At 40.1% G+C, this 71,647-nt stretch overlaps 3 protein-coding genes across 4 annotated transcripts; 1 reads left to right on the plus strand and 2 right to left on the minus strand.

Annotated features, from left to right (window-relative positions):
- Positions 1–1,555: 1,555 nt before the first annotated feature.
- On the plus strand, positions 1,556–23,221 carry CHRNA5 (cholinergic receptor nicotinic alpha 5 subunit; the record flags this gene model as incomplete). 2 transcript variants are annotated; one of them, XM_083871120.1, is made up of 6 exons in its annotated part: positions 1,556–1,661; positions 16,896–17,047; positions 17,336–17,380; positions 18,660–18,769; positions 19,743–20,574; positions 22,567–23,221. In XM_083871120.1, 6 exons carry the CDS (start codon positions 1,556–1,558, stop codon positions 22,726–22,728), a joined length of 1,407 nt encoding a protein of 468 aa, XP_083727246.1. In that variant the 3' UTR covers positions 22,729–23,221. The 2 variants fall into 2 exon arrangements, with proteins under 2 accessions (XP_083727246.1, XP_083727247.1); XM_083871121.1 differs by lacking the exon at positions 1,556–1,661 and adding an exon at positions 1,727–1,752.
- A 2,469-nt stretch (positions 23,222–25,690) lies between these two features.
- CHRNA3 (cholinergic receptor nicotinic alpha 3 subunit) lies at positions 25,691–34,343 on the minus strand. The gene is made up of 6 exons (XM_083871118.1): positions 33,937–34,343; positions 31,694–31,833; positions 31,580–31,624; positions 30,348–30,457; positions 28,233–29,244; positions 25,691–26,785 (listed from the first exon to the last, which is right to left on the minus strand). Exons 1-6 carry the CDS (start codon positions 33,989–33,991, stop codon positions 26,657–26,659), a joined length of 1,491 nt encoding a protein of 496 aa, XP_083727244.1. The 5' UTR covers positions 33,992–34,343; the 3' UTR covers positions 25,691–26,656.
- A 5,134-nt stretch (positions 34,344–39,477) lies between these two features.
- CHRNB4 (cholinergic receptor nicotinic beta 4 subunit) lies at positions 39,478–53,051 on the minus strand. Its single transcript, XM_083871119.1, has 7 exons — positions 53,009–53,051; positions 52,818–52,927; positions 47,973–48,118; positions 46,144–46,188; positions 45,908–46,017; positions 42,250–43,222; positions 39,478–40,192 (listed from the first exon to the last, which is right to left on the minus strand). The coding sequence occupies exons 2-7, from the start codon at positions 52,870–52,872 to the stop codon at positions 40,052–40,054; spliced, it is 1,470 nt and encodes a 489-aa protein (XP_083727245.1). The 5' UTR covers positions 52,873–52,927; positions 53,009–53,051; the 3' UTR covers positions 39,478–40,051.
- Between the last annotated feature and the right edge of the window lie 18,596 nt (positions 53,052–71,647).

Here is a 71,647-nt window from a genome sequence, read left to right on the forward strand (position 1 = left end):
AAAAAGAAGAAAAGTGGGGGTTTATGTCTTGTTTTGGGCTAAAATATATTTTTCATTTACTACAAAATCTTGAGTTGTCCATTGCATATACACTGAGCATTTCAAAATAAGAGCTATGCTGCATCCTTTGCACAAATATTTTGATTGTGGAAGATATGCCATATACAAATGGATTCTCAATACATAAAATAACCATATTTACTGCAGAGTATTCAAATCAATACAGCCTTGTCACTAGAAGTGTGCTGGAAGAAACTCCTGTGTAAGCAGCCTTTTTTATGTGCTTGTACAGACGGCATTATGTCTCACACAGACACACATAATCCAAATATAACTGCAGGAAAAGATAATACAGAAAAACACAAGTTTAAAAATTAGGAAATGGATTGAAATGCTCCAGTGTTCTGTTTTGGTCATTAAAAAGATTCGCCGTTTACACAGAGACATGCGGTTTTTCTGTAAAATAAACAATTGGTATAAAAGAATTTTGACAATTGACAACATGCTTAATGAAATTGCTGTTTGGGTAGTGCTCATTTTAGAAAGGTAAAAAGTTGCTAAAAGTATTTGAGTTGAATAAGGATCATTTTCCTGAGGAATCCGGTATCTAGCACTTTTCATGTAGAAGCTGATTAATGCTGTAAAGTCATTTAACTCTTCCAAGAGTTTTTTCCTCTATAAAATAGTAAACACTCCCTTAGATGTAAAAATGCATTAATGCCAGCTGCTTCTATTTTTTGTGGCAATGTGTACACTATACATTTCCATTAGGATGGTTTAGGAAAAAATCACTGATTAAATTTCACAGTTTGTGTATTGAAAGTTGTCTTTTGTAACAGATTTTATCTATCTGATACAGAAAAAAGTGGTGTTTTGTACAGAGTATTTATTATATATATGGTATATTTATAATATACCTAAAGATGTGGAAATATCCTGTCTTTTTACCTTGAATCAGTTTATCTATTTTAGATTAAAAGTTCAAAAATATTCTGAATTAGAAACTTTTAAAAATCGATTTAGAAACGTTAAATAAACCAATAAACTCTACTGAGCGTTTCAAACGCAATGGAATTAAAAGGGTTTTTTTTCGCCAGAATTCACTTACACTTGCACCCTCCCAAAAGCACGGTGCAGAAGCGGTAGGCGTTGCCCGGGTGGATGTGCCGGAGTTACTGAGCGCTGGCGCTGCAGCGGCCGCCGCGCGGGACAGCGGCCCCGGCCCCGCTTGGCGCGCACCTGCTCGGCCCCGGCAGGAGCCGCTCCCGGGCTGCGGGACGGGCACGGGGGACCGAGGCTCCAGGTGCAGCTGCCGCCTCCTCTCTGCGGTACCTGCCGGGAGCTCCTTCGGCGGCGCCAGCTCCCGCACCGCGCCGGGATCGGCCCCTGACACCAGCCCGCGGTGGGCGCCGGGCCCGGGCTGCCCGAGGTTCCCGCCCCGCTAGGCCCCCGCTGGGCGGGGCCAGCTCCGCCCGGCCCCGGCGGCTCCCGGCTCCCGCCGCCGCGCCCCGTTCGCGCCGCGGGGCTTGGAGGCAGCGGGGGCCGTGCCCCAGCCATGGCCGGGCGCGGAGCGCGGCTGCGCTGCGGCCGCCCTCCGTCCCTGCTCCTCCTCACCTGGCTCTGCGCGCCCCTGCTCGGCCAGCCCGGAGCCTCGCACGCGGGTAAGGCGGTTCGAGGCGGCTCGGGGCGGCCCCAAGGGGTGAGGGTCGGCAGGGCCACTGGGAGGAAGTGTGAAGGATGAAAGGCGCTCCGGTGAGCAGCCGGGAGGGTGTCGGAGGGGAGGGCTCGGCCGGTCTGGGGTTCCGAACCCACCTGGTGCTGTGCGGGGCCGCCGGGGATGGAGCGGTACCGCGGCCCGCGGGTCTGCGCTGTCCTCCCCGGCCGTGCCCGGCCCCGAGCGCGGGCAGCGGGAGCGGTTCGTGAGGGAAAATGAGGCGGGAATTGGCGTGAGGGGGGAACGCTGCCGGCGATGGCGTCTCTGAGCACCAGCTTCGTTTTCCGCGCTATCAACTTTTTCCCGGATGAGGTTAAGGTAAGGCTGGTGCCGGGTGCGGTAGTGGCTGCAGAGGGAAGATCGCAGGGCTGCGCTGGCTTTAAGACAACGAGCGGGACCTCCGGAGACCGATGTCAGACGGGCTCCCCAGGGCTGCCCCCTCACAGAAGAGAGGGAAAATGTCTTTGCTAAACTACAGCTTTTAAGGTGCATTATCAGTCTTGACTGCCTCACATTTTATCACATTACACACACTTTCTAAATGTGTATATATATAACGCTTTAAAGATCGCCGCTTCCATAGCTTTCAGCTTTTGCTCTGCTCACTTTTTGAGAGGAGGTGCAGTTTTACGTTTGTGATTGTGCTCTGCATCTACATCTGGTGCAGAGGTGAACTTGCAGAATATATTTTAATAATTGTAATTTTGCATATGGATGTGACTGCACACGAAAACAACCCTCTTAAGAATTTATAACAGAACTCCATTTAGTTTGATGGTGCGTTATTTTGACTTCAAAAGAGGCAGTCTCATAATTAAATCAGGATTTAACTTTCCGAGTTGAAGGATGTAAAATAGCATGTGAAGCTGGAGTGTTTATAGAAATTACACAAAGATTAAAGGAGCAAAATCACTGCTCTTCCACAGATTTATTTAGAAACAGTTGTTTCAAAATGTTGCACTTACATAATTTGTAAAAACATTGCCAGGAGTTTTCCAGAATGTCTTGAAACCAAAACTGCAATAATTACAGGCAGAAAGAAAATTAATGAAAGATAAATTTGACTTCTTTTTTCTATTAACTGAAAATTGAAAAAAAGAGGTTGTAAATATGGTTTATGGGAAATTCATTGTCTCAATGTCTAGGTTTTAATTCAGCCTACAAATACTGTTGTTGCTGAATGTGATTTTAAAGATTATTCTTTGTCTCAGCATTTGGAAAAGTAGTGTTTTTCATGGTCTTCATGACAGAAGATGTAAAATCATTATGTTACATCATATGATTTATAATCATACTTTATATTTATATGACTGCATGGAATTAGCTGCAATCAGGGTAAGCCAAGATTTGCCTTTTGGCACAAGCCAGCAATTTTGACTTCACTGAGAACTGGTTGTATATAGTGAGGCTAAAGTTTTCTTTTCACAACTTGTTTTTTCTAAAATAAAATGAAATTTGGTGTAAGAGTACTTGCAAATTAATTTGGTGTTCCCTTCAGTTCATAGTGAACTAGTATTTTGTCTTGGATAACTCTAAATTGTCGGAGAAAATACTTGCTTGATTTAAAGTACAGTCAAAGAATAGGTTTTTTTCTTGGTCTGAATTTCAAACTAACAGGTGAGGCTCAGATGCCCAAATGGAGTTGAGGTTAACAACAACCTCTAGCCCTTCTGTGCTGTGCTGCAGACCTGTGATGGTGTTTCCTTGGCCGCTCGTGCACCCAAGCATTTTCCACTCAGTTTAACAGATCAAATCCTTCTCCCTACCCCACAGGAAGCTGCAAACCTTCCTGCTTGTATGGATTTCTTTTGATTCTTCTCTTAAAATATTTTGTTCTTTCTTTAGAGGTTCTTAGGGAGGTAAATGTGAGCATTGATTCGTGGAGAAATGTCTGTGTTGATTTGTAGAAGGAACTGTAGAAGGAAGTAACTTGCATGTTTCCCACTTTTTAGAATGGTAAAACCTGGGCTTTGTGTGATATTACATGTTTTGAAATCTACTATTTGTCTGGTTTTGAGCAATGTAGCTGATTTCTGAGCTGTAATTTTATGTAATTTTATTTTGCTACTGGTTGGCTGGAGGTTGATGTACTAGGTAAGAGAGAATGCACAAATCCTCCCAGTAATTTTAAAGACACCTTTTCCATGCTTGTAGGCATGGTGATGGGGTTTGCCTTTATTTTTTAAACAGGGAAGGAAAAGATAATTCTGGGAAGTTCAGAATATAATAGTTGGCTTTTCTGACTTCTCTTCAGTAAATGGAATAGTGTTGGTATTGCTGCTTTGACATACAGACATCCTAGTTAAGATTATTGTGATCTTTCTAAATGCTTGCTGTTAATTAAATGCTTGACTGTGATTGGATTCTGGGCAATTGCTAATGCATAGAAGGAAAAGTAGGCCAAAAAATTAAAGACCATGCAGGAAGTATTACTCATGATCCTTTTGAAAGGCTCAGAGGAATCAGTATAAAAATAAAACTTAGATTTAATACCTTACCTGTCTTTGCTACCTAATGAAAATAATGATAGGAGATCATCTTAATAAACATACTAGGTTACTAAAGGCAGATGTACTGTATATATTCATTCACCTTCCAGATTTCTAAGCAAATTATTAGTTGTAGTATGTAGCAGTTAGATTTGTGGATAGTAGTTTGTGTTATAATAGCCCAGAGTTAAAGAATATGATGTTAACTGCAGAGTATGGATATTTTGCAATGGTTATTGTCCTTAGTAGTATTTTTAATTTATTGTTTTAATGGTGTATGATTATAAACACGCATTAGTAATATATATTACTTCTGAATATACATCTTATCATTACATTTCTAAAATGTGACCCTTTCCCCATGGGCCTCCTTTGAAACTGCACCCAATAGTGAAGAAAACCTGAAATCATTAACTCTCAATTCTGTTAATTAGAAAATGCTATGAGTTACACTGTTTAAATTAGAAAATGCTTTTATCTGCACTCATTAATGTGTAAGGACCAGTGTTACACCTGCACTGCCAATCTGGCTCTTAGACTCTTTATCTAAGGAAGTGCAGAGGGGATACAAAGTTCAAAGAAAGCTTATTATTTAGAGAAACATGGATTGTGGTGTTCTCCTATTTAAAAACAAAGGTTAATGAAAATACTTCTGGGATCAAGCTTGTAATACTAAGTATTTCACTGGTAACTCTTATAAAAGGAATAATATTGTTAAATAATATTCAGATGCTAGGAAATTTAATTTCGATAATGGTACAGTAAATTACAAAAGTGTTATTCTTTTGTAAAACTCATCTTTTATTTCTTATTTACAACATTTAAAAAGTCAGCAGCCCATGAGAAATTTTGGCTTGAGACTGTTAACAGGATAAATAGATATGTACATGTTTCATCATGCTATTTCTGCATCTGAGGCCCTTGTAATGTTTCCTCCTATTTTCTAAATAGTTCTTCCAAAGTACTTTAATAAAAAAGTTTATTAAATACTTATAGAGGAAATGGTAGAACTGATTTTTTAAATACAATGTTTTCAAGGTCAAGTGTTTCATTAGGATTTTTACTTAGCCTTTTATTAAAAGTGTTCTTCAGTTACTTCAGAGCTAAAAAAAAAAAAAAAAAGAATCATAAGTCTGCCTTGTGCATAAACATTTGCTTCCTTTGTGCAGGATTAAAATTTAGGCCATCCAACATCATATGTGATTTAGGTGTGGGGATTTTTTTTTGGATGTTTGTTTGTTTGGGTTTTTTTGTTGTTGATTAATATGGACTAATACTGAGAGGCAGTGAGAAGAGTTTAAGGTGCAAATAATAAAGTAAATGTTGTCATTGGGAGTTACCACTGAACAGTGCAGAGAGCTACCTTTGATTTAAACTGCAGAGTTTACCTTGCCTCAATAAAAATGAAGACATGCAAATACAGGCAAGCTTAGAACTGCTCTTCAAAGGCTACAGACTTTTAAGTATTTTTTAGTATTCTGAGCTAGTGGCAGAGGTGAGTGTTGTCATAATCTCTTGCCATCTGATTTAGTATGAGATTGTACTCCCAGTTGTTTGCTAATCTTGCTAGTCATAGGTTTTAACCTCTTTCTGTTTTTCTCCAAACAACATAGCTACTCTGCTGCCTTAAGCCACTAAAACTGTTTTACCTGTTTTCTTCTCTTTACGTTTTTTCCACTTGTCACCTGTTGGGAAAGATGGAACAGGAAGGACTTATGAATATGATTGTATGGTAAGAAATACTGCAGATGTAAAACCTGTGAGTGAAATAGAAATGAAGGCCAGCTTTGAGATATAGGCATGGGAGGCAGGAAAAGGGTGATTAGATGGAGATGGGTTGAAGGACAAGAAAACAAAAGGACTCAGGAATGTAGCCCTTCCACCTGCCAAGGCATCAGGGAGAAAACAGATAAGAAAGTAGTCTTTAGAGTTTAGAATATAAAATGATATGGTAATATAGTAGTTCTCATAGGCTGCAGGCAAAAGTTTGTAGGTTTTGTATCTTGCACCGATTGGTCACTGTAAATTAGAATATTCAACACGAAATGAGATATAATGTATTGTAACAAGGTGCTCTCCCTCTTGCTCCTACTTTTCCCCCATGCTCTTTTGCCCTCTCTTGCTCTTGCTGATAACATAGGGTTAAATTGATTTCTAAAATAGCAAGGGCCCAAAAACAGGGATTGGCTCCACTTGTAACCAGGATGTTATTCCATGCTATTGTTTTAATTAAATGAAGTATAAAGCATAACTTTGCACAGGTGGTAGGGAGAGAGAAAGGGGGAACCTTGGTAGAACGCACAGGCCCTAAAAGAATAAAGTTAGGTCAGGAGGATCTGTACCGATATAATCATCAGCAAGACGCATGCCAGAATTGTCAATTGTAATGTCAGTTTGGTAATTAAATATGATTATTTTCTCTAACCAGAATCTTGAGCAAGAATCACACAGACTATTGTTCCTCAAGATGGAATCAATGGAACAATGGGGTTTAATGATTAACACGAATCCTTATGTAACAAGAAAGGTATAAAATTGTAACCATAAAGCATGTTAGACAAGCCGAGATCTGGGTCTGGACCCCCGGCTTCCAGAGCTCTGAAATAAAGCACCGCATACAATTTCGCGATTGTGTGTTCTTTCCTCGGCTAACATTTTGGCAACCCAGATGGGACCTTGTGAGCGCTGCTGAGGACCTCCCAACCCGATCACGCTCCAGCTGGCACCGAGGGATTCTCGGGAAGCCCATCGCGCCGGGACCCCCCGCCGCTCACAACGTCCCCTGGGAAAGAGGTAAGGTGCTTTATTATTTGGTTTGGTATGGGTGCCTGCCTGTTAGACGCGGCGAAAGCTGCGCGTGGTTGGGCTAAGGAATTCCTGGTATTGCCTAGGCAGCCGTCCGTCAGTCAATTGCAAAAGCATTGCAGGTTCAGTGGTGGTGGTTTTATGTAGTTATAATGGAGAAGCTAAGAGGTTAAAAGGGGTTTTGGGCGGCAATGCCCCCATCCCACATGCTTCTCCATTGGGTTGTTTGTTGGCACATTGGAAGGAAGGAAACTTTGGTCAAGAGTTACATAAGGATAAGTTGATTGATTATTGTACTGTGTGGTGGCCTGAGTACATTTTGCCTGATAACCAGAGATGGCCGGAAAATGGGTCTTTACAATCAGAACTTATATCAGAACTGATGACACATTGTAAACGAGAATCAAAACTTGATGAATTGCCATATATAGATCTTTTCTTTTATTTAAAAGAGAAACCGGCATGGTTGGTGGAATGTGGAATACAAGCACTGGTCTTAGAAAATAGTCATTGTTTGGCTTGCGTCCAAGATAAGTGTTGTGTAGAACACCTGGTTTTGGGGGAAAAGGGGGGAGATGATTTGGAAGCTGATTTATTTGTAGGACCCACTGCCCCTACCAATGTTTCCTCAGCATTAAGTTCCACTCCACTTACTCTGACCCCACCTGATTCTGTTTCCTCTCCCCTGCTTGCACCTATCCAAAATGCTTCTCCTGGCTATTCCCTTTCTTTGCTGACGCCTGCTCAAAGATTTATCCCTCTACCGACCCTCCTCTCCCACCTACGCCTATGTCATCGGCTCCTGTCCGCTATCCCCAATCCTCCTCTGCCAGAGTTGCCCACTGCTTCTATCCCTAACAACGATCAAGATTTGACTGTGAGGCGAGAATGAAGGGGAGGGAGATGCAGAAGGGACAGAACAGAAAGCAGTGATAGTGGAGAGGATAGCTCAGATGCAGCCAGGAAATATATTGGTCTTCAGATAGATAATGAGCAAGCAAGGATTCAGCTCGCCTTTATTTTTCTAGACCAATCACAGGAAGACATTAGGAAAAGTTACAGAAACTGGAAAGCGGAAAGTTAAAAAGTTTGGACAAGCTTTTAGAGGTGGCAAGGACGTGGTGGCAGAACCAGTCAAGACAGTAATAGAGGTGGTTTTGGCAGAGGCTGTGGAGTATTAAGAATAAATAAATTAGAAGGACATTGAAAGCGAGAGTGCCCAAACTGCTTTAGTCAGTATGTTCAGCCTCAGTTGGATAGCATAGCCAGAGTCATGGATCTGTGAGGGGAAGCCAGGATCAAAGGAACAGATGGTCACTCTGCACTTAGAAGGGAAAGATGTCACTTTTCTTGTAGATATTCCATATTAAATTATGTAGAAGGGCAGATTGGGGAGAAAATGACTGTAATTATTGGAGCCACAAAGAAGGAGGAGATCTGGCCATTCCTGCAACCTCTAGATCTGAGCTTTGGAAATAAAACTTTAACACATGAATTTTTATATATGCCTGGGTGTTCAGCTCTGCTCTTAGGATGTGATTTTCTGGCAGCTCTAGAAGCAGTGATTACTTTTGAGAATGGTAAACTTGTAATGAGGATACCCGAGTCTAAAGCAGGAAAGATTTTAACGGTAAAAGAGAAATCAACTCCCAATATTCCTAAAGAAGTAGAAGAAGCAGTGATTCCCTCTGTGTGGGAAACAGATATACTAAGGAAATCTAAATTGGCACAGCCAGTACAAGTAGAATTGAAGAAAGGAGCAAGTGCCATGCAAATTAAACAATATCCTATCAAGGCAAAAGCACAACAGGGAATAGTAATGACCATTGATAAATTCCTAAAGTACCAAATTCTAGAAGAATGTAAATTAAAATACAATACTCCAATATTCCCAGTAAAGAAACCTAATGGTGAGTATGGACTTGTACAAGATTTAAGGGGCATAAATGAGATAACTAAAAAGACATTCATCTAGTAGTTGCTAATCCTTATACATTGCTAGCATCTGTGAAAGAGATATACAAATAGTTTACTGTAATTGATTTAAAATATGCCTTTTTCTGCATACCCCTTGACCAAGATAGTAAGAAACTATTTGCCTTTGGGTGGGAACATCCAGAAACTGGAAGAAAGACCCAGCTCACCTGGACTCAATTACCGATGAAGTACAAGAACTCCCCCACCCTATTTGGGAGTCAATTGGAGAAGGAACTGGAAATCTAGACTAAAGGACAAGTGCCAAGAGACCAATACCTAATACTTCAGTATGTATATGAAATTTTGATTGCAACTGAGGAAGAAGCAACTTGCATAAAGGTAACAACTAAGATTTTAAATTCATTGGGAATGGGAGGATATAAGGTGTCCAGAGAAAAAGCACAAATTGCCCAACAGACTGTGATCTATTTGGAATGCAAAATCTCACAAAGGCAAAGAAAACTAGGTACTAATCGTATCCAAGCTCTTTGTGCCATTCCAGAACCCCAGAATCTACATGAGCTGCGGATTTTCCTTGGGATGACTGGATGGTGTCACCTGTGGATCATGGACTATGGACTGATTGCGAAATCTTTGTACAAGGCTCAGAAGATGCAGTCATTCACCTGGGGAAAACCACAGAGAAAGGCCTTCCAGAAATTGAAGGTAGCACTGACAACTGCTCCTGCTCTAGGGTTACCTGATCTGTCCAAAGACTTTCAGCTGTATGTACATGAAAGGCAGCAACTGGCACTGGGAGTCATGACCCAAGGACTGGGAAGCTAGAAAAGGCTGGTGGGTTACTTTTCCAAACAACTTGATAACGTAAGTGCTGGATGGCCTTCATGTCTACGAGCAATGGCAGCTACTGTGCTGCTGATACAAGAAGCCAAGGAGCTCATGATGCAAAGACACATAGATGTCTTCGTGCCGCATATGATGACCACGGTTTTAGAGCAAAAAGGGGGCCACTGGCTCTCTTCAAGCAGGATGATGAAATTCCAAGTAACCCTGACTGAGCAGGATGACGTGACTCTGAAAACCACTAACCTTTGAATCCAGCCTTGTTTCTAGGTACCACAGCTGAGGAAGGTCCACTAGAACATGACTGTGTGGAGGTAATTGAGTACACCTATGCAGCAAGAGCAGACCTGAAAGACATCCCTCTAAAACAACCAGAATGGGAACTCTTCACAGATGGAAGCAGCTTCGTGGAAAATGGAATCAGATATGCTGGATATGCAGTAACCACAGCTGATAGGGTAGTGGAGGCAAAAGCATTACCACCAAGTACTTCAGCTCAGAGGGCAGAACTAGTTGCACTAACCAAAGCCCTAGAATTGAGCCAAGGAAAGACAGTCAACATATGGACGACAGGCACGGTTAGGGAAAATTCAGATAGGAATAAAACCAATAAATTATTAGCAGGTAGATTTTGCAGAACTACCCAGAGCTCAGGGATACACATATCTGTTAGTAGGAGTTGACACATTTTCTAGATAGCCAGAAGTCCTTCCCTGTCGCACCAGTCAAGCAAAAGAAAGAGTTAAGTGGTTACTGCAAGAGATCATTTCTAGCTTTGGAGTGCCCCTAGGGATATCATCAGACAGAAGTTTACATTTTATAGCTGCAGTGGTACAGAAAGTAAGTAGATTATTAGGAATATCTTGAGACTTCCACACACCATATGAACCTCCTAACCCTAATGCAAATGTACATATCATGATGTGTATAATTATGTTCTGTCCCTTGGGAGAGCTTTAGCTCAGCTCCAAAGTGTCTTTGTGTAGAATAAGCCACTGACTCTCGAGAATCCAGTCCATGATATTGAAACCAGGAGATGAGGCATACACCAGAGCCCAGAAGGAAGAACCATTGAAAGAGAAGTGGACTGGCCCTCATCAGGTACTGCTAACCACCTTTACAGCAGTCGAAGTGGCTGAAGTGGAACCTGGATACACTATACTCAAGTGAAGAAGGTCCTCTGAAGAGTTCAATCATGAGCTGTGCAAACTGTGGAACCAACAAAGCTGAGGATAAAACATCTGTAACTGTTTTTAATGGTATCAGTAACTATGCTCATGCTCATGCTTATATTGTGGTTAATGTTAATTCTATGGATTCTAATGTCACCAGTAGGGAATGCTGTTGCTTTGGGATATGGAATGCAACAAAGTCAATCAACCGCTCTTCATTCTAGGATGAAGAGAGAAGTGCAAACAGAGACACAAGTAATAGAAGCTCCTAATACAATTCGGGCTGAAAATGTGATGATTGGATTGGTTAAAGACTTTGCCAAAATGCAAAATACTAGTAGAATAACAGCCTGTCTGCCAATACCAATGGCAGCAGGGGACCCTATAAGTTGGAGAATTATAACATCAAATTTACCTGATATAAAAGGGAACAAAACAGTTAGATGTAAACAAGTGCCAGAGTCAAAGATTGTGCTTAAAGAGTACTAGAAGATAACAAAGAGAGCTTATATGAAAACCTTGAGGAAAAAAGACTGTAAGTTAAGTCATAGACAGCTAGGAAAACTAGTAGAATGGTGGGTTAAAAATTACGATCTTGCAAAGTGGGAATGCTAGTTACCACACTATCAAAAAGTTAAAGAGAATGCTACAGAAAGCACTGTAGTATGAAGGTGTGAAGAAAAAGAATGGAAAGGTCTAGAGCCCTGGGATAGTGCATGGTCTGTGAGTATACTCCAGAAATTCCAATATATGGCAGACACTCCCTGGTGTATTAAATGGAAAGGCCCCAAGAATGACACAGACCCAGCAGTAACAAATACTAAAACCAGCAGTAGAAGGGAAGCAAATAAAGTAGATTGGTAGGCATGTGATAAGATTTAAGACTGCACTTCTAATGACCTAAAGATAAAACAATAGTCACTATTGGCAGTAGCCTTACGAATTAGTTGTGGTTGCAAAGGGATCAGACATAAACAAGGTAAGATAGAATCTAGGATTGTAGTGGGATGTAGCAAGAGTACAATCCAGAGTCCGGTGCAATTTGTATGGGCAACAAGTGATGGTAGATGGATGACACACCTGCCAGTGGATGGGGAAGTAAAAAAAATTACCATAGGTCTCCCTACTTTATGTCCCATTTGGAAAAGGTCCCCATTTAATGGGAGCCTTGAGCTCCTGCAAATCAGAACAAAGCAAGATGTCCCAAACAGTGAAGATCAAAATGATACCTGGCAGGAACCCTCTAGCAGAGTAAAGCTTGGATGAGCCCTGGAATCTTTGTTTGGCCCTGTTGCAAACTATCAAAATAGGAAAATGTTATATAGGCTCACGAGTCAGGTAGATAGACTAGCCAGAGTTACGAAAAGAGGATTCAGAGAACTCAATATGCAATTACAAGCCACTACCAAAATGACCTTACAAAATCAATTGGCTCTAGACATGCTACTTTTAAAAAGAACATGGAGTGTGTGGATATTCAAAAAGACAAATTGACCACTGCTGCGTCCACATCCCAAATGTAACTGCAAATGTAGAATGTGATATTAGTCAAATAAAACATATAGAACATGAGGTACAAGAGGAGCAAAAGGATTTAGCTACTACTTAGTTAGACAAAATCTTTAACAAGTTGGGATGGAATGTGAGTTCATGGGTAAAATCTATCCTTGAGAATTTGATAATTTTACTAATCATATTTCTAGTGATTTGGTTAGCTTTTAGAATCTTGAAAAGAGAAATACAGAAAAGGACATCCTAGAACAGAACAATAATGAAGACACTGACACGAGTCAAGACCCCACATCCAGCACCTGCAATCCATAACAACTTCCACCATGGGGCCCACATCAACCATGGTTTTGAAGACGAATATCCAGTATAGACACAAAAGATGAATAGACTGTAATTCCGTGAAAATGTTTGCATAGTAGAATGAAAATACTTTCAAAGGGAAGAATGATAACATAGGGTTAAATTGATTTCTAAAATAGCAAGGGCCCAAAAACAGGGATTGGCTCCACTTGTAACCAGGATGTTATTCCGTGCTATTGTTTTAATTAAATGAAGTATAAAGCATAACTTTGCACAGGTGGTAGGGGGAGAGAAAGGGGGAACCTTGGTAGAACGCACAGGCCCTAAAAGAATAAAGTTAGGTCAGGAGGATCTGTACCGATATAATCATCAGCAAGACGCATGCCAGAATTGTCAATTGTAATGTCAGTTTGGTAATTAAATATGATTATTTTCTCTAACCAGAATCTTGAGCAAGAATCACACAGACTATTGTTCCTCGAGATGGAATCAATGGAACAATGGGGTTTAATGATTAACACGAATCCTTATGTAACAAGAAAGGTATAAAATTGTAACCATAAAGCATGTTAGACAAGCCGAGATCTGGGTCTAGACCCCCGGCTTCCAGAGCTCTGAAATAAAGCACCGCATACAATTTCGCGATTGTGTGTTCTTTCCTCGGCTAACATTGCCTTCACTTTTGTGCTCTTTTCCCCTACTCTCTTGCTAGCTCTCTTTCCCCTACTCTTACCTCGTTTCTACCCCTTAGTTCTCTTCTACTCTCTCTCTCTCTCCCCTTTCTCTCTTTTGGGGCTTTGCTTCAGCCGAGGCTGGTGGCTGAAGGAAGGCCCTTTTTACCCACGACCCTTGCAATAAAACCACGTGTGTCTAGAATATCTCAGGTCTGCAGAGTTCCTTGTCCCTGCCATCCACAGATGCTACTACAGTCACCACCTCTTCACAATTTTTTAAATTTATTTTGATACAAGGAATAACTAAGAATCACAGCCCCTTGTTGTAATCTTAAAATCATAGATACATGGAAAAGAAATATGAAACATATACAGTCTGTGTAATAAATTATTTGAATGGCCCTATTAAATAAAATGTAGAAGATTACTTATTTTGTTTTTGCTCTTAATATGCTGTTACCATCCCCAACCTCCTCATGGAGCTCTCCTTTGTTTAAGATGTCTTTTCTAGACCAGTTTGCCCCAGCATATTAAGAAATAGAATAAACAAGAAATATTGAAAAGTGTGGATACATCTGTGATCAGAAAAAAAAAAATTAACTATATTGTTACTAAATAACGGTAATTGTAATAAATCTGTGAGTATACTATAGATGTGAGTATAAAATGTTTGAAAAATAATCTGTCAATATATAAAAGAGTAGAGGAGCATGTGCCCTTTTAGCATAGCAGAGGAGATGCTGTGTTTTAAGAGAAGTTTAATCTGGAAACAACACGTACCCTGAAGATGCTGTATCGTTGCACAGGAGGTCATCTTACAGGAACATAGAAATGGTGAAAGTGCAGCTTTGCCTCTGCATTGCTTCACGGTCAATTAATGGAGAGATAATATCCAGCTGCATAGTCAGTCTTAAATTGTATGAAAAATTCAGTTGAGAGTTGTAACTGGAGGAGGAAAATGTAATTAATGTTAATACAAAAATCAAGTATTTATGAAATATTAGGCTGAGATATACAAAAAACCATTCCTAATTCAGGAAATAGGGATATAGAAATAGAGAAATTAAGTTGTGTCTTCAGGAAGCATTCTTTTGGATGTCTGTAAAATGTAGGGCTTGGCAAATCTGTGTATAGTTACAAATAAGAAAAAAGTCCTTGACTAATGAGGATATATTGAAGTAGTTAAATATTTTTTTGGCACTTATACATTTACAAGATAACTTGTACAAGTGCAACATTCTGTTGCTGGATCCTTTTTGGCAGCAATTCCTATGTCCTGTGAGTTTTCCTGTATCTACCTGAGGTATCTCAGTGGTACAGTTTAAGTTGCCCATCAGTTCTTTGCACATCCCACAAGTCCACAATCTTGAAATGGAGATGTGTCAAATTGTAGAACATGTACAAATAATACATCTCAAAGAACAGTAGGTTTGTGAGCAAATGAAATGCACTCTAAACAAAAAGATTTGTATTTTGAAATAGAAGGGTGACCTGTCTTAAACCCCAAATGTTGATTTGGCCCATTAAACAAGAAACATTCAGCAGCATTGCAGTAGGGTAAAACTTTTAGGAAAAAGGGGTCGTGCTGCTCCCACTTTGCTGATCATAATTTGTAAGCTACATTCTGCTACTGTGGCACTTCAGAGAAGTCTGGTTAGTGTGTAAAATATTAATATTTCTACTGGACTGCCCCACGCCTGCAGTACCAAAGGAAGGGAATTGCCTTGCTGGGCTCTGCAGTGCTCTGGGTGTTTCGTCCTAAGAGCCTGTACATTAAGCCTTTTGCAGCACGGCAGGAATCCACTGTTGTCACTCTTCGATGAATAGAAGGGAACTTAAAACTTAGGCTGCCCATCTTAATTTGTTTAGGCTGCAGTGGCTGCAGTCACGTGGGACATTCAAATTAATGGCTTAAGTGCTGTTAGCCAAGCCTCTGCCACAAATGCCAAGTCATGGAAGTGTTGGTCGAACTGAGGTAGCTCTTGTAAGTTTTGTGGGAATGAGAACTGATACCTTATGCAGGTGTGACACTACCTGACATACAGTGTAGTCATCCCTGGCAATTCTAAAGTCCTGGTCCTCTTCAGTATCTATGGATCACTGATTGACTGAATGTTGATGGTAATGAACTTAAAGTAGACATTATTTATGCTGTCTTTAATTGATACATTGTTTCCTTTGGCTTCTTTTATGAAGAAGATTAAGTACCACCGATGTTTTTTCTGCTGGTATCATTCCTAGTTGATCTACTTCTGTTATGTTGACTAAATTCACCTCCTCTCCAAACAAAGTAATGTTAATCTTTTAAATCTCTCCTTGTATGGATGACTGTCTCTGGTTTTAATCCGTTTATGGCATTCAATGGTGATTTTCTGCTTCTGATATATCTTTTTTTAGATGGATGCTGTTAGTGAGCACATGATTTCTGGAAAGGTCTTGCCATAGATTTATGTAATAGCATAATATTTTAAGTCTGCATTAAAAAGAGATGGTGGTGAGCTCCTTTCTTTTGTTTATGCTGTCCTTTAAACTGATTGTAATAGTTGCTAGGTCTTTTTTTGGCAGTAGTTCCCTTTTAAATTTCATAGGTAAGTAGTCAAAATCTTTATCTGGAATATATGTCAGTGTTTTCTGGTGGTCATCCTAACATATGTCTGGGGATTGGAGACCTTTCCATGCAAGGTGATGTGTGTAGTTTGTTCTTCTTGAGGCAGCAGCCATCTTCAGGTCTTTCATACCACCTTTGAAAGTTGTTCTTACTCAAGTTATTTAGCTAGACTCTGATCTTCCCTTTTCTCCTCTCTTCTCCTCTCTCTCTATCTTCCCCAGAATGGCCCCTTGAGAGCTATGAAAAAGAACTAGAAAGGTGCATTCCAGTCAGTGTGACATTAGAATGGGTAGAAAGTCAATTGGTGAATAGTTTGGCACATACGTCTAAGATATAAAACAGTGTGAGGGAAAGTGCTCTTCAAGTGCAGCAAAATTTATACATGGTAAATATGTCCAAACATTGGAAGAAATGCATTAAACATGAAGAAGACTGAAGTTTCAAACTGGATTGCAAGTTATGCAATATACTATGGAAGTGTAATGTGGATCTAAGTTGACAGAACTTCAGTCCCCTCATAGATCAGCTTTCAGTTTTAGAGGACTTCCATAGCTGCATGGCATTGGGTAAATGATATAAGAGCCTTTTGCCTACTGAGATTATCTTAATGTTCTTGAGTCATCAATTTTAGAAGCGTGGTGATGGTATGAGGATGCTAATAAAACCAGGTAATTTATAAAATTCTACTTCCACAACTTCGGGCATGCTTCTGGAGACAAGGGGATGAGATGAGAAATTGAACTCTGCATAAAAAAAGCTATAACTGTTTGGACACAAGAATGCAGATCTACACTGCTCATTTGAATCAATGTCAATATTTTTTTTTTTTTTTTAATATAGCTGTGTCTGAACCTTCTTTTATTGCTAAAAGTGAAGATCGTTTGTTTAAGCATTTATTTGAGGACTATCAAAGATGGGTTCGTCCAGTGGAACGCTTGAATGACACAATAAAAATCAAGTTTGGCCTTGCAATCTCTCAGCTGGTAGATGTGGTACGTACAGTAAATAAGTTGTAGTTTTTTTTCCGCTAACTTTAAAAGGAGCATAATTTAATACAAAATAATTATGCCTATTAAACACAATAGATTAAACATCTTAAATTATTATCTGTGTAATAAAAATGCCCTGTAGATGGATATGTAATGTTGTAATAGAAGCATACCTGGTGACTGGAATGCTTTCACCAGTGTGTTTTGTATTTTAAGTTATAGACCTCTGGAACTAGAACAGCTGTTTCCTATGGATAGATTATTTTTTGTGATATATGCTTTATTTTACAGGATGAGAAAAATCAATTGATGACAACAAATGTATGGTTAAAACAGGTATGTGCTAAATATTGAAAAAAATATTGATGAAAAATTCTGAAGCTTCATAACTGCAAATCAAAATTTGGGGCAAAGTCATCTAGTTAATTGTATATTCAAAAAACTTGGTACTTGCATGAAATTTTATTTCACATAGTATCTTTATAGAATGTCCCTGGAAAAGCTTTAAAGGATTAATTGTGACAAACCTCTTAAAAATCCGTAACAACAAGGTAAATAAAAATGCATCAAATTAAAGGAAAACTGATATGGCATTTCATGGCCATTTAATATACCAAGGTGTATATATCCAACCATAAATTGCTGCTTCAGTATGAAAGGTTTCATTCAAAAGCTTTATTAAGAAAAGTATGGTTGATCTATTCCTCTGTATAATACTTTTGAGGTCTTTTTCCTGTGGGATATTTGAAATTATTGGATAGACATTACTGAAGAATTCCAGTTTCAAAGTTAAATATGCTTGCTGGTAGGAAATACTTTTTTTTCTTAAGAATATTTGGGTTTGGGCAGGAAAATGCCTCAAGCTTTGTAATTGTAAGAGTCCAGTGCTGAACTTAATTGCCACTATTTACTTGGGAAATGCTGCTCACAAATTATTCTTGATTTAACTAAGAAGAATCTTTGCAGATGCTGAGTATACTTACTTATGGAATTTTTTTGTTTGGGCTAATTCCTTTCTGTTTATTTATTTGATTTTTTTTTCCTTTTGCTTCCCATCCCCTTCTTTTCCAGTAACTGTAATATTAGGCCAAGTTTTTATTTTTAGGAAAACTTTGAGAATAGTCAGAAAATATGAGATGAGATGGCCATGTGGGTTGATGATTCTTTGTGCCCTCTTTAATAGTTTCTGAAGATCATCTTGAAAGAGAACCAGTTTTAAAAGTTGGAGCATGATGGGGTTTTTGTATAATGAAAATGTCTAAATTGCTTCTGATTAGCATCCAGTCATTGGTATTTATCCAGAACAAGCTTTTTTTCAAATTTAATTTATACAATTAAATTACTTTATAATAGCTCTTACTTATAAATACATGCTCTGAAAAAGGAACATCATATCTTAAGTTCAGTAAAGAAACGTTATCAAGTAGTTCTTATAACAAAAAACAAGTACTGAGTGATGTAACTACATGCCTGTTCAGCAAATTCATTGTTTTATGCAAATTTTAGAAACCAGTTTGATTGTTGTTAATTGCCTTGTTATCTATTTTCATCTGGTATCACCCTGCTTAAATCCACTTCCCAATAATAATGATTTTTACATCTCACATATCCACAGGAATGGATAGATGTAAAATTAAGGTGGAATCCTGAAGACTATGCTGGAATAACATCTATCCGTGTTCCGTCAGATTCTATTTGGATTCCAGATATTGTGCTGTATGACAAGTAAGATTTGAATCTTTTCATACAAAATACTTTATTACTTCACTGATCAAACTTCTTCTAGGAGGCTCATTGGATATACATAATGTGTACATTTACTGGGCTAAGAACCTGTGGACGAACTTGTTTCTGAATGCAAATGGACTTTGTTGCCATGTTAAATGCTCAAATGTTGGGGTTTTTTACTTCTGAATGGAATTTCTAGTCCCTTTGAAAAGGTTATTTCCATTTTGTTGTGTAAACTTTTTTCTTAATTAGACAAAAATGTCTTGTACTGTGCTGGGTATAAGTAGTGTAGAGTGATAGGAGGGAAGCAGCTAATTTATGCTGTTGTAGGTCATGTTCACCATAGAATTAAAGTCAAATTAATAAAGTTACATTTAACTGTAGGGGGATGGTTGGGTTGGTTTTGGCTTTTTTCTTTTGAAAATTACACATCTCAGAAACAATAACTTTTGAATTAACCCTTCTGCACAACTCAGGTGCGCATACGGTGATTTGTCAACTCTGGTGCACATGCAGTGCTTTTACATTCCCTGACTTGTCGAGTGAGGATAAAATTTGCAGTGATTGTAAATTCAAGTTTGAACACAAGTATTATTTTACCTGTTTCGTGACTCTCCTTCTTCAATAATTATGATTTGGCCAAATTTAAAAGTACTTTTTCTGTCTTACTAATAGAAACACCAGAGCTGGGTCACGCTCTTAAATATCAGGATTTTACAATCCTTTCATAAGTTGTTGAGACCATAGAAAATTGCACAGATCTTTTCAGGACTTGTAAATATTCTTCAGTCTTCCAAAGCTGTTTACCTCTGTGAGATTCAGATTTGAGGAGAAAAGTTGACTATGAAGACAATACAAAATTTTGGCTATCAAGGGATAGACAGCTGAAATGACAATAACAAAACATAGTTTCTTCTTTAAATACACCCCCACACCCCACTGTAATTGTGTGTAATCTCTCTTCTTTCAGTGCAGATGGACGTTTTGAGGGAACGTCTACAAAAACTGTGGTAAAATATGATGGCACCATTGCTTGGACTCCCCCAGCAAACTACAAAAGTTCTTGTACTATTGATGTAACATTCTTCCCCTTTGACCTTCAAAATTGCTCAATGAAATTTGGTTCCTGGACTTATGATGGCTCACAGGTTGATCTAATTCTTGAAGATTATGATGTTGACAAAAGAGATTTTTTTGATAATGGAGAATGGGAAATAGTGACTGCAACAGGGAGCAAAGGAAACAGGACTGATGGATGCTGCTGGTATCCTTTTGTTACATATTCATTTATAATTAGACGTTTGCCACTTTTTTACACTTTGTTTCTCATTATTCCTTGTATTGGGCTTTCATTTCTAACTGTCCTTGTCTTCTATCTTCCTTCAAATGAAGGTGAAAAAATTTCACTCTGCACTTCAGTACTGGTATCTTTGACTGTTTTTCTTCTTGTTATTGAAGAAATTATTCCATCATCTTCCAAAGTTATCCCACTCATAGGAGAGTACTTGGTGTTTACTATGATATTTGTGACCTTGTCCATTGTGATCACTGTCTTTGCTATCAACATCCACCACCGCTCCTCGTCCACACACAATGCCATGGCACCCTGGGTTCGCAGGATATTTCTGCACAAGTTGCCCAAGCTGCTTTGCATGAGAAGCCATGTCGATAGGTACTTTGCTCAGAAGGAGGAAACAGCAAATATGAATGGATCAGAATCATCCAGGAACACTTTGGAAGCAGCTCTGGATTCCATCCGCTATATTACGAGACACGTTATGAAGGAGAATGAAGTTCGCGAGGTGGGTGTGTTAATCCTGCTACACTGATTTTGTACAAGTGGAAATTAGAAAACCAAGTGCTTTACCGTGCAATTGCACATTAAAGATGTGCTACAGATTTCCAGCTTTTGTACTTTGCTGAAAGATGTGCAGTTGTTTCCACTGGAAAAAAGTGTAAATATGGTACAATACTGAGAATATTTGGCTGATACAGTACAGTATTTGGGGTCCTTAAAAGTCTTTTGTTTTCTTCTAGAAGTTCTTGTCATTGTGAGGGACTTGTCTGTGAGAAGAGCATGTACTGTAACTGTTCCCTACAGCCCTGTTGAGATGACAGGAGAAGGAGCTCTTTTTCACTTTAATGTTGTACCTGAAGGCTATCTTGAAAAATGCATTTGCCTTATATTTTCCAAATAATTATGCCAAGACTTACCTTGCAGCTTTCAATTCCAAATAAAAACAATTTCAGTGCTGTAACTTACATTAGTTTAAATACAGGCTATAGTCATGGTCATTTTGTGCTCAGATGAAACATGGACTCAATGACTTCCGAAGTGTTGTCTTCTGTCCTTACTATTATTTGTCCCTAAGTTTTATCAAAACACGTCAGAGGCTTATTTTCAGTCTGTACATTTGCACTCTGAATTTTCCTTAATGAATGCTTACAACATTTGTGTAAGAGCATTAGAAACCTGTGTTCTTTACATGCTTTTTTAGCTAGCTACCATTGGTACATCAGAGACTTAAATGCTGTTTCCAGTCTAGTGAAGTTTGTAGAAATATAGAGGTTTGTGGTGTACTGTCTATTTCTGATGGCAGAGCCTGAGGTTCTTTCAGTCTATATGGGAATTGCTGTCTTCAGAAGGCTCTGGTTGCTGAGAGTGTGTTCTCCCATATGAGACTAGGAGAATTGCGCCTCCTCTAATGTGCCTTCTCAGGACTTGATTCTGACATTGTCACAAGGGATGTGGCCTAGATTTTTAATAACTGTATCTGCTGTACTGTTAAAGCAACATCTAATAACCCTGCATTGTATGAACAACAGAAATAGAATAGTTTGCTATTAAATACATAATTTCCTGTAAATTAAGTGTTGACTGTGAATGACAAGAAGTAAGTATTTTGTTTTTCAAGTGTAATGTTGTAGTTATTATAAACCTTGGAAATTAATATACAGCTGACTGGGGATTCACTTGTTTTATTAGTAGGCTCCAGAGAATGCAAGCTTTAATTGCAAAAGTTGTTAATAAATGCAAGACAGCTAGTGCTACTGTAGCATTACATCTTAGGAAGCATTACGCTTGGGAAACGTGGATAGGTCCAGTTCAAATCCAAGACAATTGTTTGGCAGGGTTTTAATTTGCTTGAACAATTATACCTGCAATACTTGCAAGACTGTGCATAGATATTTTATCAATAGACTGTGCATAGAATAATTTTATCAAAAAGGACAGTAGTCTTGAAACTACTGTGAATATTCTCCCCAGTGTATAATTCTGTGCTGCAGTAACTTTGCAGCTTTCAGCAATTGTATATAACACAACAGCTGCTCTGTACTAACAATTTTAATTTTTTTTTATTTTTACCATTTGGGAGGTTTGCCTTTGGTTTTCTGGTTAGTTTTTTATTGTGGATAGGTGTTTTTGGTTATCTGGAGTTTTTTTACAACTTTTGCTTCCAACTCCTGCTTGGGAATTCCACGTTATGATGTCATGTGTCATGAATTCTGCAGTATGTTAGAAAATGACAGACGAGTCTCATTTGTCTATAAATGAGGATGTTTGGTGCTTCTCAGGGTCAATATCTGCATCAAAATCTACATACCCTATCAATCTTCACAGAAGATTGCTTCTGTTCTAACTCACAGTATAATTATAAAATATTGTTCAAGAGAGTTATCATATGGACATGGTTGAAGAAAGTGTACTTTGAAATAACTAAGAATTGCAGGATTTGGTACTGTGTTTTTGCCTGTTCTTGCACTGACCAACTCTTGTGCTCTTTGTGTTTTAGGTTGTTGAAGACTGGAAATACATTGCTCAGGTGCTTGATCGAATGTTCTTATGGGCTTTTCTTCTGGTTTCAATAATTGGATCACTTGTGTTATTTATTCCTGTTATTCATAAATGGGCAAGTATAATAGTGCCTACCCATATAGGCAGTACAAATGCATAAAATATCTTTGGAGTCATGTCCTACTGATCTGGCTTGAAGTTTTGCAGTAGCTCTGTTTCCACGTATTTTCTTTGTAGGCATGTTTCTGATAGAGTGAAAAAAGTCTCCAAAACTAGAAAATTAGGTTGTTCTTAAAGCATGGCATTCCCAGGACACATAGAAGTCAAATTTGCTTATTGCCAGTCTACTGAGTTACTGCTAAGCCAAGTCAGAATTTAAAAAATCTTCTCAAGCCATGGCATGTATGATTTACCAAAAAAGCATACACTGACACCTACTGTGATATAGAAGGATTTATTTTTTTTATTATTATGATCATTGTAGTCCAATTATTAAATTATTTTATGAATTGTTATACTGAATATAAAGTATTTGCAGTTACACGGTAGAGTTGCTTATTTCAATTTTGGATTGTTGTGGTTTGAAAGCAAAACGAGTGAGAGGCTCCAAGTCAGAAATATAATTTAATAAGAAAAAAGGTAAAAATAAAATACATGCAATAACACAAAGGACCACTGACAGAGTCGGAATACAACCTGAGCAGGATAGTGGAAGCAGTCCAGTTGAGATGGTCTTCCTGAAGCAGTGATCCTGTAGAAAGGTCTGGTAGCTCTGCTCCTCTGGGAATCCAATGGGTCAGGGCTGCTTGTCCTGTCTCAAGTCCCAGATTATATCCAGGTGAGAATGCTTGGCTCCTCCCCCTGGGTGGAGCATCTCACAATGGGGTGATGAGTGTGAAGTGGGTCCTTGATGGCCCATTAAACAGAGATAACTCCTGGAGGGAGTTATCTGTGAGTCATGGGCAAGTCGTTGATGAGCCATTAGCAGAAGACAGCCCTACACTAGAGTAGTGCCCCACTTGGTTTCAACAGTTTGTGAAGATGGTGATAGAATAAATACTTTGTGTACATCCCACACTACAACCTAGGACAAGGATACAAAGGAGAATTTTACAGTTCTCTTCAGTGTGTTGTAGAAGTCTTAAATTTTGCCAGAGTAATTTAAAATAATAATAAAACTACAAGTTAAACTTCCTGTATATATAATATACAACTAAGAACAGCAATTTGGCCATGTTTGGCCTTTATAAACTTTCAGTGGAATTTACTGCTGAATTTTAAAGCTTGCTAATGCTGTCATACCAACATAAGCATTTAATAAGCCTTAAAATGCCTAAAGCATGTGTGTATATTGATGTCTCCATCAGCTTTGGACAGGAAGGCAAAGGCAGTTAACTGAGTTCCCAAGGTGCATAAGTATTCCACGAGGCTGGAATATTCAGATTTCTTTACTCTCCATGAAGAATTTGATACAGTATGTAAGTTTGCAGACATGTTCATTATTTCCTGTCTTTGGGTGTTTCTCAGAAATAAGATTTTAAGCACAGGCAGAAGGAATTTGTGGAGTATGTGTCTGAAGGAAATGGGTTATAAATTATTATGCTCTGGAACCAAATGGAGATGATTAATGATTTTCACATTTGTTAAACTGGACTTCAGAGAGCTACCTTGTATTAGTTCTTTCACTTATAAAACTATATGTAACTCTAAGCAGCAAGGACTTAGACTTTTCAATATTTCCTTTTTCCTAAGATCATTGAAAACGAATTTGCAATTTTTCAGTTATTCCATTAAAATATGGAATTTTAATGCTTTAAAACCAATGATTTACATTGATTCCGTTGCCACCTTTCTTCCTTTCTTAATAGCTTTATTTCTGGAAAAGACTCCAGAATAGTTGGGTGTTTTCCTACACTGAAGGTTTTTCAGTGTTGGTCATAATGTAATTGCATCCTGTAGGCCTAATACAGGAGTACCAGGCTGGAGCAAATCTTAGGAAGTTTTTGTTTGCCTAAATTACTACATGAATAATAACATGTTTAGGTGAGAAGTTTTAATGTAAACTGTGGTATCTCCAATAATTTTAAGTTTTTATAGGGATTATAAATTTGAACAACAGATACATGTTTCTCCCACACCCCCTCCCAGATCTCCTTTAGAATACCCCTGCAGTGATTATAATAGTGATTACTTGCAACATAACTTATATATAATTATTTATTTATTTCAAAATGTTTTAATCTGCAGGATATTCTTGGTTTTGTGTCACTTTTAAGGGCTCACAGGTAGGGAAATTACATCAGGCGCGCTTTTTTTTTCTAATAACAGTTAGGGAGTCACTCTTCAGTTACACAATTACATCTGACATTGGATATCCATGTTTCCTCTATTCCGATCATAACTTTAAGTTGAATTTGCAAAGATAGTCTGATTTAACTCATTAATATAAGAGCTTTAACTTCTCACTATTACTGAGGTTAAGCAATACGTCAATGACTTTCTCTGTGTGCAAGTTGCAGAAATACTTTAGATAGCTTGTTTCCTCTTCAAATACAACGTTTCTTTTTAAAATCTTCCATAGGTTTGAATTACTGAAATTTTCTCTTACCTGAAGAGAAACAACGTGAGTGCAACTGTAGATTAGATATATATCTTATTCTTTTAACTCTCCATTTCATCTCTTTCCCCATGTTAAATGATGTCTCCAGGCTGCCCAGTTGTATCATGGGCACATTGCCCAGTGAAGTCACTCTCTGTATCATAGTAACTCACAGCTTTTGCAAATGCATGAACTTCTTTTAGTGACTCCTAGTCTGATCATGATAGACTCAGATAACATAGCTGATACTGGAATCCTTGGGGTCTTCTGCTTATCAGGTGTGTCTGAAACAAAAGAATGTTAATGTACTCAGAAGCATGGACTTTTAGTTCTGTAACTTGAACTGTATTGAACTCTAGGCAATGCTACCTTATACAGATTTCTGTCACTCACTCAAAATAAATGAAAAAAAGGCACAATTTTCAACAGTTTGATTCTCTTTATTTTCATAAGTGTTTTATTACTTGATACACTGTATTTCCACAGAGTTTTCAGTTTGGTACAGAGAGCAGTTCATATTTTTACAAAATACGATCCAATTACAGTGTTTTGTTGCATTCTTTATTCATGCTTTTAAATAATCTGCAGTTACTAATTAAAAAAAAAATATATATATGCCTAAGCAACAATTTTAGCACACTTTAAAGGGTTTTTTTTTTTGTCTACCTGCCTTCCCTTGGCATAAAACACTTCACTACAGCAGGATGCCTCCGTATCCAAACTATCCTGTCAGTATTGTGATCTTTTGCATTACTTGCAGACTGTCTTATTGTGTGTTTCACTTTTACACAATTCTAAACATCATTAGGTTTGAGCAGCTTTTTTTTCCTGACAGCCTTCACATACATTGCAGTCTGGGGATACATCGAGTTTACTTTATGGCTGCTTTATTACCATCATCCGCTATTTACTTATTTGTTTTCCTTTCGTAACAAACTACTCCTCAGTCCTTTCTTGCCACTGTGTGGGTCCATTTGTACAGCAGTTGGCAATGTCTGCATTCCAGTCGTTCAGTACTTGTACTTCCCACCACTCCATCCTCCTGAGGGTATTCATGGAACTCACTATGAACTCCTTCCAGAAGATCCTGTCCTGCTCTGAAGAGGCTTGGCACCAGACTATGAAACAAACCCAGTAGCCCAAAGCATTCAACCCATCTTGACTTTCCAAATATTCATGTAATTTTAAATTTCCTTATTAACCTCTTCTTAAATCATTCCTATAAAGTTTGGTGTACTGCCACCATCTTCTCCAGTTGTTGCAGGAAGTAGCTGTAAAGCATAGCTCCTATTACTTTAGGATTAGCTGCCATAAAGGTTCCAAATAATTTTTTTTTCCCACATTTTGAACTAAGCTGCCTTGGTCAAGCAAAGTTGAAGCCAAGAGAAATCCTTGTTCTACTACACATGGAAAGAGACATTAGGTGCTTGGAGAGGGATGCAGAGTTGGTTGGCAGTTTTATTTGATCTCACAACATTTTATTTAATCTTTACATATCATCTCCAGCCATGAGAGGTTGTAAAAACAACCCTGCTGTTCCTAGAATACATACCAGAATGAAAACCCATAGAAAAATACGATCAATTACCATGGCAACATATTTCCAATCATCCTGAATCTGAAAAGAAAAAAAAAAAAAAAAAAAAAAGAATAGCAGGTTGGAATGTTTATTAGGTGAATAAGTTGCATACCATTTCATATAAGAAGCACTGTTTTTTCTGTATATAGATATCCTTATAAGTACACAATTTACACATCTGTTTTCACTGACTAATGAATTAATCTTGGAGAAGCTTTATTTGAATATGCTCTTTGGAGCAAAGCCAAAAGCTGCTGCTTCAAATACAAAAGGTTGTTCACCAAGACATTGGACTTGAGGAGGCACAACTTCTCTGTTCCAAAAAATGGAAGTGTAAAGCTTTAAATTCTTAGATGAAGAGGTTTGTCCAGAAAACATTACTGAAACAGACTGCTCCTACTGGTCTTTAAGTAGTATGTAAAAAGTAAAAATTAATTGGTATATAATTATTTGGTACTTTATTATATAGTACTGAAATTTGACTGGTTTTATGCATGATGTAAAATTAATCTCTGTACTTTTCATGTAAAAAGGGAACCAAGTTTCAAAAAACACATGATTTTTCTAATTTTTTTTACAGTGAATTTTATAGCAAGAGTGACAATGAAGTATTATATATATTTAATATTAATAGTAACTCAGTGATCATTTTAGTTACTATTGAGATTACAATTCAAAGGTTTGTTCTTCAAGAATGATAAGAAATTAATAATGCATTTGTTGGTTTTGAAATTTGGGGGTTTTTTAGCTTAGAACTTGTTTGTTATGGGAAATTTAAAAACCCAAAGCAATCCTGTATTTTCTGTACCAACTAAATCTAAATAGAGTTCTGATTTCAGGATAAACAAAGTGAAGTTAGAATGAAGTGCTATAGTTTGGGGATTTAAAAATTGTGATGGTGTGGCTACAGCTCATAGTATGTTTGAGGAATATGGTAGGAAAAAAAAATTCTTTTTTTTTCTCCTTTATTGTATTAAGATGCACCTTTATGAAATATGCCGCTCCCTGCCTTGCAGTAGTTGCCTCATTTAGCTACAGCACTTTGCAGCAGCAACAATGAGCACCATCATCACTGTGAGGGACATTCACTCTTACATTTCTGTTGTTGATGGTAAGCTATGGGAGGGAGAATGTAACTTTCTAAAGGCCATTAGGTCAGCAAATTCCTCTATTAAGATTATAACTTGGAAAATTCTAACTTTAACACTCATGGAATGGGTGCTTTGGTATGTTCCCCTAGCAGTGGTTACCTTAACATGCCTTACTCAGTATATATATTGTCAATAAAGAGATCACTGTGCAGTAGAGCTGTTTCTCATTTATATAAGTTCAAAATCACACATATTTGTAATACAGCTTGTGTAATTTACTTGCATAAAATAATGGTCTCTTTTATCTTTTTTGTCTGTTTGAGATCTTTTTCTTGCCAAACACTCTAATGGCAAAAGGTATCTGCAGTTTAAGTAACAGTAAAATATGTTCTTACCTCTTTTGCTTCATTCTGCATTTTCATATTTTCTGCAATGTATTTCACACTTTCAATAGCATCTCTCATTTCTGGTGACAAAACTGAAAATGAAAGCATAGGATCTACAGACTCAGAGCTTGAACTTCTAGTGAGATTGCCACTGAAATCCGAGAACTTTGTACGCTGATACTGACAGCAGCTGCACGCCATATCTTGACAAACAAAGCCATCTTTGCAGCATTTGGTTTCAGAACCATTGATGCAATTTAAGTTTGAAAACTCAGAAGTGAATAATGATTTTGGCTTCTGATTATTCTCTTCATCACTGGCAGGCCTTGTCATGAACATGATCCGGGGAAGTAAGTTCAAGAAAATGGTTCTCACCCACACGGGCATTGTGTGTGTCTTGGGTGTTCTGTAGTGCACATTTAGTACAAATACTGTAATGACAATTGATAGAGTTACAAATATCATGGTGAAAAGGAGGTATTCCCCAATAAGGGGAATTACCAGGGAAGTAGAAGGTATGGTTTCTGTGATAACAAGAAGGAACACTGTTAGAGAGAGAAGCACTGATATGCAGAGTGTCACCTTCTCACCACAGTCTGAGGGCAAATAGAAAACTAATACAGTCAGAAAAGAAATCAGCAGACAAGGAATAATCATATTGATAGTGTAAAATAAAGGTAAACGCCTAATATAAAGAGAATATGTGATGTCTGGATATATCTCTTCGCAACAGTTGTATTTGATGTCATGTTTATACCCAGGAGCTTTAATTATAGCCCATTCTCCACTCTCCCAGTAATCTTTCAGGTTCATTGTAGAACCAATTAGAACTAAGTCAATTTTGGCTTTGTCATAAGACCAGGAACCAAACTTCATGGTGCAGTTCTGATAATCAAATGGGAAGTAGGTTACATCTATTTTACATGAACTTTTAAATATAGCTGGAGGTATCCAGGTCACATCACCAGTGTATTTTAAAAGGGCCTTTGTCTTGTCATCAACCTGGAAATCTCCAACTGCACTGTAAAGCAAGAAAAATAACAAAAATTAGAATTATCTGCTCCAGGTAGTTTCATACATTCAGATTGTATATATTAACTCTTTAATCTGTTTTGGCAAAGTCAGCAGTTTTTTGTTAACTTGGAGCTGAATTGCTCATGCAAGACTGACTCAGTGACCATCATAAATTTGCACGGTTAAACTGAACCAAACAGCTCTATAAACTCACCAGGGAGGAACTGAAAGCAAATATTCTCCCTTATTAATAGCATGACTTGGTGCAATAAATATTCAAAATGGCAAATACCAGATTGTAAATGGCAGTCTGACTAGATGAGTCTCGTAGGCCCCTTCCAACTGAATTAGTTCATTTTATTCAATTCTAGATTGATCAAGCACATCAAAACTCAAGGGATTATAAGAATATTAGTGGTATTTCCACCTCTCCCATGGACAGTGCAGGTAGTAATTATGGAAGTAGGGATTAGGGTTGGGGTGCATTTTTGCATAAGGAGTGTATTTGGTAAGAGGTTTTTTTAAGTCCCACTTTGCTAACTTACATGATCCAGCTGAGTATATGAAAAAGTAAAATTAAAGGGTAATTTGAATTTTTAAGACCCCAGTCAGAAAAGGAGTATCATCATTGTTGATCCATAGACCCGAGTTTTGGATCTGCGTGGCTGAGTCCATTTCATTGAGAATTGCCTTCTTACAGATCCATTTAGTTATGGTTTGGCTCTTTACAGTCTTAGAAATTGACATCTAAAGTAAACTTTATCTGTGTCTTTTATTTGTCAAAGGTGTTAAATTGTGGATTTGACTGCTAAAAAGCTAGAATTTGCATTTCTTTCAGTTAAAGTTGTGACTCACAGGGACCTGTGAAGGGGAAAAGCCAAGTTCACTTTGGCCTGCTCACTTGCAGTTACAGGTTAGAGCTGGATCCTGCCCCATAATGCTGACATAGCTGGCATGAAGGTGAGAACAGCAATGGGGGAATGCAGGACACAGGTGTGGTGAAAAGCAGCTTTTCAGTGCATTCTGTAAACTTGCTGCTGATTTTTTTTAGAACTGGTAACATCACCCCTCTCTCCCTGAAGTAAGAAGTTAAATATGCAAGAGCCTTACTTGTTATATAAAACAATATCTGGCTTCCAGATCTGGCCAGATGGAACTCGGATGAATTCAGCACCTCCATAGTCTGCTGGATTCCACCGAAGCTTGTAATCATTCCAGATCTAATTATGGTAGAAATGAGTCCATGTTAGGTTTGTGGAGAAATTGAAATTCATCTGAACCAAGTGCTGTTGTATCACTTCTTAGGTTGATTTATTTTGGATACTATAGTGTTTAGATGCTTCTTTGACAAACACATAGCCGTGGAGATTGTAGGTGGGCCTAGAAATCTAGACCTTGCTGATTATATCCATATATGACTTAAATTTATGTGACTCTGCCCCAGGAATGCCTACTCAGTAGCTGGAACAAGCTGAAAGAAGGAATAAGGCACTTTTTTCAGAGAGTGTAGGATTGTAATAATAACTTTGATCTCAAAAAACCAGATATCTGTGGGACAGTGAAAACAAGTTCTTGGAGGCTGTGGTGCAAGTTGTGAGCATCAATCCTAGGACCTTGAGCCAGAGAGCTCCAACGTATTAGGCTCAGGTAACAGCCTTTGTCACTAGTGCTTGTTAAACCCCATTTTAACGAATATCAAGTTGGAGGTGGGAACTAAGTTGGTTACAAAACCGACTACAACAGTGAGCACCTGCACTTTTTAAAAGCCTTTTTAACTTGAAATACATATTTTTGGTTTGTTGTCTTTTACGGGAGGCTAACCAGCACCAAGTAGCACTACTCGCGACCTCCGTGCCTAAGTGCTTCCCTTGTGTTGGTGTCTGCCAAGGCAGCGCGTTTAGAAGTCTCCAGAGCAAAAAAAAATCTTGTATTTAGCGGCTGCAGTAAGTGTAGCATCCTTCCTCTGCTCTGCTCCCATTCCTACCGCTCCCCGTCTCCGCTGCTCCGTTCCCGTTCCGTCCCCGCCGGCCGGCAGTGCGGCCGCCGCTGGGGGGCAGCAGCGCCCCGGGGAAGGGCTCGGGAGGCGCCGCTGGCGCGGATCGGGGGAGCTGGAGCGGTTCTCCCGGCATCCTGTCCAGGGATGTTGTCCCGGGATAGGTCTGTGCCCCGAAGGCCCCGAGCCTGGCGCCGGCCCCGCAAGCCCGGTGCTCCCGGAGCCCTCAGACGCCTCTCTGGGCGGGCGGCTCTTCCCGTCCCGGGTCGCCCCGGCGGAGCGGGGAACACTTCCGCGCCGCAGGGGAAGTGAGCCGGTGCCGTCCGGGCTGTCACTGGGCGCTACTTACGTGCTTCAGCCACAAGTTGGTTTCCATTATCTGGTTGACTTCGTCCTGGAAAAGAGACGTGTGTCGGGAGAAGCGCCGGCCCTGCCGCGGTGCCCGGCGGGGCAGTGTACTCACCACCTTCACCAGCTGCGACATGGACACCTCGAATTGGATGATGACAGGGTCCGAGACGTTCTTGACGGGGCGTACGAACTGGTTGTAGCTCTCGAAGAGGGCCGCGTAGAGCCGGTGCTCGGCCTCGGAGCCGCCACAGCCTGCGGAGGGCACGGGGTGAGCGCCGGGTAGAGCCCCGTGCGGGGCCGGGCCGCCCCGGTACCGCCCTGAATGCCCGGCATCCCTGGGTGCCGGGCAGAGCCCCGGTACCGCCCTGACTGCTCGGCATCCCTGGGCGCCGGGCAGAGCCCCGGTACCGCCCTGACTGCTCGGCATCCCTGGGCGCCGGGCAGAGCCCCGGTACCGCCCTGACTGCTCGGCATCCCTGGGCGCCGGGCAGAGCCCCGGTACCGCCTAAGTGGGGAGTCGTGTGCCATGGGGGGCACTCGCTTGGGCTGCGAGAAGGAGAGCAGTGAAAGGTAATGCTACCAACAGAGGTCTTCTAACACATGTCTGCAAATGGATTTAAAAAATCGTTTCGAGGAATTACTGCAAAAGCCCTTTCCCCTCACAGTCCCAGTACCCCAAAACTGGCAAGGCCACAGGGCTGTGGAGCAGAGGAAAGGGAAAGTGTAGTCCAACAGACCAGGCCTCTGGTCAGAACGCCTCGCAGTAGAAGTCATCCCAGGAAACATCCCAGGAAGTCTGCTTTCTAGTCTGAGTCATGATTGCATGATTACAGTGAGGATAACAGCCTGCTTCTTTAAATATATTTTTAAAGGATTAATATTTTCTTGGCTGTTACATTTAAAGACTTTTCAGCACACTCAAAGAAATATGGTAATTACCCCTTTATTGTTCTAAGTTGTTTTTATTTATAATAGATTCCTATTGACCTTTTGCCACTCATAAGTGCAGTTCATTGTACTCCGTGCCCAACAAAAAAGCTGCAAACTGAAATTCTTAAACAACAAGGTACTTCACCTATTTCAGGATGAGGTGTGAGAGCCTGTATTTTACACTGCCATTTTACTATCAAACTATCTAGTAATCATTCTATCTAATGATCATTCTGACACTCTTAGAAGCCAGTGGCTTTTTATTTTTATAGGGCTATCTCTTAAACTCTCCTCTGGACAACACATCCTCATGAATTCTAACTGAAACACCAGAAAGGTCTGTTTTGTCATTATTGGTAGCACTATTCAAATTTGTCAAAGGCACAAACTGAAGTCTGTTGAACATATTCTACTGTTCCTTTGAAACAGAAATATGGATATATATAAAATATGAATATTTGAAAGGAAAGTCATGTTTATTTTCTGCCAGTTTTGTTTTGTTGTGGTTTTTTTGTTTGTTTGTTTGTTTGTTTGTTTGTTTTTGTAGAAAAAGAGGGCAGGCCAAAGTATCTACAGGCTACACAAAGCAGGTGTTACTTTCAAATCTGAGAGACCTCACATCTCTCCCTAAGACAAGGGTTCCCCTCATGGGAAACTATTCAGCTAAAAGATCTTTTGTTTGGTTTTGCATTTGTTTGGTTGATTTTTACTCCATGTGCTTTCTCTTGTTCACTTGGTTTGCAATTCTGTTTTCAGATTAGTGAAATCATTCAAGCTAACTTGCAGACTAAAAAATGAACACTTTTTAACAGCCAGTCTTGCCCATATTATTTCTTGATATCTTCTATCTCTTAGATTGAGATTTCTGGGAATAAATACCTATCAGTCTTTTAGGTAAATAATTTTAAATCTAGGTCTTAACAACTACTATAGTCAATCCCAAACTGCCAGCCTTTTTACATGTCACCAGCACTCTAATTAAATCTAGCATCCACTCTTTCTAGAGAAGTCCATTCATGTGGTTTTTGTTTAAATATTTTGTGCTTTCCAGAGAGAAGATGTGTTGTTTGCAGTACATACTTAAAGCTCTTTAATGTTTTCACTTTCTTGTCTTCTCTGCAATATGTGAAACCACACATTTATGTGTGGGGTGCTTTTCCTTCCTGTTAAAATGGCTTTATGTGTCCTGTTTGGCATCTTTAATCAGGACTACCTAACTACTTTGCAAGGATAAACTTAACCCCTTCCCCCCCACAGTGAACAACAAGGTATGTAACAGAAAGAGATATACCACAAAATGTACATCTGCCCCTTAGGTTGGAGAGCGCTTCTGCACTTCTTAAAAATAATTTGCACCAAAAACATCTGGTCCCCTTTTCAACCCTCCCTTCACCATGAAAGAATAACAAATTAAGGATCACTCACCTTGACAGAGAAAGCAAACAGCAGCAGTTAGAAGGAGAATGTTCAAGCTCTCCATGGTGTTATGAATTACTGCCTGTGGACGGGGTCTATTGAGGATGAGCTTTGCTGCTAGGACTGTAGGAGCACAGGGAGCAGGGAGGGCTCAGTTCCTCCGATGCGTGAAATGCCTGCAAGCAGCAGCCAGCAGGACCCTGAGTGAGGCTCTGCGCACTGAGCTCCCATTAGCTTTGCTGTGCTGCCCCCTTTCAAGCTACCCAGGCAGTCAGAGCTTTGGAAACAGCAAATAAAGTGCCGGAAAAACAGATGTTATTGTAGGCAAAGAGCAGTCTTCTGGCACAGATTGTAGGCAAGAGTCCTTAAAATGGTGCATAAATGAGCCTGGTAACCTGACAACACTGAAGAGTTTTCCAGCCAGCTGCTATACAGGATCCTTATCTATCAGAAGCTCATGCCAATCTGCTAGGGGAAGTTTAATTAATACAAATCTTGTAATTGAATTGTTCTGAAATGAATATTGACATTAGGGATGCCTGATTTAGCAGTGAACTGAGATCATAGGACCTGATTTCCAATTATGCTGTTGAGGTTTTTTTGCTGCTTGTGTCTCATCTCGCAAGAGCATGTGCTGGGTGCTTGACCATATAAAAAGGATGCACTATTCCCAAAGAGTAATTAAAGGCATGTATAATTGTTGGTGGGATCTGAGCCCAGAGTGGTAAACATAGCATCTGGGATCTGGCAAGAATCTGAGGCTTTGAATGGAAATCAAACTTCACCAAACCCTTGAGAATAACCATCTTTGGACTATTCCTATTTTGTAGATTAGAAAGGTGATATTTGAGAGGGGGAATACGAGAACTGGATCCCAACTTGATCCCACAAAACCTAATGGGGGAGAGGACACTAGAAAGAAAGAGGAGTTGTTTGAAGTTCAGCCATAAAATTATGATTTGCAAAGTGAGGCATTTCCCAGGTGCCCATCCGCTTCCTTGTTATCTTACATGTCGCCTTCTGCACTGCCCTCCCTATCTGGAATGACCGAGTAATGCAAGGCTCATGCAGTGGTTGTTGCACACATCTATGTAAAAGGAGGAAGCAGGGAGAGAAAAATATGGGATTCTACCCTCATTTTTAGAACCAATGAGAAGGAAGCCCTATGGGACAGGAGCTGCACCGATAGGTACTTCATTGCCTGCCATTAAGGAAGGATAAATAATGACCCCATTTGGTGATGTTAAGAGGTAGCAGTGGGAGAGAGTACCAGGCTGGGTTTAGTTCTTGGCACTGAGCTTGCTAATCCTGTTAGCCCTATCTCTCAGAGCATCATTCACTTTGTCCCCAGACACATGCTCTTATAATTTCTGTAATTCTATTAGCGTGGAGGAAATAGGCTTTACTGTCAATTTTATTTCTTTTTCCAGAGAACTCAGCTACTTGGTATTTTAGCTTAACCCTTTGTGGATACTTTTGGTTTTGCATTTCCAGGGCATTGAGGCTAAATGTTTTCCCTTTCTGTCTCCTTGCTATAAGCAAGAGAATTTTATTTGTTCTTTTTCATCCCAACTAGAAATTAGTTCAAGCTTCAAAGATCAGATCATAACCTGTGTTTCCCAAAAGTCAATGTTTAACCTGAATAATTTGGAAACACTGATTTGCAGAGGAAGCAAAGAGCCATAGCGTCAAGAGATATAGGTATTTTAGCTTAATTTGCTTAGTTGCTGAAATTTTTAGTGGTGTTTGTATGGCACAGATATTTTGTTTCGAACATCCCATGCTGGATCTCCTGGTGAAATCAGCTCAGAATTGTGGTAGAATTATTTTTATAGCTGGGGAGGGTGATGTGATGAGAACACGTCACCATGACTGCATTGCAGATCGACACGGAAGAAGAATTTGTATGGATAGGGGAAAGCTGATCTACCCAGGAAGATCTGCAGAACTATGCAGCCTTTGTTCTTTAAATAAACATGCTGCTATTAGAGGGGTTTTGCTTTGTTAAGATTTGTTAAGATCAAATCTTAATCAACTCGGATGATGAAGAAAAGAACATTTTCCCACCTTTGGTCTGGAGTATTGATGCTCCCAGTTTGCTTGCTGTTGTCCCCATTTTGCTGTGGCTGCGGGGGTGCAGAAGGAGCCCGAGCAAACTCATCTGACTGCACATGGTGCATGTGAGGGGTGGTGTTGGAATTTCTACATGTTCCAATGTAAGATTGCTTCAGGATTAGAGTTTTGAAATGGTAGGGAATGGAGGGAAACCAAACAGAGATTCTTCCTCTGCTAGGGAAGCAAAGACTGGTTGCACACTACCATTGAAAAACAATTTTAGTGAAAAATGACATTTTGAATGTCCGCTTTTTTTTAATGGAAAGCATTTATGGTAAAACCCCTGAAAAGTAGAAATGTTGAAGTTTATTTTGTTCAATGAGCTGGGACATGATCATATTCATATTTGCCGCAAGAAGACATTTTTGATAATTCCTTTTCTCCAGTCTTTTAGCTTTAAAATTTTGCCAAAAACTCAAAGCAGAAAACCCTGTAATTCTTTGACAAGTTAAACCAGGAGCGGTTCTACCTGTTATATAGGTGGAGCTGCTGAGGGTTAGGCAAAAATAGCATTTGCCAATTGGAAAATGCAGTTTTAGAACAGATTTTCCAGAACTTTAGAAATTTGGGTGAAATTTTTCATTCTGAAGTTTGCTATGAATTAAATTATATCTGGAAATGCTAAAGATATGGGGGCAGTTTCCAAGAACATAACTAGGAAAGAGTATATTGTTTCATTCCTGATTAAGAAAGGAGTAAAGTGGCCACAGCGTATGGAAAGCACCAGAGCCCACATTTCCTGGATGAGGAGCTCTGGTTCTGCAGGGATCTCCCTGGGGCCAGTGATGTGCCTCTTGAAAGCTTTTTCTGGGTTTGTGAAGTCTGAGGACTTTATCTGCCTGGACTCCTTGATAGCTGCTAACTGAGCTGTCAAATCCTTTGTAAAACTTTTGTCCATGATGAGGATAATTCAGCTGAAGGCTGCAGTTACAGAGCCAAGCATTATCAGTCTTTACTGCTCATAAAGATAAAGCCAATTCTGAGATGGGAGCACCTGAGGCCTCATTTCAGTTGCATTCAGGCAGTGAGGGGGAGGATAAGAGGGAGAAGGGTAGGAGAATAATGAGGGTAAGAGTGGGACAGAGCCCAGAGTGCTGTTGATGCTGGGTGAAAACAATAGAAAGAAGGTCTGTGCTCTACACTGGCCCATGTCAGTCATGGGCGCTGCAGCTGCCTTGCTGCATCCATGGCTGCTTGGCTGGGTGAGTCCCTCTCCCTCCTGCCCTGAAAGAGCACGGAGCTGCTCTCACAGCAAGTCTATACTGCCTCTTTCAGATTCCCTGTTCAGGATTATTTTGATATTTAAAGGGCCTTCTTTTTTATACTGCCTGCACAGTGCTGGCAGCTGCTCTGACTTTCCTGTGCCTTCTCTGTAGGCAGAAAAAGCTGTTCAGCAGCTGGGGCAGTGTGTGCACCTGTGGTTGGGATGTCACCTAACATACTGCAGCATCTCCTTGCTTGGGGAAGGCAGCCCTCTGCTCCCGGGGCTCTCGGTGCCCCATTTCACCCCACAGCTGTTGTTTCAGTTGCCTGCAGAGGAGTAGCTCTGCTCTCTAGGTCTGAAAAGGAGACAGAAACATTTAAGGCGGGAAAACCCGTTAAACCCGTTCAAACTTTACACCACCCACCGGTGACCATGGGAGTGTCCAGAATAGTTAATGTCTGGGGAGATGGCCAAGGGCCTGCCCCCTCTCTGCGAGGACGATATGGTGATCCCAGGGTGTACCTGCATCAGTAGGGCAGGCAGTCCTACAGTTATCCCTCACCCCCCTGCCCTGTCTGTGAGAGGGATGCAGTTACAGTGCTTAGAGGAAGGGGAATAGAAGGGAGGGTGACAGTGTGAACCTTTCCTTCTAACGTGCCACTGAAGACAGCCTCACCTACCTCACTTGTGGTAGTTTTCCCCCATCTGCTTTTCAGACTGGTGGGCACCCAGCCCTGCTGAAGTGCTCAGGCCCCTGGGGAGCCCTCCCAGACCTCAGGGATGGGGGTGTGTGCCACTGCTGCAGGGGGCTTCAGCCACAGGCTGGGAGTGAATGAATGCAGTCCTGCAGCTGCTGCGAATGACTACAAAGGTGTGGATGCAGCTGTTTTGGCACAACTAAATATATGTACTTATCTGGGGCTGCCTGAGAATGGCAATCCAGGTGGAAATGTAGCTTGGTCTTGATGAAGGCAAGTAAGAGCTTTGTGATAAATTTTGGGTAAAAAATCGGGTATAAAATAATAACCTGATGTGTAATAGGGAATAAGGTTAATAAAATTGTGAAATCCAGTATAGGGCTAATCGTTTCCCCCCCAGCCTGCCAGTCTCAGTTGCAAAGACAGGATGAACATCATCAAGCTAGACAAAGACACTGGCCAACCTCGATAAGAATCACTTCCTTGCCAATGCAAGGAAGAAATTCCTTCGTGACAACGATGCCAATCTCATCAACCCGCTGGCGATCTCATCAGCTCTCCGGCGCAACAAGCAAAATGAAATCAGCATAAGACTAACACATAAAATTGACATAAGAAAGAGTTTTTCCCGGAATGAGACAATGAGACCTGACGAGATCCGGGAAGGCCATCGAAAAGAAATTCGGACTATTCAGCCCATCCTGGACACCTGGACTGCCTAAGGGCAGAAAAACCCTATAAAATGCTGGACTGAAAGCTGCATCGGCGTGGATTTGGGAGTCTTGTACCCCGGTGCGGACCCCTATCCACCCAGCGCGGCGCTGATATTCTCCTAATTTGTGGCTTTCTCATTTTTCTTGTGCTCGATATTTTGTTATTAATAAATTGTCTTTTATTTATCCGATATTTGCCATTGCATTTATAACAAGCTTGAATCATTTTCTGCTGTGGCATGTTGAGGAACAGAGGATTAGGGGTCAACTAATCCCCCTGGGACAGGTGAGCCTCTCATCCCCTTCACAAGTTTGTTCGCCAGGTATTAGTTTTACTTACAACTGGTGCTACCATTGTTGTGTGTCCTCACAGCACCCCAAGGAAAACTGAGATTGGTTTAACTTGAAAAGAGCCTGGAGCCTACTTCTCTTTTTTCAGGTTACCTGGAACAAACTGTGGTGGGATTCTCCTCTGATGGGGGTCTAGGACCTCAGTCTGTCCTTTGTCAAAGACTTTAAGACTCTCTCTACTTCCCCAGCTGATTTGTTGAGGGTTATACTTAAATCCACATTAAAATCTCCCCAGAAAAACACACAGGTCTGTGTGTTCTCAGGTGTCCTCTCATTCTTGCTGCCTTTCACCATTGTCTTCCCCTGTTGCTTTCCTGTACTGATAGCCTTAGACTCATTAAAGTGTGTTTGTGACCAGATACACGAGCTATTAAACTTGCAGGAAATTTGAAGACTGAATCTATATAAAGGAAAAGTTTATGTTTTATTTATATCTCATAATCAAACAGAGTATTATATACATGTTTGTTTATCATACATTAATTTGGCCTTTGTTGATCCATCAGCTACCAGAGATGGCGAGGTGAGAAACCTTTCAGCAGTTACCTCGGAAATGTTTCTGTTTCTCAGTTCAGATTTAAGTATCAAAACCACTTGCAAAGGCCTTTATAAATCAGACGCAAATAGTTTTGATGCATTTGAAGGAAATAAGTTTCACAGGAATACCTTCTTTGTAATACAGAAATTGCAGTATTCCAAGGAAAGAAATTATCCTTCCTAAGGCAATATATTTAAAATACATAATAATAATAAGATGATGATGCCAGGATGACATCTTGTACAGTAGAAGTCTTTCACTGTAATGTTCAAATAATTCAAAAAAGGGCAAGATATTGCCAGAAGTACTGGGCTCACTGGAAAAAAAAACTACTTCTCTGTTTGTTTTGCTTTTTTTTCTATCCCAGTAAGTCAAGTTCTACTTTCCTTTTCCCTACTCTAAGGGACGTGCAAATCACTTGGCACGTCTGTGAAGTGGATAAAGGGGAACTGAGAGCAGAATGAGATCAAATGTCTGTATAAGTATTGACAATTTTAAATAATAGCTAAGGGTTTATGGCAGCAGTGTGGTTTTGAAAAAGTGGTTGCAGAAATAATCCAACAGTCCCCAGGACACAAACAAGGACAAATATCCAGAGAAACAGCCTGTCCACTACCATGGCAACATACTTCCAATCTTCAATGACCTGGAAGAAAAAGCCAGTTAAAGATATTAGCAATTCGTCAAATTCTTTTGGTCTTCTTCTTGATAATGCTGCATTTTTGTTTATCAAAATAAAAGGAAACAGATCTCAAGGTTTGGGGAATAAACTAGCTTTAGGCTTGATAAGCCTACAACCCGTCTGAGCAGTGGAGAAAAATACAGTAAATATTTCTTAGATTTTTCGGATACATCAGATACTGAGTGTGGCTGCCTGGTGTGGTGCCAGCCCTGAAGGACCCATGCTATAGTCTAGTTAAGGATTTTTTTTTCCTTCAATTTTATTTTGTAAATGGTATTAATCTTAGTGGGCAAAAATAGGTGGTGTTTACTGCTGTTAAACAAGGTTAGCTTCAGAGTTCTTTTCTTATCAGCAGTCATCTTATTCATGGGGTTTAATGCATATTAATACTGTTGCTTTTATCAAAATCCCTTTTTGCCCTGTATGTGTTGTCTGTGAAAGTCATAGCCTTAGATTCTGTCTCAGACTGAAGTGACTAATTGGGCTATTATTGTAAAGAGGAAATATACCAATCTTCATTTGTATCTCAGGAATAATTTTTCCTCTCTCATTGATTCTAGTTGCATATGGAATGTCCTTACATCAGTGACTTTATCATCCTTGTCAGTTGAATCATGTCTGATATTAGGATATTACATATTTTTCCTTCGGTGCACACTTTTAATTCCCAGTGCAGCTAATGGGAATTGAATGCTTCTGCAGTAAGACTGTATAAATGTACATGAACAGTAGTTATCAGACTATTGTGATGAGGGAAGGAAGTGGAGAATAAAGTTATGAATCTAGAAAAATTATATGTAATGTCAGAGGAGGACTCTATGTGAAAAGCAGTAAGTGGATTTTCAATATATAAAATGCTCTTGAAATTTGTTCTTATCATCAGGTGAAAGCTTTGTCAGTCCTTTAGTGTCCAACGTATCCTTGCAAGAATTTCTGAGCTATTAGAAAACCTTTTCATGCATGATAAAGTGGGCTTCTGTTCAGTCAGTTTCAATGTTTACAAGCTAATGTCTAATGTTGATAGCTGAACTTCTTTATTTATATTGACAGTAATTTCAGTTAATAGAAAACATGAACTACTCAGCAGCATGCTCCTCTAGGGACTCCTGCAAGATCAGAAACCAGACTTTATTTAATCTGCTTGGCTGAGGGAGGGAAAACACAACAGAAATAGAGAACCTGGAGTCTCACTGGAGTCTGGATTAGAGAGAGGACAATGGTAGGTATGAGGATGATTTTTCCCAACGGTGGTTGCTTGTCTAAAAAAAAACCTGTGACCCACCTGAGTTTTCCAAGCATTACTCACAGGGCGTTTCTATCAGCTCTATTGTGTTAGCTAGTGGCCTGTGAGTAGGGCAGGTGAATAGAGCAGCAGCAGCAGCACTGCTTAAATAAAGTATTTCTCCTAACCAGTAATGAGTCTGGTATATATAAAAATAACTCAAGTGAAAGAAGTGTCAGCTCTGCTGAGGTTTTTAATCGTACCCATGGTGTTTGCCACATACAGACAGATGTCTTAGCCCAGAAAGGGTGTTTGCAAAGGCCTTCTACCAATTTTGCTAAATCCTCCTGCTGTGCTCAGTTAGGAAAATAAACGCATGAGCTGCAGGTGCCTTGTTTCTGGTTAACTTGGCCTGGCCGTGGGTCCAATCACAGTCTTACTGATTCACAATGGTGAAAAATATTCTATTTCTAACCTGGAACTGAATATTGTTTTCTTGCCCTGCCAATCACCATTTGAATGTGAAAACAAAACTTTTTAAAAAGTGTTTCAGGACTTACTAGGCAATCTCTTTTTGTAGAAATAGCTATATTATTTATCAGGACAGTATTCGTAGTTACCAAATTGCTGTTCATGTTCATTAATGGCATAAATTATTTCCTTTTATGAGCTATATCTAGAATCTCTCTAAAATCTTGACAATAGCTAGAGTTCAAATATGCTTTCTGAGGAACAGCATGTTACAGAGGAGGATGGAAGATGAAGTTTGGAAGGACAGGGATTTCTCATTTTTACTTACACTTTGGTCGTTGTCATCACTTTTCATGTGCTCTGCTATAAAACTGACTCCATCAATTGCTTCCTGCACTTCAGGAGAAAATTTCGTGCCTGTTCTTAACCTAAAATCTCGATGACTGCTCACATTGTCAAGTGTCTCAGAGACTTTCATATCATATCTTTTGGTAGAAGCTGTATTCAAAAAATAGGTAGAGTTCTTGTAGAAGTCAGATGGCTCCATACAAGGATTCTCTGCTTTTGTCTTTTTGCAGTTGCATGGCTTTTGCCGTGGAGAATTACTATCTGGGCGCTTCATGAACAGATAGGCTGGGAGTCTTTCCAGGAAAACCAGCTTTACCCAGGGAGGCATAGTGTGAGTACTTGGAGATCTGTGGTGGACATTGAGCACACAGACGCTGGTAACTATTGAGAAAGTCACCAGCACCATTGTAAACATGAGATACTTCCCAATCAGTGGAACATCTAGAGATGTTGGAGGGACAATTTTGGAGATCAGCAGCAAGAACACAGTCAAGGCAAGCAACACAGATATGCATAAGGTCATTTTTTCACCACAGTCTGAAGGCAAGTAGAATACTAGGATGGCTAAGGATGTAATTAGCACACAGGGAATGATAAGATTGATGGTATAAAAAAGTGGTTTCCTTTTAATAATGAAGTCATATGTCACATCAACATAATTGGGGTCCAGAGGATTTACAGTCCTTCTTCCTGGGAGTGCTACAATGTCCCACTCTCCGCTTGGTGTGAAGTCGTCCATGCTTGCCATAGAAGTCTTAAGCACCATATCAATTTCTGTGTGGTCGTATGTCCAGGACCGGAATTTCAGGGTGCAGTTTTGTTGGTCAAATGGGAAATGCTTCACCTCAATCTTGCAGGCACTCTTGTAGATGGCTGGTGGCAACCAGCGAATGCTTCCATTGTTCTTTACAATGGCATTTGTGTACAGCGAGACCTCGTACGTGCCGTCCGCACTAATGAGAGGAGAGAAAGGGGAGAAAGTGATAAAATATTGGGAGGAAAAACATAATTCAAAACAGAAAAAGTCTGACATTCTTGGTCTTGTGGGCCCCAGTTGTTCCAAGAATCAGAGTTTAGTAATACTTTTATTCTGAAATCTATGCTGTAGGGAGCTATCACTTGATAGGGAGATCAATGTATGCATTTCTTCCAATCAGACAGATGATTTTTGGTCCAATACTTACAGAAAAGAAAGTTATAAAATTATTATTAAATACCAAATACACACCTCTGTTTCATCCAAAGAAATCAATGTATTTTGTAAATGTTTGCCCAAGTAATTAAAGCTTCCTACATCTCTGAAGGCTGAGCAAAAATGAGATCATCCCATGTGAAAACAGAGGTACCTTTGATCTGGAACATAGCCACTGCTAAGAACACAGAGCATCACCCCTAAATGACTTGGACAAGGAAATAAAGATGAGCAGCATTAGTTAGAAATGCAGGGAGAGTGTAGGCAGAGGAAATGTAATTATATGGGTTATAATTTATTGCATCACTCCAGTTAATGTTTACTTATTAGAAAACCAGAACAGGCAAGCCATGGCATTCTTAGTGCCCATAAATAATCTTGGCTTTGTATCTCTTCCAACTGCTGAACTTCCACCAGGGGAGTCTTCTGTGTTGTGATGGGCCCTTTAACTCAAGGAGAAGATCAATATCACTCAGTAGTACCTTCTGCCCAACAGTCTGGCATTGGCATTGAATCCTGTGTGTGTCTATGTGTATCTATATCTATTATATCCAGTGTGCATGTGTGTATGAAACTTCAGCTCTTTGTACAGTTTCCCTTTCGTTCCAACAGAGTCTTTCTCATTTCCTCTTGAATTTCAGAACATAAATTCTCTATGTCTCTTAAAATTTGAAGCAGTCGAGTCACTAACCCTTGTTTGTCTGGGCAAACAAGGTAGGGCTGTTTAAGCCATTAGGTATCCTGAGGTAGTATTCGTGTTTGTTGACAAGGCAGCATGGAAAATAGAGCTATTTCAGTACTAAGGGTGATTTTTTTTTTTTTTTCTAAGCAGAGAAATGCTACAAATATCTAAGGCTTGGCCCATGTGTCTGAATCAGTTAGGGCTGGCTCTGAAAAGGGCTCACCTGGGTGAGGCAACGAGTGCCTGGCACTGAGCTGAGACATTTGCAGCTAATTCATGCAGACAGTGAAACAAGCAGATGCAGGAGTGAGGGGCTACAGCCACTAATAGGGGTTGTTAGTTCATTGCCAATAAAATAGCTCTTTTTTGACAAATTAATTGTATCTTACTTCTGACATATCTGTACTCCCTGATTTGGCTTTGCCATCGTGCCATGCCATGTGCTGGGCAGACTCCTGGGCTGGGAATGTGTGAGTTCTGGTGCTGACTGCCCTGTCTCAGTTGTAGGAAGAGGCTGGGCTGCAGTCCCAGATCCCTCACACAGGCCACAGGCAGAGCTGTGGGCATGGGGGCATGCTTTGTGTTTTCCTGAGCACCTTCAACTGACTGATGCCTGTGAAACTGCTCCAGCAGCAGGAAGTTGCATGGAGTTGTCTTTTTAGCTGAAATTTAATTGAAGCTTTATACTAATGTAGAAATCCAATATGGTGAGGCTTGTTTCCGTGCATTTAAGAAACCTTTTGAAATTATTTATTTCTATTTTTAAAAACTATTAAATGGTATCACTTGGCCAGGAGAAAAACAAACAAACAAACAAACAAACAAACAACAACAACAAAAAAAACAACCAGAGGGCAGAGGCACAGTTTACTAGAACAAGCTTTGAGCAGGCACAGTACATCCTAATCCACTCGCTGAATTATTTTGTGACTAATATATAAGTTTTAAGTGTTCATCAAATCTGGTTTCCAGTAGTAGGATTCCAAGGACTTAACTCAGTTAGATATAAACTTCCTGGGTTTCCCATCTGTATATGTTCATAAATAATCATCTGTTCATTGGCTTTCAAGTATCATAAAAGTATAAATTTTGATTATAATTTTTTTAAAAAGTTTATCCTCTACTTCAAAGTTTTGCTAGAAACTTGAACCAAAGGAAAACAAAATTGTCAACTGTTTGTTTGAAAGAGGAACTGAAGTATGATATTTTTCTAAGTAGTATAAAGCAGATTTATTATGTATTCACAGAATGGATTTTTTCAATGCTTTATGAAAATGGAATATAATTTGATTTTCTACATGAATATGAACTCCTGGAGTTTGATATGTGTGAACTTGGTAACAGATTTATGTCCTGGGGTCTGTGGTAGAAGAAGGAGTGGGGGAAGAAGGCAAAACTGTATCTCAGACCCTAAGATGTCTCATAGGTTTGCAGATGTCTTCTTGCAACTGCACTTACATCTACCATTTATTCTTTCTATACAGTCTGTTTTCATATAAATCTGTCTCAGCTGTGAGCCTTTTCATGGATCCTCAGCTGTAACTGCTCACACTGCAGACATCTTCCAGCTCTGCTGGAATGTCTTTAATCAGAGACTTGATGTTACTAAAATTATCTTTGAGCCCAGTAGCCCAGTCAGGTACTATCTAAAAGTGACAAAATTCACTTTTAAAATTTTACCAGACCTACTTAATTGTTTCTGATGTTTGTTCCTTGGTTAAAATTTTATTCATTGTCTGCAGAAACTACACCAGTTTTACTTACTTATTGTAAAGCACAATGTCTGGCAACCAGATGTGTTTTGCAGGTATTCTCAGCTTATCTATTCCTTCATAGTCAGAGGGCTTCCAAGACAGCCGATAATCAATCCACTCCTAAGAGAAGAATTAGTACAGTAGTGATGGGAGTGTCCTGACCAGCACTAACAAAACAATCACTTGATGGAGTGAAAGCAGTCACATTTGTGGTTTGCAAGAGCCATTTCTCTGTGGGTTTGTTACCTGGTTCAGCCAGACGTTTGTAGTCATGATCTGCTCCCGTTCATTCTGCAGGGAAAAATGGAGACAAAAACTGGCCTCTAAAATGTTTCACTTCATTGCAGTAATAAGATTTATTCAGTGGGTTTTTGACCGTGATTTTGCCTAGTGTATTTCAAGACAGACATTTCTCTGTGGTAAGATGGCCAGTCTTATACACATACTGATGATAAATAGGAGCCCCATAAATGTAGAATTCCAAATGCCTTTTAACGAGAACACTTATGACAGGAGTGAGTGTAGTTATTTGGAAATAATAACCACCTCCTTGCTAAGCTGGTTTCCTCCCCCACCCCACTTCTCCACCTTTGATTTGAAACAGGAGAGACATTTGGCTGTCTGGGAAGACTACATGAGGTTGTGTGAGGTTGGTGTAAAGTTTGCCATTTAATATCTCAGCTGGCAGGCTCTACTTCATGGGCTGCTGTCTCCAGACAGCAATTCAGAAGAGAAACTTCCCTGTAGAAGATCTGTCAGGAGAATTTCTGTAGGAAAATGGGTTGATTCTCTGATCCTGAAGATGCTTGAGATTATTGAAGCCTACAAGATGCCTAATTTTGTTCTGCTCAGAGAGTGAGACTATAGAGGGATAGGAACTGCTAGTCTTGATCCTTGCTCATTCATCCACCTTGTTTAGTTGTTGACCAGGGACTCTGGAGCAAGACATCTCCCATTTTATACACAGAATCTGCACTCTGGGAGACACTATTCTCATGGTGGTAGTGCAGGATGTATGGAGGCATGCCTGTGTCCAGATGGGGTTCCCCAGGAGAGAGTGAGCACTTAATTAAAATCATCTGGTATACGTGGCATTGAATCCTGTGTGTATATATATCTATGTGTATCTATACACATTATATCCAGTCTTCATGTGTGTATGAAACTTCAGCTCTTTGTACAGTTTCCCTTTCATTCCAATAGAGTCTTTCTCAGTTCCTCTTGAATTTCAGAACATAAATTCTCTATGTCTCTTAATGTTTGCAGCAGTCAGGTCACTAGCCCTTAACACAAATTCTGACAGGGAAGCAGTCATCTGTATCTCCTTGTCATCCAGGGAGAGAGAAGCAGAGTTGAAAGCCCCAGTTCAGGAAATTATCCCCACTTATATGCTGGCTCTCATTCCCACTGCAGTTAATATTAACCTCTCTTAGTAATGATGTGTTTATACCTTGGAATAACTGTTAAACACATACAAACCTTGTGGGTGAAAATGTCTTTTAGGCCCACTGAAGTAGTTTTTATTGAATATGAGGAGCTGTTTTCATGAGGATTGTTTTAACTATGTTAAGCTATTCCAGCCAGAAATAATGTGTCTTTTTCTTTATAACATTCCACTGTTCTTTATTGATTGTTCTTTTTATGTCATGTGATTTGGATGTGGCTTTGTAGCTTGTTTTCAGGCTGTTGAACCACCTCAGTAGAGATGGATTAGCATTCCACTGATGGTGGATGGTGTGCACATTGCTAGTGTGCACAGTCCAGAATAGGTCCTGACCTGGGGTAACTTATAGTAACTGTACTCAAATCAGTGGAATGATTTTAAATTTTAGCTAGATAGAATTCTATTGAATGAAGATCTGGCCCCAGGCCTTCAATGCTTAAGTATAGGCTGATTTCCCCATTGTAGCTTCATTGTGAGGTATAAAACTAGTTAATGGCATGTATGGGCTCTGCCTATTAATAGTGTTACACAAATGAGAAAAGAACAGAGACGTAGCAATACCAGTATAACTATCACTTAGAGTGCTTTGCAGTAGTATTGAATGCAATGGCATAGCCTAATTTGAACGTACCACACTGATGAGCTGTGCCAGGGAAACCTGCAGTTCTATGGATACCAACTGGGAGGAATTGACAGCTGGTCGAATTAACTTATTGTATCTGTCAGGACTCAGTAGGTGGTTCATTAGTTTTTCTTCAGCATCTGCTGCCATGCTTCCTGTAAAGCATCACAAAACAGGATTATGAAAGGAAGACTAAAGTGACATGATGTCGGGGTCACAGAATATCTGTGCATCAGATCATCTTTGAGAAATAATGACAGCTTTTGATTTTCTAAAGACTGTAGGTTGGTGTGAACAGGAGGATGTGGTGCTTGCACTGATATCTGTTCTGCTGAAGTTGACTGTCCTTCACAGAGCACAGATCAAAGCAGATCAATCAGAACTCTTTGGGTTGTGTTTTTTTTTTTTTTTTTTTTTTTTTTTTTTTTTTTTTTTTTTTTTTTTTTTTGTTTTTTGTTTTTGTTTTTGTTTTGCAATAAAATGTGAAGCTCTAATTGGTGGATGCTTTTGGGATTACACTCAAAAACTAGGAGTAAACTGCCCTCTTAATAAGCAGAAGAAGAATTACTCTATGATCCAAAGGGAGGGGTCTATCTGTGCTTCTCTAGTGCTGCAGGAGACAGAGTTGCAGACACACATACAAATTTAAAGACTCTTATTTATCTAGAGAAAACCAGGTGATAAGCTGTAGGAGTCATAAAGGACTTTTTGATGACTGGAGACTCTCTAGTAGCTAGTGATGTTTCTGTTTCAAAATTTGAAAACCCGAGGCAGTATGTTAGACTTATTTTATGTGAAAGTAAAACCTGATTTGTGGACTAGCACGAATACTGTAAATCTTTGATTGCCAAAGCTGGAGTCCAGTGACTACAAAATATAGTATCTACAGATTGCTATCAAACAAGTCCGAACATTCCCCATGGAGCAGAGCAGCTTCCGGCACAACTCCAGGGCTGTTCATTCTGTTCACATGTTCTTAGTGTGCTTTTAAAAGTAATTCCTTGGACTTTTCAAACCACTGTTGACCACCTGACAATACTGATGAAGAAGATCCTGATAACATCTTGCCAACAGAACAGAGAGGTTGTGCTGTGCATTAGGCAGTTCTGTGTGGTGATGCTGATGAAATTACAGTGCTAGTGAAAGCAGGTTCCAATGCAATTGATAGAATGGCTCTCCCATGGAAAAGATCACCTAATTCAGCTGACATAATTCACCTCTAGATATTGCAGAAATGAGGGAAGTGTCCTTACAGCATACTTGCTTCATTGTTTCCCAGAGCAATTCCACACAGTAAAAAACACTGGTCAGGAAAGTATTTTAAATTTGTAGTACATTAATTTGTTCTGGGTCTTTTTTTAATCATAGTATATTAATGAAATCTGGAGAAAGGCAGACACCAAAAGGCCAGGATCAAATTAGCAGCCAAAGTTTGTGTGCATGTCTGGAAGGTGCCATGTTTCCTTGTGAACTGCACTGCAAGTTGCTACACTGAACAAATCTCTCTTGAAACTTGAAATTCTGAATCCAACTCAGGTTAAAAAAATGCCCTCAGACATTCTTCTTGTTTGTGATCCAATGAGAAAGTGGAGTGAGGTAAAAGGAAAGATTATCAAACAGAGATTTCACCTCTAAGAACGACTTTTGCTCAAGCTCTGTGGAAAGGTTGAGGTAAACACCAGGTTTGATTTAATTCTTGTAAGACCAGCATGATCTGTGGTCTGGTAGCCCAAATTTTTCATGTATACTTAACTATAAGACTGTTCTTCAGAATAAGCTTTTCAAGTACTTTCCAAGGCATTTAGGAAAACAAATTTGGATGGATGTATCTGTGTTGGGTCAGTTTGGTTTTTGATTCACACTTGCTTTGTACCTCCCTTCAAGTCATTATAAAAGCCCCATACCACATGGTATTTTAATATGACATCTCTTCTCAATGAAAGATGCCTAATCAAAAGCTTGTCGAGCTAGAGCTATGCTGAGTCTTGCTAAGCTTCAGATTCTGGGGTGGGTTTTTTGTGTATAGCAATCAAAGGAAAGCTAAAATACTGTGAAGAAAAGAGGACCATGTTCTAGGAATGAATCTTCTTATGGTTATAAGGATAGGCTAGAAGTCCTGTGGTAGTTCAAGAGAGAATCCTTGTTAAACTTATTTTATTGTGTGGTTTGCTGGAGTTTTATGTTTGGTTTGTTTGTAGTAGGTTTTCTTCTAGTAGACATTCCCACTGTTGCATATGTAAGTGATGTAAACACATGGCTATAATTCAAATATAAATAAATTATCAGTTGGTTTGTTGTATTCAGTGGTCACTGAATACTGTTAGCAAAGATATGAGTTCGTGTTTGAATTGTTAACTATGTTTTCACTGCATTGCTGCCTTTGCTTGTGAATATTCCGGCACAGAGAGTATTTGCTAAACAGGAAGTAAGAAGTAGGAATTGTAGAACATTTGCAGAAAGTTAATTCTGGATTTGTAATTAGCTTTTACTCTGAAACCTGCGTTTAGCAATCACAATCGTCTGGTCTGCAAATCCAAACATAGTGTGGGGTCTGCATGTCTGATGAGAACAGCTCAGATTTCCAAGTACTGATTGTTAATAAACTTTATGTGGGTTAATGACAAGCCATGGCTTTAATTATAAAAAATATATATTCAACAATGAATCCCTTTGAGAATTTTTAACGTGTTCTTAGTGAAGGCATTCCTTCCCTAGGGATAATCCTTTATAAAATTGCCGTTCCATTCCAGCCTTTGTAACTTAGTAACCAGAAATAAAGGGGCTACTCTCTCTCCTTACTCAGAAGCTTGTCATACCACTAGGTGTCAGCCCTGCACTGCCTTAAAACTTGTTAAAACCAATCTCTGTAAATACTGGGGGGAAAAAAATGAGTGTTTCTTGTCTAATTTTTATGGTCTACTTTCCATTAACAATCTACATATAAACCAGATGGCACTTAATGAGAACAAAATTACCAGGCATCCAGTTTCATCTTTATGTGCATTGTGTGTCAGTAGCCAGGCCTTTGAAACTTCTTTTTCATCTCAGTGTTGGAAGAAATGGAAGTGCAGTTTCCCCCAGAAATTGTTTTTTTTCAAAATAGCAGTAATCACCAGAAATGTTGAAGAGGGTAGACTGATGCTTTTAGACAATTGATTTTAACAGTAATGATCAGGCAGTCCTAATTTGGGAGTAGGGTATCTTTGTGTACTAAAAACAGTAATAAATAAAGCCCTTTGGGGTAGATCTTGAGCTGGGGAAATTATTTTAGTTTCACTGAACACACTACACATCTGCTCTGTGACAAGGAGAGGAATTACCACTTAACTTGCAGTACACATTCCTCAGTAAGTTTGTTTTCTCTGTGGGACTATGAGCATTAAAGTTGCACCAAGATGCTTCCAATTTCACAGCAGAAGAAATGAAACCACAGACTTTATTCACTCTGCTGTGGAGACTTTCATTTTTCCATAGTCTAATTTAAATACATAAAATGGAATAACTAGACATCCTGTGTTATGCTGTTTGATTTCAGTGTAATGACAAATTTGTTGGAGTGATTTCCACAGGGAAAAAAAAAAAAAAAAAAAAAAAGGAGCAATGCTGAGAGATACAGGCAAGTTCACTGTTGTCACTGTCTACATTTCAAAATTTAACATAAGACATATTTCTAGTGTTTCTCTGAATTCAGTTATCATAATAAATGTTGAAATAGTATTTGTTCAGAAGTAACATTGTAGCATGTGTAACCATTTTAGTCCTTAACTCTCTCACAAACAAGTGACATAACATGTTCCCATCTGTAATTAGTAAAGAGCAAGTAAGAAGCAGTAATGAAACAGTCCCATTATCTTCTCTGAAATTACTTCCTGGTGTTGTTACTTCTCAACATGATCTCAAGCAAAAAATTTTCATAACTTCTTAGAAGAACACATGCTGATTTGGAATGCTTATTGTTCCAATGGAAGTAGCAGTGAATTTACTATATTTTAAAGACTTTTAATTTTTACACTGCATTTGATGCAAATAAAAAAGGAAATACTCCAGGGTTTAGAAGTGTATAATTTAAAAATCTGAAGTGGGCCCTCACTCTTCCTTTTGTTACAAAGCAGATGTTTTCTAAAGTTGCCTTTCAGACACGGAAGAAACAAAAGAATTGTGGAATGAATAGGTAATAATGGGAAGTGTGTGATCTGATCTCGGTTTAGTTTCAGCCTGTTTCTCTCAGAGCACTTCAGTGGAGCCTCTCCATGGGAAGAAGCTCCCATGCTAAATGCACTATCTCATGCTGCTGTCAGGCTGTTTGTGTTGGCAAAAACATATCCAAGAAATCCTGACAGACTGAGGGAAACAGTCTTGCATAAAAAGCATACATATATGTTTTTCATAGCATATAGTTACATATGACAACTTAATTTAAACTATTTCCATTCTGATTTTAAAAATCAGGAATTATGAACTCTGCAAAATATTGGAACTTGAGAAAATAATGTTAGCGGGATGAGATCTGTCATGTTTATGGATCATGTCATGGTTCATTTTTTCACTTTCAGCACAGTATCTGCTTTTCCTATCACAGATGATCCTGGGAGCATCTAAAGGGATATTATTTAGTCATTATCATCTCCTACAGTTATGTAATTTTATATCCCAACTGTCTGTCCATATTCATCACAGTGCATGTGCTGATACCAAACAAGCCCAAAACAACACTAAAATAATCAATTTTATACATCTTTTTAAAGTCAGCAACCTCCCGAGGTGATGACTGCAGAGCTCATGTCAATGTTCTACCTCGTATCCCCAAAAGCTCTCACTGTTCTGAAACTGTATGAGAAAGAAAAGGTCACTTACCGTTCAGACAAAAGGAGCCCACTACAAAGAGAACAAGGGTGTACATTTTCTTCATGGCAGTAAGAAGATGCGCATTACTGTTCTTCAGCTTAGACAGCTGGTAATAGGCTCTGTTGGCAGAGGGAAGAGATGTAAAAGCAAACCTGAATCTTGGAGATATGAAATGCCTGGAAAGAGACAGACAGTAGGACCTGACAGTAGCGTTCTGCAAAGTGGAATTTTCATGAGCATAGTGGTCCCTCCCCCTTTGCAGCTGTTTAAAGAGCTTTGTGAAGAGGAAAAGCAAATAAGAAGAGTGAACATAATATGATCGTGTTTAAAAAGAGGAAATGAAATAGCAAGCTAAGCGACATGATGTGCAAAACACAACTGCTTAATTCTTGCTACTAGATCACATTTAAAAGGCTTTCTGATTAATAAGTGCACTGAATGGGAATAGCTGTGTGAGAAGAGCTGGTAATAACTCCTCTTAGTGTCAATAAATTATAGCCCCAGCAGAGGGTTATTTTCTGTGTCAAGAGAGAAAGTTTATTACCTACTGCCAGCCCTTTTCCACTCCAAGGCCCACATGTGTGATCTCTTTAAACTAGAGCTCCAAAAACTTTTTGGGAGCACTAAGAGAGGAAGAAAAAAATTGTTGTCATTAGCATCTGATAGGATTTTAAAAAGAAAGCTAAAGCAATCTGTGGTGAAGTAGCAGTAGGGATAAAGACACTTCAGAGGAGCATTAGAGAAATTCTGTGGAATTCATCTTTTAGAACTGCAGGGCTTAGCAGACTGTAGTGTCATGTGTTTGGGGGCTTGCTATAGGAAGATTTGCGTAGAAGGAGGGGGAAAGAAAATCTTATGTGCCTTTTGCAAGCCCTGTAGGACAGGCTGATGTCCATGGATAGAAAAAAGCCCAAACCAACTTTGATTCCCTGTAGCTTCTAAACTTCTCTATACGTACATGTAATCAATTTTGTTTAGAAGTGCATTTATTCTATTTATGCTATGCAAATGTCTCAGATGATAAAAAGTTCTGTGGACTATGTAGCAGAATTGATTTCTGTATACTCAAAAAAATTTCTCAGTACACTGTTGCCTTACTGTTAAACATACCAACATCAATGTGCTGGGTTTGCTGCAGATCTTAATCAGTAAGTTGAGCCTGGTATCAGCGTGGGGGAGGTGGTCAGTCACCTGTGCAAGTTCCTGCCTGTTATTTTCAGTCTTCTTTTCTGCTTTCATCACTCCCTTTTCTCTCTTATTCACTATCCATTAGCTAGATTTGGTTTAAATTAGGACTCTTTAGCCTGGAGAAGAAAAGGCTCTGGGAGACCTTAATGTGGTCTTTGAGTACTTAAAGGGACTTATAAGAAAGATGAGGACAGATGTTTTAATAGGACAAGGGGTGATGTTTTTAAACTAAAAGCAGTGGATTCAGTCTACATATAAGGAATTAATTTTTTACAGTGAGGCTATTGAAACATTGGAACTGGTTGCCCAGAGAAGTGGTAGATGGTAGAGGCCCCATCCAAGGAAACAGAGTCAGATTGGATGAGGCTCTGAACAACTTGGTCTAGTTGAAGATGTCCCTGCTCATTGCAGGGTGGAGTTGGGCTATGATAAAAATGAATATTAGAAATGTTAAAGATTTGAAGAGTTGAAACCCTTGATTGTCATAGAATAAGTGTATTAATATTTAAATGTAATAATCTTAAATTGTAAAATTGTAATGTAACAGTAAAGAGCCACCTCCGTGGTGTCCCCCCCCACCCCGGGGTGGGGCAGTGAAAGGGGAGCTACCTGGTCGCTAGAAGCCGCCCGCAGGCCCCCCCCTCGGGCGTCGGAAGAGCCTGCACCCCCCCAGAGCCCAGACCACCTTAAGAAAAATCTGCACCGGCCCCGAAACGCACTATCCCAGCCCGGCCCGCGGCTCCCCGGGCTGCCACCGGGCAGCCGCAGCCGCGGCCACGCCGATGGGACGGCGCGTCCCTGGGCTCCCGTGGAGAGAGCCGTGTCCCCGGCAGCCCCAGGCTGCAGCGTTCCCGCCGCGGGGCCGGGCGCTCCCACCGTGCCACTGCTGCTGCAAGCCGACGGAGCAGCCCGTCTCCAGCCCGGCCCGTGGCTCCCCGGGCCGCCGCCAGCCAGCCGCAGCCGCTGCCGCAGACCGACAGGCCAGCCCGTCCCACCCCGGCCCAAGCCCGGCGCAGAAAACCCCCGCCGCCCCCGGGCGGCTGCCGGACCACCGCCGCTGCCAACATGTCTCTACCCCGCCCCGCTCCAAAAAAAACCCGCTTCCCCCAAACCGCAGTGGATAGCCGCCGAGGTGCCGTGACAGCCACCTCTTCCCCCCCGCCACCATCGGGCCCGCAGAACCTCTGAGACACCTGCTCCCCGAGCACAACCAGCTCGCCGATAACTGTTGCGAAATAACCACGAGGCTGCTGCAAACTGCTGCAGCCCCTGCCTCAGACCCCGTGGAATATGCAGATTAGAAATCCCAGGTGCATTCTGGAACCCTTTTTAACACCAAAAACCCCCTATAAAGATGAATCTAAGTAAGATTTAAACCCACAAGAACCAATACTGGGCTAGGTATACCCTAGAGCATCAGTGGAGCTGATTGGTCCAGTTTTTGTAACTCGCTGTAACCTAAAAGTACCAAACAAGAGGTGAAACCCCGAGGCAAACAAACAGAATTCAGAACTCTGGGGAGACTCCCAGCGAGGGAAGAGTTCTCCAGCCCTGCTGAGCTTCCTGCTGCAGAGCTGACCAAGACCCTCCTCCTCAAGAGCGAAGCGGGCTGCCAAAACCCCTCAAGCCACCATTGTAAGAGCTGATTAATAAAGGCATTTTAAGGAGAAAAATATTATCTCCACCCATTTTTAACAGGCTAGATGACCTTTAAAGGTCCCTTCCAACTGAGATTATTCTATGATTCTAAATAGTGTGGGACCCAAGGGGGATTGTGGATGGTTTCAGTAAGACAAACAGAACAGCCATGGTGGGGAAATCTACTTGACTTAAAAACAACAGTGCAGTCCTAGTGAGTACCTGTAAATGGACTAACTCCATGAAAATATAACACTATTTCTCTGTTTTTCTCATGTTTAATCAACAGCATGTAAAAAGACACCTTAGAAAATGGTTCTCTTACAACGGTCAAAAAATGTAGGCGATGTGTCCAAAGTAAAGTCTTTATCTCAAGCCTTCCACTTTGTGCTTCTCATGACAGTGTGCTTATCATGTACTTTGTCAGACACTTGTACAACAGAGACCTTGCTACACTCCTGAGCCTGCTGGGCAAGATTGTCTCTCATAATGTACAGGAATTGCTTTCACAGAGTTGAACCTTCAGTTAAGAAGAGTGTGTTTGAGCAAAGCACCAGTGTGATGAGGAAGAAAGACTGCATCTGTTTCTCAGTTGTTATTTTCTGATATCTGACCTATTTCTCCCCAAAGGCAAATCTTCCATCTGCCAACCCAACCTCTATGCTTTTGCAGTGGTTGTAGAAGGAACAGATGTGTGGCCCCTGAGGTCTCCGTGCTTGTACCATCTTATGCTGCTTGGTGCTTGAGAGCGGAGTAGCAGTTCAGGGTGTATGTAACAAAACAGGCTGGGATTGCTTCAGCAAAGCAGTGGGCCCTCACAGAGCCCAAGGGACACAGACTATACACCGATTGCTTGGGTTATCCTGCTGAAGCTGAGGTGGAAGGGAGGAATTACCACAGCTGGTTTTCATATTCCTTCCTTTGCCATCATTTTGCATTCACTCATTCTGACAGAGCACTCAGAGCACTCCATCACTCATGCTCTGCCATTGTTTTCCCCACAGTGATGTTGCAGGATCCCATTTGTTCATTAAGTTGAGGTCCCGAAATGAAAAGCCTTTTTAGCAGATATTAGCATATGTGATATTGTGGATTTGCATGTTAAGGCACTGTGAAAGCGTGGGAATGGCAGGCAGGGAGCCATCCACTGAAGTGGCTGGGGGTTGTTCTGGTGCTGTGATGCTTTGCATGCCGTAAGGGTATTAGAGCTCTTAGATGCGTGAGGAATGCGAGATGTTTAAGTGTCCAGGGAAACTGGCAGTCCTCTTCTGTGGATTTATCATGGTGATTTGCAGCTGCTGTTTGCATTAGGAAAGAACCAGTCAGAAGCACTGGAGCTTTCAAAGTGGAAGCAACCTAGGGTAGAGCTGGCGTCCTTAGTGACACAAGTACAGGTACAGGGAGTTTGCTGCAAAAATAAATGCTTCTGGGTGGAAGAGCACAGTTAGTTTCCAGTAGTTGTGATGCTGAAATCAAGTTTCAGAAAACACAGAACTGACTTAATGTTGCACTAACAGAACAGCTATCACTTTCTGGTTGAAAATTGCTACAGGAAACATTAATTAATGGCAATTTTTTTCCCTAGCCCCTTATAAGTGTCAAGTTAATGATATCTGCCAAAGTCCTGGCTCATGTCTTCAGCAGCAAGGCTTTTGTTGCTTTCTGTTCAGTTGAAAAATTGAACTTTTTATAGGTAACTTCTGCAAATACCCAGAGGGCTCTGCAGGTAAAATTCTGGTTTTCCCTGCTCACCACTACCTAGATGAGTTCATTAGAACAGCTGTACTGGAGCTAACATTTTGCATTCCTGGATTTTTTTTTTCTTTTCAAGTGCACTTACAACCCTATTAGAGAAGTGGGATGCCTCAGTCATTCTGGTGCTAATGTTTTCAGGTTAAATTCAACTGCTGCGGCTTCACTTCACAGTGCTACAGTGTAGCCCGATTTAAAATCTGCAAGGCAAACTGAAACTGTGGCACTGTAGTTCCAGTAACTGTCAGCTGGATGAGCTTAGCTATGTCCTCACAACTGTTAGTAGAAATTAGTGGAAAGGGCAAGGGCATGTGAAACATTTAGTCCACTGTAATCTAAAGCTTCGGAATTTAGTAAGCCTTTTTTGTATTAGTAGATGCTTTATACTGGAGAACTAATTTTCATCCAGAGGCTTACTCAACAGTGATGGACTGTGTCTATGTTGGCAATAGTGTCATAAAGTCTGCTTCCTACAGCATTTCTGTAGATGCATTTGCCTTCCCAGGCAGGTTCTAACGAATTTGTACATGTATTTGTAATAATCTGTCTTCAGTCAAGGCAAAACACCATTAAGCTTTTGCAAAGGGCAGTGCAAAACAGCTGTGGATGATACCAAATTATCAGGTAAATAACACTACTTTAGGGTTTCAAATGATGATATTATATATTATCCCACCAGAGTCTGCTCCAAACCCCCAAAATATTCCAGAAAATTGCCACTCATAGCACTGGGATGGTGTTAATAACAGCAATGGATGCAATTCCAGCTTCCATGGTTGAAATACAAATTATTATGCATAAATGAAAAACCACCTTTCGGCTCTGGAATATGCCTGATGGCAGACAGAGTCACGCCTGGAAGGACAGTGTTTTCCTTTTCTGGTTAATTTTGGAAGCTGTTGTCATGTGCTTTGTGAGCTCCAGGTGTATTGTGTTTGTACTTAGGCAGAGTACTTAGGCAATAATATTAAAGCCTCTAACACTCACTGGTTGCCTTCAGCCTCTTTAATCTTCAAAGTTCACAAGTGTAAGAAGTCCAGAGAGCTTCCTAAAGCAATGCAGAAGGAGCTGGAGGTGGTTATGCTATTTTGGGGCTGATATTCTTATTTTTATTAGTCTTCTTTTGTTTCCTCTTACTTGCTTTGAGATTTATTGCACGAAAACCTGTTGAGTGGCCAATATATGACTGGCAAACATTCATAATGCATTCTTTGAAAACATTGGAAGCTGTAGCCTTTCTTGCAATGCCTGTATTTTGTATGAAGCTAATAAAAATATGTGCACATCCCTGGCAATATCACTGTGTTCTATATGCAGCATAAGCATTTTTGTGTGCTCCTACTTTCTGAAGTAAAAACTAAATGTAGATTCCAGGAGTAGGAAACAATTTCTTAAGTTTATCTATTTTGCTACATTATTCTAAGAAACCGTGCTTGTTTACCTGCCAAATCAGTGTAATTACTGTGCAATTTCCAGTTTTCGTGTAACAACAGAGTATATTACACCTCTTGGTAAAGGTCCATTTGTAAGTTTTTAGTATTCACAGTGTTTTCTAGATTCAGTAGAATTGCCCCTCTGAATCCTCATCACTTTCTTTGATATCAAACAAAACCTAAGAATCAGTTACTAAAATTTTATTTCCAGCTTTTTCAGCATTTACACCTTTCTACTGAAATATGTGGAAAGCCCTATAGCAAAAACCTATAGCAAAAAACTATTTACCATAGGTGTCAAAACTTATAGTGCATCTAACATTGTTGTGAAATAAAACATCATTATTCCAAGAGTAAAGAGTAAGCAGCCTGTGCTAGGGCAAATGCATAGTCAGCTATGCAGATTGAAATTTTAGTATCATTTACTACTGTGTTTTCTGCAGTAATTGGTAAGCTATTGAGAAAAGCTCTGCTATCTACCAAAAGTAGATGTTATGAATAAATCAAACATGATATTTTCAAGCTGTTGTGGAATTTAATGTTGCAGGGCCAGACCTGCAGATCTGCTTGGACTCTAGAGTGATAAGAGTTTTATCCATGAGGTTGGAAAATTTTTTACTGGCCAGACTTTTCTTAGAAGAATCACTTTTTTGGCAGTAAAATGATTTTCTTCTCAAGATGCCTCTCTATACTGTGGGATATTAAAAGCAATAGATAAGTACATACCCGGTCATCTGGAAAAGCCAGTGGTGCTGTGGTGCAGAACACATTCCCTGCAAAATTGTGAAGAGTTTTACTTGAATTCTAGCCATTGCTCTTCAGTGAGACAGACCTGCCCACTGCTACCTCCCTCCTTGCTTTCATGTAGGGCCCATGCCAGGATAGTAATGGCTCTTCTGTACACTGGTCTTTTAGGATGGGATGTTGGCATTTGTGGATTAATCTCCTGTTACTGAGATCACTTATGTGCCAGAAAAAAATATACTCTCAACTGTTTGTGGCACAGTGCAAAGGTTTCTCTCTTGCACCCATGGTGAAGGGAATCATAACTTCTGTATCTGCACATCTCTTCAAATGGAGAAAGAAGAGAAGAGTGAAGGACAACTCTACTCTTTGAGCTTTTTATTTAGAGGTGCTATATTTCAAAATGAGAATTTTGAAAAAGTGTACTAAAAAATTAGGGCTTTAGGATCCAAGACTGAGAGCCAAAAGCCATGGGCTTTGTTCTCAGGTCTACCATGTGTCTCTGGGTCTGTGTTTAAATAAGTATCACCATTGCTCAGTGTTTTATTTTCCCCAGGTGTAATGCAAAGATAAGGATTTTCAAAGAATTAACTAATGTTTGTAAAGGGCTTGGATGGCAAGGAATGAAAAAGAATCATAAAAACACAGGGAAGCTGTGTAGTACTTTGGCTTTCACACTTCTACTACCAAAGAGGCTTTTGCTTTCCTTAAGAAGCAAATGAAATGGATACTGGGCTTGTCTGTCATGGAGTTAATTTGGCCTCTCTAAACTGAGTAATTAAACATGTTAAATGTAAAGAAATAAGACCAGGACAGATTAGCAGGGCATGTGGTTCTTTAAATATGGAAGGCCACTATACATAAAATTTTCAATATGACTTTCCACAAGGTCACTTAAAAGTGTTTGGGTACAAGTCAGATTTTTTCTGCTGCACTGCAGAGGATGGAACTGAAAACACAGGTGGAAAAAGTCTCACAGGTGGAGAAGCAGATACAGCCTTGATTTTTGCCTAGAGAGAAGCTTCAAAATTAATTCTTTAAATTTAGGGCTTTCATACCTTCTCAGCTTGGGAAGCAGCAAGCACTGTGAGAATTGGAACTCAGAAGTCTGATACCAGAGGAAATAGCTGGGAGATGGAGCTCTGTGTTGGATGCAGGAGGTAGTGGTGCCAGAGCTGAAGGGGAAGTCTAAGCAGGATCTTTTTTAGTTCTGTCCACAGGCAGGTACAGGACAGAGCAGGGGTGGCAGCAGGGAGTGCCGCCAGTCACGGTGATGGCGAGCACAGACCTGGCCACAAGGAAGGCAGCCTTGGCAAGGAAGGGTATACCTTTCATACTAACGGTCACCAAATGATCCATAGCCAATCTCATGGATCTGCTGCTACCGAACCTGGACTCTCCACTCGTGCTCTTCGTTTGGGTTTGAGAGGGCATTCATTCCTCTCTATGTGACCAATGGACCCCAGGCTGTCCAGGAGGAAAGGAGCAGCTGTGCCTGTTCCTAACAATTCTTGGAGACCCCGTGCCGTGGCCTGGCCGTGCTGACAACAGTGGTGATGTGTAGGAGCAGGAACAGCAGATGGCAACCAAGAGCTTGGCTCTTGGTGCACACGGGGCACTAATGGAAGCACAATAAAGGGATATTATGCAGGATAATGAAGCAATTCCAAAGTCTTGGATTTGAAAATCCAGTATTTCTATCTCAAGTAACAAAAAAATGTATAGAATCATATGTTTGACAACCTATTGAGATTTTTTGCAGTTATCTTACTTGATCTAGTAAAAGATCCTATTACTGCCTGCAAATTTTGCCATGTATGGAACTTGTGAACTGTCATGTAACAAATAGCACTTCCTCTGTCCTTCCTTCAACTTTGATATGCAAAGAAAAATTAAAATAATAGGAAGCCATTTAGAGAAACACTCTAATTGCATATTCATTATTTTTCCAAGCTGAAAATAGAGCTCCTTAGTTTGCTAGATAAAAACTCAATCTCTCAGTATTACACATCAATATAGATTTAATGGAGAGACATGAGTATCTAAAGACAGGCACTTCCATTTTATGGGGATTTTGGTAATTTGGAGCAAGAATCCAAACTTGAATTTAGATTTTTAAGTGTGTGAAGCTTTTGAAGCTCTATCAGTGTTCCAAATTAAAGGTTTTTTCTTTTGCCTTACCCATCGTACCACAGCAGAATTTGTTATTTCCAAGTCAAAGGAAGCAGTTCCTCCTGTCTCTTCACATTTGGTTTTTTTAAGTTTCTTTAATGCCTCTGGTTCTATCATCTGCACTATATGGAAAGCAGTAATTTGTGCTGACATCATCTAACTGCCCTGAAGAAAAAATATGTTGCATATCACCAAGGAAAGGGAGAAAATTATCCATAATTTAGGGCAATAATGGGGTTTAATTCACAAAGTCTCATAGCATCTCACATACTGACAGATTCTACTATCATTAGCGATGTCTTGGGATTCTGTTGTGTGGATTTAGTCAGTTACGACTGAAAGGAAATCATTATGAGAGCCTCAGCTTTGTAACCACTTCTGGGCTTTATTATCCTTTGTGGCAGTTGTTCTTATGAGAACTCGGGAGACGTTTATTTTTCCAAGCAAGAAAACCCACACAAATTATTGATATTTCAGTGGGTTGGTGGTAGTGAGGTGCTGATGCTGAATAAAAAGCTGGGTCCTCCTCCCCAGCAGCAAACTCCTGTGACAGTCCAGATTGATGGATGGACATTTGTTGGTTATTTGTAGTTCTTAACCTTCCAGGGCTGTGCTGCTGGCCCTGCCTTCAGCACACCAGCATGCCAAGCAGGCAGCTGCAGTGCCCTAGGGAGGCACACCTCCTCTCTATTTCCAGTCCATGCTGTCCCGAGCCACATGGAGCTCACCAGGGCAGCTCTACTCAGCAGCATCTGTGACCTTATCTTTACCTTCCTTGTGCACCTCATTGCTTCTGTGGTTTTTCTCAGTCCATGGAAACCATGTTATATGACATACAAGGCAATATATTGCCTCTAGTTTAAGAAACTATGTTTGAAGAGGTATCTGATTGAGTAGTAAAACATTTGATTCAGCAGGTAATAGATCTGACTCACTGGGTCATTTATTTATTTCCTAAGTAGTCATATAAAGTGATTAACAAAGCATCTGGCTAACTACATGTTCTGGTTTTTTTTTTTTTTTTTTTTTTTGTTTTTTTTTTTTTTTTTTCCTTTTTTTTTAATCCTGTATAATTAACTTATGTATGTCTGTGTGATTCTTCTCTAGCAGTCCATAAAATCTCTGTCAAATTGGATTTGTGATATGTCTATCCCTGTGTGTGGTCAAAAACAATAGTGGCCCTGTTGTCACATAAAACTCAGCAGCAGTCGCTCTGAATGGGGCCATGAGCTAAATATAAACATGGGATACATTTGCTTGTCAGTAAAGGTGGTGTATTTTTAGAATTCAACTGGAACCTTACAATTTCTTATATGTTATTGAGAGGCTTCAGAGACGACTGTGTCTTCCATAGCCAAAAACCTGTTTTGAATTCTACCCAGTGCAATCTGTATTCCATCTGCTCCTCATTTATGGAGTCTGAAGCATGCCAGCATGCAGGGGGACAAATGCCATTCTGTTTTGACTAGGCTAGAACCATGTCTGTTATATTCTTGGTACAGTCCCATTTGAGGCAGTAAGGAGTAATTGATTTAGTGGGACTGGCACAAAAACTGACAGATCAGGTCAGATCAACATTGAACTAATTTTGTGAGGATTTTTCTTGTGATTTTGTATTGCCATCATTCCAATCAAAATGCTCTGATTTTGAATAAATTGTAAATACTGCAGACACTGAACTGGAGATACCCTGAGGTGAAATGCTGCTAGTGTCTGATTACCACTGATTTCCTTTCACAGAGTTTTAAAAATACCCACTGTGAAAAATGAGTTCCACTCTCTTTTATAAATTTGTAAGTTTAATAAAAAATAAAAATAGACAATTAGGAGAAAGAAAGGGCAAATATTCCAGCTGGGGTGCCTTATGAGAAAGCACACCTTTCTCTTTTGTGAAAAACGAAGTTCAGTTTTTGGTAAATTTTAAGAAATATGTTTAATAAAAATTAAGACAATTAGGAGATAAAAAAAGCAAAGTACGGCCGGCCGGGTGACTTGGCATTCAGCCAAGTTCACACCTTGCTATCTCAGAGACATTCTTTAAATACCCTTTCTATTGTATTAGTTTATGAATATTCATATACTTCCATAAACTAGTTTCCGTATTCTAGGAACTGTTTAGCATGGCCCCTCCTCGGGTCCGCCTTTTTAGAGCATGCATGTTTCTGGGCTGTGTCTGTGCTTTCTTCAGGTGGTAGATGCTGATAGTTGGTGTATCAATAGCAGGGTCCTCTTTACATGTTCACTGGATGTTATCCCGACCAAACAGACAGTTTAAGCATACTACAGCATTTACTACCACTCTGCCTAATCTTCTTTTACTAATAGCAAAAATAAAAAACTTATATCCTATATCCTTAAAGTTATTAATAATATAGCACACATCTTGTGAAAAGCCAATTTTATAATATACATTTATAACATCTTTCAATTACTGTGTTTTAAGGATTGCTGTTTTACATATTTAATAGATACTAAAACATTCTTTTCTGTTTCAAGTATCCCAAATCATCTTATTTGATAGATTTATTTGTGAGTGGCTCTACTTTGTCTGGTAACATGAGTCTTGGTTGTTTTTAATTTGATAAAAAACCCAAAAGTCCAGCAGCTTTTATGCAGGGCCACAAGGTGACAACCTCTCCTCCATACTTTTTGGTCTGGTCAGCTCAGATGTCACAAAGAAAGAAAAAAAACCCTAGTTTTTCCACTATTCACACTATGTCACAATCAGAAAATACATTCATCACCTTTCTAAACTCTATTAACAAAACACAATACAGTACAATTATAGTATTCATTCCAATATTTGCAAAAAACCAACTTTATAATATGCATTTGTAACACCCACATTCCTCTTTTTAAAATTCTTTTCATTTAAATGGTCACTTTCCACTGGGAACAGGAAGGTGCTTGGTTTGAAGCACATGCACTCATTTGAAATTCTGAGCTAGGCTGGTGTCATGGGTTAACACAGTTTGGGGCTTTTGGTTAATGGAATATCGCCCTGCCAAATGGAATATTGCACTTTGTTTTAGAAAGGACAGGGACCTATCAGAGGCCAGTTCTGGATTATTGGCATGTGGTTTGACCACTGAGAGAGTTGAAGGCGACTTTTTGGTAATACCCACATAAAGCTGAGTATGCCCGACCCAACCCTTTTTTACTGGCGGCTGGAGGAACAGGTTACCCCGATCCGAGGGGCGGCCCAAGCTGGCCAGGCCCCGCTGCTCCCACTGTGGGGAGGGAGCCGGCCCTGCTCCGGCTGTGCCTGCGGTCCCCATCGGCTGCCAGGGCTGAGATCCCAGACTGCCCGAGCTGCTTCGATCTCTCGGGGTGAGTTCCCCTCCTCCCCCATCGGCACAGCCTTGAAGTCAACCCAGCCAGGAGAAAAGAAGACCTGGCAAAATTTAACTCTTTCTTGGCACAGATGAAGTTTTCAAAGCCCTTTTTCCTTAGTGAGAGAGACGGCCAAATTGGAAATATAAAGGGACAATATGGAGATCTCAAAGTCAGTAAAGGAAGAGTGACCTCTTAGGTGGAAGAGATGACAAGTTCCCTTGGTTCTAGGCTGAAAAATCTCCTATGAGTTATGGTAACAGACTGTAATATGAACATGCTAGAATAATCCTTTAAATTGTGGACAATATGAATTGGTGAGATGATTTGTGGATTTTTGAGCAAAGGTATTTGTGATTAACTGGGTGAATGTTGAATTAGAAGGTGTGATTTGGTGATCCCATAAGAGGTTTGAACAGAAAGAGATGAGAAGAAGCCCCTGCACCAGTGGAAGAAGTGAGAAGACATCTCTGTTCCTTGAGATGAAGAATGCTTTGCCTTTTAAGTTGCTTATCTTTAAAAGGTGACACCCCTATATATATATTGGAGGCTACGGCCCATATATAGTCATGGGAAAGGCTTTGTGAATATGGGAGGTTCCACAATGCAGGAGTTCCCCGAGCAGGCTGCTTTTCTGTGAGTTAGAAGCCACAGACTGTTTCTCTTGCGGAAAGTTACCAAACAACAGGAGAGACTTCTCTCTCTCAAAGACTGAATGAATGACTGTCTTATAAGTGGTATCGACCTGGAGTTCCAAGTTATGTCACTTTACACTGTTTGTAGAAAATGAACAGTTTGTGGTGGGAGAAAGAGTTAGTTTATAAATTTCATTTGTGGTTTTTTTTTTTCCTTTTCTTATATTCTTCTTAGTGTGTGTTAATCAATCTGATTACCTTAAGTTGGGCCTGTTTTGCCTTTTTCTCACAAAAATCCTATCTCCCAGAGGTAAAAAAGACAGACACTCAAACCATAACACTGAATTTGGCGAAACAGAAATTTGGCGGACGTGAAACCACTACAGTTGGGTATTTCTGCCTGCCCCTACCTTGTGTCTGACAGATGTGTCTTGACTTCTTATGATTTACATTACTCTTTTCTGCCTAAATACCATTTTGTTGAGGTTTCAGTTAATTCTAAGAGCACTTAACTTCTTGTAACAGCTGTCAGTGAAGAGTTACTTTTAACCTGAAGACAGCTGCTGAATGTGAGCACCTGAGAGAAAGGTGAATCCTTTGTCATTGGAGCTGTGAGGTTTGTCCAAAGGAGGACACTCCTCTCAGCCCTCCCAGTGACCTGAGTTTCTTTATCCCTGCACTTTGAGAAGATGACGTCCCTGAGGCTGCTGGCATTGAAACAGAGAGGTAAAGCAGTCTTAGAATGTGACATGAAAAGCATTGGAAATCAAGGTGTTGGAAAACAGCTTCTCCAGGGTTCAGTTACTCTGGCTGAGAAAGGGGGCCAAGCTGCTCAGAGAGCTTATAATGCTTGATTTCTTTATAAAGGGTAAATGTATTGGGACAAATAATTTTAAATTACTGTTTGTTAAAGATTTATCATCATCCCCTAGTGTTATAAATGATCAAGAGCCAATCCAAAATAAAAGAATTTATTTAGCAATGTTCCAAAATCAAATTGAAAGGCCACGATAAAATTGGACGACATCGATTGAATGCTGGGTGGACAGGTTAACATCAGCAACGGTGCCATCCAACCTTGCCCACAAATGCTGGGTCTCGGTGTACAGCTTTTATACAGTTTTTCTGTCCGGAGGCTACGTCTATTGAAAAGTCCAAATATTCATGTATTTCTTTTATCCCAGAGTTTGGTTTGAAAAGATTTCCTGTAAGTAAGAAAGAAGTCCCAAAAGTCTTCCTGGACTCCTCCTTTGGGGTGCAGATGCTGTCATCCTCCAGATCTCCCATCAAGATTGTTATCAGACTTTGAGTGGCTGTGAAGTAGAAGTCCATCCTTGATGAATGGGCCATCTCCAGCCAGACCCTGCCATTTCTGTTGCAAATGTTGTAATTCCACAGTTGCAAAATGGGTCCTGGAATGTTGGAGATGCCCCCAGTATCCTTTAATAGTCTGAACTTTTAATACAACATTTTTAGACATGAATTTATATACTATATCTATTACACCTAGTATATGGGAATGGCTGATAAAGAGGCCACAGGCCTTTCATAGTGTCTTTAGCAATATGAAGGGAAGCTAACCTTGATAAAGTGTTATCATTCTGTTACAGGGGATGTACTGCATTTGATAATTCATGCTGAAATAAAATATAAATTAAATAATGAACAAGCACCAGTCCTGGGAAAACTAGGCTTGCATTCAAGGTTGGGTGTCTCCAGCAAGAGAATAATGGAAATCAACACCTGCAAGAAAGTTCCTGGCCCTGGAGATGGGCCATTGATGATGATTAATCAAGGATGAGTGAAACCAGATAAGACTCAAGGACTCAACCCACCAAATGCAGCCTTCCCGGAAAAAAATAATCAACTCACTGTCTCTGCCCAGAAACCTATTCAGAAGGGGGATTGCCTCAAAAGAAAAACTCAAGAATATATCATCCCAGAATAGTGGACAAAGGATCTAGCCTTGGGGAAAATAAACTGTATAAAAACTGGGCTCTTGGTGATGAGATTTGTGAACAGGGGAGGACAAGAGCGATAGAGTCTTGTCCATGCATTCACCCAGTTGCTGACCTGGGATTGGAGCTACCTTTTTATCATGGTTTTCCGTGTTCATTGTTACGCAAAAAATAAATTCTGGTTTTTTATTTTATTTTTTTCAAAATTCGGCTGTCTCATTTATAGCGATTCCAAGATTCCAAAACCATTTCAGATGAATCCCTTGGGCTTTGCCTAATTATCACAAGAAAAAGCTCATTTTTTAACCTGCAAAATTTATGATCCACTTATAATCAAACTGTCTTGTGTTTCTCTGAGTCTAGTGGTTCTTTCTAGCTTTGGACTACCAACACTGGGATCAGGGAGGCTGCAGAAAGTGAGTGATTGGCTGCAGAAAGTGACGATGGGAGAGCAGAAATGTGTGGATTATGAAGATACAAATGTCTGTGCTGGGAATGAAATTGGATTTCCAAAGCGAACAAGATTTCCCCATTGCTCTCAGAGCAGATCTGTAGAGATTTGTTAGCTGGAGCTGAGGAGAGAGAGAGAGAGAGGAAGGAGCTGTTCATTAGTGCACAAGGCTTTCAAGAGGCTGCTTTGGGAATTTCATGTTTCACAGCTCTCTGCTAACAGAAGAATCAGTGGAATTGTTCCAGACTTTCTGTGTGTGACCAGCTGGGTCTCTTGGTAAAACAGTTTCAGAGAAGGGTGGTCATGAGGGAGCACAAAATATTTGCATGTCATGTATTAGCTTTCTCACCCCCCACCCCCCTTGCATTCCTCACTGACTGAAGTCAGCTGCTGTGTGATGGGTAGGAGGAAATATCACATCCCACAGGTTTCCCAAGTTCTGCCTCTACCAGCTTGTGTTCAAAGGACTCTCCTGCCTGATGTCTCGCTTCCCAGTACCCATCTCATGTCTGCATGGGTTCCCTTCCCTGGGACACCTCTGAAGTTGCAGCAATAGAATTGATTTCTATTTCTCTAGACTGAGCACACACACCATTAGTGTGAAGTGCTGCTTGCTTTAAACCAAGAGCCAGGTTGTTTATATTTCAGTTATACTCTCCAAAGCACAGCTGTACTGGAAATGTCAGTGCAACCTATTTGTTCTGGCCCTTGTATCATGTTTGAGCAGAGGGTAGCATGGATGCGAGCCTGTAGGAAATTGCGGATCCCACAGGTCTTTTTCTTCCTTATGCTTTGCCAAGCAATTATTGAGGTTTATGTTGGCTTCAGTGCTTTTTAAAAAAATTATCTTCAGGGTGTTTCATATTACCTTGTTGTGTACACTGGGAAAATACTTCAATTAAAGCAGATTAGTATTTATTAATATTATTTGTACAGGCTGTTTTAAGGAGCTGCATTAAGAAGAGATGGAATCTCATAGAAGGCAGTACAGAATGATAAACGACTCCCAGCTGGAAAGGCTATGCCTGATGCTTCACTTTGTATTGCAATCTTCACAAAAGATAGTTTGAACTAACTAGGAACCACACTCCAAAACTAGAGATACTGTGGAGTGAATCTGTGTGAATGTGTGGTAAGTGCTGGAAAGGATGCAGTAGTGCTTTCAAATGCACTTGAAGGGCTGCCGTACCACCTGCTTGTGGCTATGCTGCCATTGGGAGCACTTTGAGAGATAGGGATCTAAACCAGAAGCAGAGATGATTTGGAGCTCATGCTTAGAGCTCTCCAATGCTGCAAGTCAGGCAGGTGTCTGAGGAGACAGGTTCCACAAAACTGCAGGCAGCCAGCTTGTCAAGGCAAGGACAGTTGTGTAGGTGAGAACTGGAAGCACTGGTTGAATACCAGAATTCCTGGGGGGATGTCTGTGTGTACCCATGGGAAAATCCTTTGTCTACTGTCTGTCAACTCTTCAAAGTATCTGAAGACTTACACACTGCTTTGCCTGTGGTCACGCAGAGAATTAAGGCTCTCTGCCCTGTGATAGGTGGTGGGTTTTTATATAGAGCAAGCTAAGTATTTTATTTGGGGTTAGCACCCAACTACATACATGTATGTAGTGCCATATGTTGTGTTGTGCCATAATTTAAGCAGCTTCTACTGTGCCTAAAAACACCAAGTAACTCCAGAAACTCTAATACTCAGCCTCATTCTTTTTAGTTGCTTGAGTCATTCAAGAATTGCTTGCAATCATGAGTAGGTCAGACCCAGGAATTTCGGAACTGGCTGAAAATGGAGTCTGGTTTGCAAGGCTGTTTCTAGTACAGGTCCCCTGATTAATCAAGATAAGCATATTGGGATTTCTCTCTGCTGCTGGTTGCCTGTCTGCAGAGGTATTGAAGTGTTAGAAGCCTTGCCCTTCTGGTAATCACACCTTCAGTCAACTGTGAAGTTCCAAAGCGATTGGGGCCAACTGGGCAGGAATGTGACATGAATAAGAATTCTTGTTTTACCCAGAAACAAGGCTTCAAATATAAAACGTAAAATCACTACCTACAGAAGTTAAGGAGATGAGTGTTTCCTTGTTTTATTTGCTTTTACTCATAGCATGTTTTTTCATTTTAGGATGGTAGTTACATTTAATCTTATTTTCCCAACCTCTCTGATTTTGCTCCTTTAAACATCTCACAATTTGTTAATCCCAATGCTTTTTGAATTAACTATCCACAAGACCCCTTTTACTGTTGAGTTTCTACAGACTTTTTTTCTTTGTATAACTTGATTCTTTGCACCGTCTTACTCCTTCCTTGCCTTTACCAACATCCTCCTCTTGCTTGACTCATCAGCTGGTTCTTCTTCCAATTTTATCACAGCGCTGGGGGACTGGAAAGTTGGTAAATGCATGAAACCATTTTACTGATGGTTCTTGCTATGTTTGCCAGCACCCAGCTGGAGAACTAAATGCTGGTAAGCCAGATACAGTCTAATTTCATTGAACTTTGTATTACTGTGGGATCCAAACCACCCACTGTTTTCTGTGCATCAGCTGGTGTTGTGGTTTGAAAGCAAAATGAATGAGAGGCTCCAAGTCAGAGATATAATTTAATACGAAGAAAGGTAAAAAGGTAAAAGTAAAATAAAATAAATGCAATAACACAAAGGATCACTGACAGAGTCAGAATACAGCCTGAGCAGGATGGTGGAAGCAGTCCAGGTGAGGTGCTTTTCCTGAAGCAGTGATCCTGTAGAAAGGTCTGGTAGCCCTGCTCCTCTGGGAATCCAGTGGATAAGTGCTCTTGCACTGTCCCACATACCAGCTTATATCCAGGTGAGAATGCTTGGCTCCTCCCCCTGGGCAGAGCATCTCACAATAGCATGAGAAGTGTGAAGTGGGTCCTTGATGGCCCATTAAACAGAGATAACCCCTGGAGGGAGTTACCTGTGACTCATGGGCCAGGCGTTAATGGGCCATTAGCAGAAGACACCCCAAAGGTCATTAGCAGAAGACACCCCAAAGGCCATTAGCAGAAGAGGCAGGGGGCTTGGGAAAACACTAGCCCACCTGGTTTCAACAGTTCAAGAAGATGGTGATAGAATAAATACTTTGTGTACATCCTATACTGCAACCCAGGACAGCTGGTTACTTTCCGTTACAACTCTGAGAGCAGCACTCGAGCTGGTTTTGTGAACCCTGGGTAGACAAGAAACGTAGCGGAGCTAAGGGTGATCATCCATCATGTTCTGCTGGCACAGAATTACAGGGAAATGTTCTGTGGAAGCTTTTCCCTTTTATTACTCACCTGTAGATTTCCAAGTGCTCTTGTAAAGGAGGAAGGAGGCTGGGTTCAGAAAGCAGCAGGTGCAGCAACTGGTAGCTTTCCACATGAGGAAGGCTGAATTTTACTTTTGCTTTACTATCAGTGATTTCTTCCCCCTCTGAGATTAGTTATGCTGTTTCTGCAGACCCAGATCCTAACCTGTGTACAATCAGCATTACCTTAATCAGGTGGGATGAAAAATATGTGCTCTAAGTCTTGCA

Source organism: Zosterops lateralis (assembly GCF_965231275.1).
Source record: "Zosterops lateralis genome assembly, chromosome: 13".
Classification (NCBI taxonomy): Eukaryota; Metazoa; Chordata; class Aves; order Passeriformes; family Zosteropidae; genus Zosterops; species Zosterops lateralis.

Bases quoted from the DNA above. Each gene is read 5' to 3' on its own strand.
- CHRNB4 (XM_083871119.1), bottom strand. From the start codon at position 52,872: ATGAAGAAAATGTACACCCTTGTTCTCTTTGTAGTGGGCTCCTTTTGT. The intron at 48,119-52,817 runs GTAAGTGACCTT...GATGCTTTACAG, and splicing joins GGGCTCCTTTTGTCTGAACG to GAAGCATGGCAGCAGATGCT. The intron at 46,018-46,143 runs GTAACAAACCCA...TTCTTCTCTTAG, and splicing joins CAAACGTCTGGCTGAACCAG to GAGTGGATTGATTATCGGCT.
- CHRNA3 (XM_083871118.1), bottom strand. From the start codon at position 33,991: ATGGAGAGCTTGAACATTCTCCTTCTAACTGCTGCTGTTTGCTTTCTC. The intron at 31,834-33,936 runs GTGAGTGATCCT...TGCCCTCCGCAG, and splicing joins TGTTTGCTTTCTCTGTCAAG to GCTGTGGCGGCTCCGAGGCC. The intron at 29,245-30,347 runs GTAAGGCTCTTG...CTTGCTTTACAG, and splicing joins GATATTGTTTTATATAACAA to TGCAGTTGGAGATTTCCAGG.